The sequence below is a fragment of the Lichenostomus cassidix genome, chromosome 1 (assembly GCF_008360975.1).
Source record: "Lichenostomus cassidix isolate B80296 chromosome 1, HeHo_3.0, whole genome shotgun sequence".
Lineage (NCBI taxonomy): Eukaryota > Metazoa > Chordata > Aves > Passeriformes > Meliphagidae > Lichenostomus > Lichenostomus cassidix.
In genome coordinates, this window is record NC_139479.1 from 6,366,577 (window position 1) to 6,438,665 (window position 72,089).

Genomic DNA, 72,089 nt, shown 5'->3' on the forward strand with positions numbered 1-72,089 from the left:
TTAAGTTCTCTTCTGTTCTGTCCAGGTTCTTCCAACAGAACATTTGTGCCCAAGTGCCCTCCAGCACCTCTTTAGCAGCACATTTTTCAGCACAATTTGTTCTCTGTCCTCTCCCAAGGAGGACATGTGGGTGCAGTGAAGTGTTCTGTGATGGTGGGACTCCCGTGACACTTTTTAGACAAAACCTTATGACATTAGGTATGGGAATGGGAAAAAGAGGTGAGCTGAAATGCATTATATCATGATCCACCAAAAAAAAAGTCCACGTTCAACCCCTGATACTTCTGAATTGTGTAGAAAATTTCCACAGCTATTATCAACTCTTTATTCTTTAATACTACTTTAAATAAAGAATCACAAAGTGTTGGGGGTTTTTTGTTTGATTGGGGTTTTTTAATGCAGCTTTTTTAAAACAGCTGTTCTGTTCTGGAAGAGACCTGGACTTCTTACTCTTACTTGTTCACGATGTTCAGAAGAAACATTTGCAAGATAAATGGCACACTTTCTACCCAGAAGAATATAGACCAGTGTGAAAAATGAAGACCATATAGCTAATTTTACAGGAGGGATGGAAAATCCCTCTTGTATGTACAAGCCCTCTTGTATAAAAGCCAGCTTTTTCTTGGGATAGTGATCTTTCCCTTGTTCCCAGAACAAGGAAATAAAGAGGAACCAGGGTGGCTCCATTCCCATCTTTCCATGTCCTTCCTTGGAGGACCACCAAGGGGGAAAAATGAACCCTGGGCCATGTAGCAAGCCAAGGAGCAGCCTCTGAAGTCTGTTCATGTTTCCAGATTGTTCCAGAAAGAAAAATTTCAAGTTTTCTGCACCTTTTTGTTTGGGGTCTGCCCCCTAGCTGTGCCTACAAGGTGTGCCTGAGCCTGCTGCTCTGCTACATTTTTGTTATTTAATTTTTTCATATATTCTGATTCTTTCCCAAGTACCTTTTCTAGAGGCCTTCTGCTGACTCTTTAGAGAAGATGTTTTATTAACTTCCTCAAAATTTATACATAAAACTTGACAAAATACCAGTTAAATGCTTTCCTTCAATCTACTGGGGATAATATATTTCCAAAAAGTTCGAGATAACAAGTGCTTGAACAAGCTGCGTTCATTTTTCAGACTATCAGACATTGTTGAGACACAAATGCTCCCCTACTTAAAGAAGCCATCTCCTCCTTAAATAAGACTGGTTGCCACAGAAATGTGGTTTGTCATTAGCTCCTTGTAAGTTCTCCTGCACTGGGAAGATGCTGGAAGTGGGAGAAACAGTTTACTGAAAGACGTAAGTATTTGTATTTTAAATTCCCAGGAGATAAAATATTAAAGGGAAAGAATATGCAGTGAGTGAAAGCCAAAAGAAAAGATGAACAGGAGAGGATTAACTGAGAGGGAAATTGGAAAGTCCTCAATCACGTGGATTTGTTTCAGCACTCAGCACTAAATAGAAATACTGAAATCTTTATGAAACACCCTTGAAAGATGTTGAAAAGGACTCATATCATCATTGAAACATGAAGCCAGACTAATTCTTTCGGCACTCTCAAGAAGATCCTTTCTTCCCTGTCTCTTCAGCTACCTCTCCTCCACGTTTTAGACAACACTATGTTTGAAAAGAACACTGTTACTGCAGTTACTGTTACTGGCAGCTGCTAAAAAATGGGCCTAAAAAGCACTCCAACTCTTTTTCCAAAGTAAAACTCCTTGATTTACTTTTAAAGCAAAAATAATTCAAACTCTGGAGAAGCTAGATGCATCCTTACAAGCACAATATCCTCTGGAAGAAAATCACCTCATCTGCTGCTTGGGTCTGTGTGAAACAAGTACAAATGATACCTCAATAATTTCAGGGGTTTTTTCCTCTTCACGTATCTGTAACTTGGTGTAGTTCTGTGCTCTTACAGAGTGCTGAAAACCTCTGTTCCCAACACATTTAACCAAAACAAAGCTCTCTGGATAGAGATTCAAGGACATATTTGATACCCTAGGGCCCAAAAATATGTGAACAATAGTAGAAAGGGGGAGGCAGGCCTGGGGTGATCAATATCATCGTCTGAAGGTGTGATTGGAGAATTAGGGGCCAATCTGCTAATAATACAAAACTTATAAAAGGTGAAGGGCTTGTGACCCTGCACCCACTTTGGGTGTAGCCCTCGAGGGGCACTTTACTTGCCCAAATGTACCTTGAAGGCCTCAAATAAATTTGTCTGCTTTTTATACTCCTAATTTGTCGTGGCCTCTGTTTCAGGTAGCCTGTTTTAGGCACCACAGAAATGAAGCAAACTGGCTCAAGGATGGCCACAGCCAGAAATAAAACAGGAAAAGCTCATGAAGGGCAGACTGACAGCTGGAGGGAAGGAGGGTAAGGCTGGCCCAGCACTGCCCATGAGTGCTCCTGCTGGGGGTTGCCATGGCCGTTTCTTGCAGCCTTCATCAGTTCTCTGCACTCATCTCCTTCCACTGCCTAATTAAATTAATTACACAGGCCATAATTACACAGCCAGGCTGCCCCTAGTTGACTGCAGGCACCAGCAATCCTGTCCCAGGCACATCTAATCCATAGCAAGGAGCTTGGTACATTTTTTGTTTGTTTTTAAGACGTATGAGGAATCATTTGGTCAATTGAAAGCATCACTAAGGCACATGCTGAAGTTTCAACCACTCTTTCTAGGTTTTCTTAGTGGTTTCAGTGGGGAGAAATGTCTGCTTCTCACATGAGAATTGTCTTAGACTAAATCAGATGTCTAAAACTGGTCAGAGGAATTGTTCCATATAGAAATGCCTGTTTCCCTTCCTGGCTGACAGAGGCAGTTCAGGGTCCCTGACTGCAGCAGACACATACTCTGCAAAGGTTGAAATTTGGTTTGCACCACCATAAGTAAACAAAACTGTAAAAAACTCACAAAAGGACACAAAAGATATGCAGAGGTTCAATTGAATACTAGGGGAGCACAATTATAATTTCAAGCACACTTAAGCACTTGGATTTGGATTTAAGACTGAGGGATTCTGGTTCTTCGTGAACCTTGGTGAGAAGCCTTTCAGTGCTCACTGAGGGAGCTGGGCCAGCCCATAATGAGCTGCTCCCCCTCCAAAAGTCAGCACTCAGTCATCCACCAAGGCAGGCTGGCTCAGCAAGAAATGATGGAGCACCACTTAAAAGCATATTTTTTCTCCAATGAACAAACTTGATAGGATGATCTTTGTCCTTCCCCTCACATCACCATGACAGACACCCATTTTTGTGGGTACAATTAAAAATTGATTGAAATGCCTCATCACTTTCTTCTTTCTTTATAATGGAGTGGAATTATTTACCCAGACAGGTGTTTTCATGATAGAGGTCATATCTCCAATCACTGGCTTTCCATGGCATAAAAATAGTCATTATTCATGACATGGTGTGTCAGTAGGATCTCTCTCCTGCAGATTTCAAAGGATGAAACAGTTTTGTACACTCTGATCATCTCTGTCACTCCAAGTTATTCTCACTGTGGGTTGTAGTGTTACTGTGGGGAAAAAAACTGGCACTGTGTGATAATGGGTTATATGTTGTGATTAATGCATTAATTTTCCAACCATTATCTCTCCCCTCCCATTCAGTTTAAAGGGTTAATAAATTTGTTTTAAACGTTTTGCCATAACAGAACTTGTCATAAAACCGGTGGAGTGAAATATCTGCGTAAAAGAAATACAAAAACAGGGAAGTAGCTGGTTTGGGGACTGTTTTCCTCCCTTATTTGAATCAAACCCAAAACTTGAGTGAAATGATTAGTGGTTAAATACTTTCTGAGTTATGAATTGTTTCACCTGCTTAGGTAAATTTCAGGATGCAAAACAAAAGTACACCTGTGAATATATTAATGGTTCCTGGAGCTTATTAAGCTGTACTAATTTGTATGTCTGTATGTATACGTATATGTGAGTATACATACATATATGTATATATATAATAAATATCATCCATCAGGAATGTAAAGTTTAAAACTGTTTATAATCTGCAAAATATTAATTTCTCAAAAATTCATGCCAAACTCTTCTAGTGGTTTTAGAGGTTTCATCTTCCAAAGAGTTCCTGAAGTCCAGAGGAGTCATTACCAAATTGCTGAATAACATTAAAGGTCAGCTTCAGATTCTCAGCACTTCAAATATTGCAGCCTTGTGTACACTGAGCAACTTTCTCTATGGATCACTGGATTGGAGTAAAAAATTTCACTGCTGTGAAGTTCATGCCCAGCTGCTTTTTTCTGTGTCCATTTTCTCCCACTGAGGATATGGTTTTAGATTTCCAGACAGGCCAGCTTTTTTCTGATGATGAACAATATATATGAAAGTCTCCTATTATTTCTCAGTATTGGTTAAATTGGATGCTAAACTTTAGATCCAAAGAAAAAGAAAATTACCAAGGAGTAGGCTGAGAGACTTCAGGTTTTTGAAATCCTTGAAGTACTTCTCTTTTCCCCCAGTCTGTTTGCGTATTTAAATGAGATTTGCATTAGCTTGAGATAAGAATAACCATTCTAGTCTGTAGAATATCAGCTCTCTGCTAGCACAACTGGGTGTCAGTGGCCATGTGATGGTTTCTTGGCTAACTTTGTTGTAGATCACTTCAGGATTTCTGATTTTTCACAGAAACCAGTTTTGCAAAACAGGAGGAAGCATTAAAATTCAATTTTTCTGTCTCTCACTGTCTCCTATCTGACACACCTTCATTTGTTGCACAGTGCATGAGGCAGCATGCTATGAAAAGAAAGAAAAAGGGAATCTGTCTGCCTAAAAGAACAGAATAGAGTGTTCTTCGCACCAAAAGCAACAGAACATGGGTTCTGCTTCAGTTCCCTGTTGTATGGGGGAAAGTTGTGTGATCACATTAGACCTTCAAGGTTAAAGCATTTTTGGTTCCCTGTGGTTTGTCACTGTGACCCAGGATGCTCCAACAGGTGCCAGTCTTAGGGCCTTGTCCTAAGCCCTTTTGACTCTCTCAGAAGGTCCTGGTGGACACATTGCCAGCTCCGTGAGATCCAAATCCTGACTGACTCACCCTCTCCCCTTACAGCTCCAAGCCATGGAAATGACAATTCCGAGGTGGTTTTATCTCCTCAGATGGGGGCTTCACTCAGTTTGCATGAAATAAAAGAGGCAAGGTAGGAAAGACTCAAGTACCTGACTGATACACAGTGAAATCCCATTATTTGGGTGGGGTACCACACCCCTTGTTATTATGGACAGCTATTCACTTCACTGTATGCAGAACAGATTTAAAGGCTGTCATGAAGAGCAGCTGTTCATCCAGAAAGCTGAGGTAGTTATTAAATCCCTGGAATTCAGCAGCAGAAGTGGAACATGAGGAGGTTTGTGGCCAGAGGCTGCTCTGAGATGCACTGGTGCAGTCATTATGTCAGTCCAGGAGCTATGGAAGAACAGGAAGCAGAAGGTGAGCCTGAAGACTTCTGAAGAACTGACTCTGCTGCTGAGATGAAGAGTTACCTTATCTATAATGTCAGTGCTGTGTGCAGAAGGAAACTGAGCAGGGAAGGAGAAGAAAGAGCATGAAGGAGAGAACGTGGAAGGAATGCTAGTAGATAAAAATCATAGAATCACAGAATGATAGAGGTCAGCTCGCCTCACTTCTACCTCCTTTTTCCCATCAAAGTACAAGGTATTAAAAGAATGGACTGAGACAGACAGGGAAAACTTGAGGGTTCACTGAAACAGAGAATGTGTTTCTCAGGCTGAACACAGAGCAAAGATGGAGAGCCTCACTGTGCTGGTTGTGCTGTAACTTGCAGTCAGGGAGTGGAGCAGTCAGTTTGTGCTTTTCCTTGTGTTTTGAAGAATGGCCTTGTGTTTTGAAGAATGGCAATTACATTCAAAAGTGTCTGTTTTGAAGCATTCATTAAAAGTCCTGCAGTGCAACTCTCCCTTGAGCAAGCTTTATGTAGATTTTCCCAGAAAGGGGAGAAGGACAGCTCCCACCAGTATCTTCCTAACTCCATGCTGAAACATTTCATTAATCCAAAACTAGGGGGGAAATTATGTTCACTATGGAATCCAAACTGCTGCATCCTGAATTATTCTGAATTCTCTAAAGAGGTTTCCGAGCCAAATATAAACCAGGCTCCGTTTGGCTTAGGCGGTAAATCCAACGAGGTCACAACTTGGGGAAGGGTGACAGGTGGCTCCACGCTGAACCACACGTGCTGCTTGTCCAGGGATGAATTCCTGAGCCTCTGCTGGGCTGTGACATCCACCAGGGAAGGCACACATGGCTTTATCCAGGCTGCTGAACAGGGATTGTGCTTTGCTCACACCTTCCAGGCTCCCCCAAGTCCTGAGGAGGGACTCTTGTGTTGCCTTTTTCAGCCTAGAAAGGAAACTGGAGATAATTTTAGTTCAGGAGGTAATTAAAAAGTGGATCTTTTTTGGAGCTCCAGGGGCAGTTATGGAAGAATATCCACAAAAGCCCAACCCCCACAGGGGTGAATACAGTTTTACGGGTTTTAGGAAATACCTATAGTTGTTAAAAAGCACCAATTATGAGGACAAGTGGTGATGAAATTCTCCCCAGGTCAAGCTCTTGCTCTGGAGCTCCCCACCCTTGGTTCTGGCTGTACTTGTTGATGACAGTGTGTCTTGGAGGCTTTTTTCTCAACCTTGGTTCCCAGGAAGAACCAAGATAGGGGAGGGGCCTTGTGCCCCCCAGAGCTTGGAGCTCTGGAATGTGTTTGGTCTTCCTAGCTGGGGAAAAGGCTGGGGAAAAGGCTAGGGAAAAGTACTTGGAATGCTACAAATATATAAAATAAAAAAGGCAAAAAATCATACAGCATCACTTGCCTGCAAACCAAGAAGCAGTCCCTGTGCTGATTACAAAAAAGGCCTTGAATTGTCACTTCTCTTGAGGTTCTTGGCAGCAAGAACAGAGATGGAGGTTTCACAATGATCTGTTTTCAGGGCCTAATTGGAAGAGCTGATGGAGGATGCCAGCTGAATGCACTGGATTGCTCCTATTCAACAACTTGAGGGCCTCCATAATAACTCCCTGGTCTCAAGCTCTGATTCTCTTCTGGAGATGTAGGAGAATTTTTCTGATTCTCTTCTGGAGACAGAGGAGTAGAAAAGCAAGCTCAGTGGCTCTTTTGTTTGTTAGACAGGCAGCACACTGTAACTCGCAGGGAGCTTCCCATACCTTTCAACTTCAGGCTGAATTTTGTGATGCTTTTGTCAGTGTTTTCAAGGTGGAAAGAAAGGTTTCAGCTACCGCATTTAAAATTCAGATATGCATGTTCTCGTAGCCTCAGGCCAGAGACTGCAAAGAATCTGTAAAGTGGTGAATAGGAGATGGAATCTGTGCTTTCTGGTAAAACAGCTCTGTTTTCTTCTTTCACTCTTTGTTTTTTATTTAACAAGGCATGAACATCGTCTTGCACTGCAACTGCACGCTAGAGAGCAGGGCTGCAGAGCTTTGAAACGTAAATGCTGTTGCTTTCTACCCTCCCTGGAGTTCTCTCATTTCTGTTTATTTTCATTAGTAAAAATGGAAACAAATTAAGGCATGCAACACTCAACAGAGTAGGACCGCAGCAAACACAACTGCTTGAGCACTGGAGCATTTTGTAACTCCAGTGGTGTCCCTACATTTGAACAAAGCCCAGATGACTCAGAAGTGTCAGAGACTGGAAATCCCTTTTTTTTCTCCAGCCATACTGTTGTAAAAAGTTCTTGATCTCACAGCTCAGTTCCTGTTTTGACCCCAAAGTCAATTCCCTTCCCAGCCCTCCCCAGAGGTCTGTTTGCTTGAATGATCAGGGCTCAGCATCTCAGCTGGTTTGCTCCACTTGCTTTAATAGCTTTGGGTTTGGTTATGCTCGTTACCAATACACCCAGCTGTATTTGAGCAGTAATTCATATTATGAATTGCATTCAAACTTACTTGTGCAACAGTGTGCACATTCCTTACTCTTGTTTTCCTACTAAATTCAATTAGTCTTCCTTGCCAACTCAGTTCCTTTTCTCACTTCTTAAAGAGGTTCTGCAAACACAGGACATACTTTCTCTGGTTACACAGAAGGCACCAACTTTTCCACATGTCAGTCCAACTTTTGCTGCTGTTTTCTTCCATTTTTTCCAGGGTATGTTTCTTCTATTTTTGTCAGTCTTCCCAACTGCCTGGAGAAGAAACTTGAAGCCCAGCATTGGCAAAGCCAAATGCTCTGGATCTTCACTGATGGCATGGCATGAAAGGTATTGCTCCTGAGCTATGATGATCACAGAAAAAATTAACCTCTGAGACAGGGAAAACAAAAATTTCACAAGATTTCATGTCACAAAATGAAACAAAGCATTAAAATATGGGCCCATGTAAATACTGAGGTTATTGGCAGTTCATCTTTCTTATTCCTCCTGTCTAGTAGGATGGCAAAATGTGTAGATGAATAATTGAGAAATTGGAACAGAATGTATGAGGTCAGGATCAAAAGGTTTTATGTTTTTTCTTTCAAATTTTCTTCCCCCTCCTCCAAAAACCCCCACAGCCTCTTCTCAAATATAAAATGAAAAATATCTTAAAAACTTCCAGCAATCTAGAAAGGAAATTTGGTTTTACTACTGAAAATATAAATATCAATTATGTCATATCCTGCCATTTCATAAAGTGAAAAAGAAAAAACTATCTTTTGCAACTACTACTTAAAATATTGTTCAAAGTAAAGCTGAAAATATTTTTCACTTTGAAAACAAACAAAAAAAAAGACAGAAGCAGCTCATTTTTTTGTTACATTAAAAGGCTCTCCAGCCAGAACTTTCAGCAGGTGGAATCTACAGCTTCTCCCACTTTACAGCTCAGCTGAAGTGTATTTTCTTGCAACGAACTCCACCCCATTGTGAAACATTTAACCCAGCAGTTTGTTCCACTGAGGTAAGACAGCTGTGACATTTCTGCAGTGTTGCAGGGCACAGCAGCAGGGTGAGACTGCAAGTCCCACATTACCCTGGTGTCAGTGATGCTGAATATTTTGTTGTGTGGTGGTTGATCCCAGCCCCACGGGAACTCTGGCTGTGGGAATTGCTTAGGGAATTAAAGGGGTTTGATTATCTGTGCAGAGCAATCCCATGGCAGAGAGCAGGTGATTTGCCTGTATTTTTGTGTCCTGCTAGCACAGGATGAAGCCAACAGCAGCACAGCAAATGTTATCCCAGGTGTTTGCACTTACTGTATGACTTCCACCTGCCAGAATTTCCTAATGGACCAGGATTTCACTTGTGAGAATCCTCCTTCTGTTGTGCCAAGTTCAGGCACAGATGGTTTTTTGGAGGTAGAGGGAATTCTAAGGCATCGTGTGTAGTCCTGCATCTTTCCCCTTGCCACACTGCCAGTTTTCATGCCTGGTTTTATTTTCTGCAGAGCTTCTTCCCAATGCCTTTTCTTGTTAATTGGGGTGGCATCATGCCAAGTAAAAGGTTTTGGCTATTACTACAACTCCTGAGACAGCTTTTGTAGAAAGTTAATACAATTTCCTGCACCCCCTGGGAATGCACAGCCCTAAAATTGGATTGACTCTTCATACGCCTAAATTGATGAGGTCAGCATATTCTTAGAATTGTTTCCCTGCTTGTAAAACACACACAGGGTACCAGAGAGATTTACATTCTGTGAAGGCATTATTATGTGCTGATCTGACTTCTGCTCCCAGCCAGAAAGAAATTCCCACTCCTTGACCTGTATCTGCAAAGCAGTGAGCAGTTTTGGTGGTCTAACTTCAAGAGCTCTTCCTTTACACTCCAGTTTAACTTTTACTTTTTTACTGTTACTTTCTTCTGGAATTAAAAATTGTGGCTCTGGTAAGGCATTTCAGCTGTCTCCAGGTTAGTAAGGGAGCACCCAGATGAGCATTCATTGATTCTGCATCCAAACTTTGTAATAACAACATGGGATTTAGACACTAAACTTGTTCTGTTTCAGACTGGAACATTTACTGACAGAAAAAGAGCACTGACTATCACCAAATCTGCTTGCATCTTCTCAAGTGTCTACAAGCTGTATATTTGGGTGGAAATCATTGCAGGTGAAGAGCCATTTGCAAAGTCTGTGACAAATATGTAATGTGGAGCAAAACAAGAAATGTATGTTGGTTGGGCTCCCCTCTCTCCACACAGAATTTTAAAATATTTTATTTCGGAATACAATTATATAAAAAGGAAAAGAATATAAAGGCTACCACCCCAAGCAAAAAGCTTGAATTAATCATTCATAGATATTTTGTTGATTTAAAACTTTTCGGTCTAACATATACCATAGACTATTTAAAAAAAAAAACCAACTTATTTTGAAACAGAACAGTTGAAACATTCCATATTGAAGAATTGAATCAAATTGCCTGATCCTTTCTTCAAAGTTTTTTCATAACAGTTCCCAAAAACTTCCTCTGAACTGACAAGTCTCCATGAAGTGTGTTGGTTTTGACAAACCAGTAATTTTCGACAGAACCATTCAGCTGCGACACTCCTAGCCCTGTGTGTCTAATCTTGCTCTGAAATGCTGCTTCTGCTAAGAAAAGCCAGCAGTGCTGGTCAGTGGCTGAGCTCTCAGGGGCTGGATAAGCAGTTCCCAACATCCTGGCAGCAGCTCTTCCCTTCCCACAGGCTCTGCTCTGCCTGTCACTGTTTGAAGCTTCCTCTGCTCTTCCCAGGATGCTCTCAACAAAAGGACACACACTAGATGATGACTTTGGTCTAACTCAACTCTGTCATTTTTATCTGATCCTGTCTTTTCCAGGTTAGCTCTTCCCCCTCTCTCCATGATCCCTGGGCAGTTGAAAACGGATTGTAGATGGTTTATGCTTTCACTGCACAATTCCTACTTTTTTTTTTTCTTGGCCAGTGCTCACAGAAACACGCATTGTCCAGATTCAGAGCCCACCTTCTGACCTCTCAGCATTCCAAAGATGTTCTAGGGATTCCTTGAGTCCCAGGTTTGATAAAGCATCAGTACTTCAGTAAGTCTTCCTAAAATTGGTGGCCACTTTGAAGAGGAAGTAATTGGAACTCTGTATAGGCTCATATCCACTCAGAGTTAAAAAAGGCTTTTTAGAGAAGGATATTTTCCAAGTGTTACAAATCTATCTTCATCTTGATTGGGAATGGATGGGAAGAAAATTTATGCCATCAGTCACAATATGGACTTTTCTGTGACCATTCCCAAATGCACATTTTGTTTTAAAAGGGAATTTCACTCATGTTATGCCTCAAAAATTAGATGAAGCCCCACCTACTAACACCTCACAGCAGCATTTTTCAAACTGTTCTATCCAAGTGCCTGGGGCAGATGCATGATCCCATCAAGGCATACAAAAGAAAATCCTAAATTGATGGCTACCACACTTTTTTATCGTGTCAGTGTTTTGCATCTTAACAATGAAGGCAGTAGGGTAGAATCTCCTTTCAAATTCCGTGAGTAAATTGCTTTCTTGTAATAACTGGATTTTCCACTGACAGATGGCAGCTACAAGCTGTCAATCACTTTGAAATCAAAGGATAGATGAAGCACAGCAAATGTATTGTTGTTGCCTGCTGGGCTGGAAGTGTGTCCAGGCTGGTGTGTGGCTCCTTTGTGCTGCGCTGAGTCCATACAATTCACAAGTACAATACTTCTGCCAGGCACCCACTGCAAGATAGAAAAGGCTACATCCAATTTCTTATAGACTTCATCAACAACACAGACATCATCAGATCCAGATCCATCCAGAGGAAGAAAAAGAGTCTGGGCCCACAACAAAACCAGTGTTCCCTCCTGTGCAAATCGTCATTTAAGCAGAAGGCACTTCAAAGCAAATCTTGTGCAGAGGGGACAAAAAGAAAACAAAAATTATTCTTGCTTTGGAAGGCTTGTGTGATGTCCAGCACCAGAGCTGCTGCTTTCCAGAGCACACAATCAGTCAGCCCTGACCACCTCCCTCGTCCCAAGGTCACAAATGCTGGCTGCTGCCACTTGCCAGGACACATCACAGCAGCCCCCAAGATGCTTCAGCTGCTCAGAGAAGCTGAACACAGAGCCACAAGGGGCAGCCCCAGGAAAAACCTGTTTAATGTTTCTTCATCCCCAGATACCTTGGAGTTTTATCGGTTCATTTGTGTGTCCTGTGACAGGGTTATAAATGCCTGTTTTTCCAACCTCTATAACATATTGGCTGGCTCAGTATAAATGGTTCTGTTTCAGAATATAGATGCAAATAAATATCTGTTTGGACCTAATAATTTATCACTTCTAATCAACTCTTGTACTTCTAAATGAGGGACTATTTTTGCCCTTTCTGGAGCTTCTTGGAAAGTGGTGTTTTTCTCCCTGAAGCATTTGGGAGCATTAATTTTTGTAATTAAGTGAGAAAAATAGGAATAGTCATCCTGAGAGCAGTATATCAGTAAGAGTGGAACAAGCAGGAGTTAGAAGCAGTGTAATTTAGGCTGAGTTGATTCCACTTAACAACAGCAGACCATGAATGCTGCTGCTGGTCTGGAAACATGTGGCAGAGAACAGTGGGAGAGCATTGAAACAGGACATGAAAACTTCATTGCATTTGGATCTTTATGGAAATGTTGACTTGTCTCAGCCAGGGTAGTAGTCCTGCTTTGGTAATTTTGTTGAACAATTCTTAATAGCTCTGTCTCCCTCTGTCCTTTCAGAGCTAACCAAACCTGGTTAGCTTAAAAGAAAAAAAAAGTTTTTTGGTTTTTTTTCAAGTAAAGCTTAAAACGTTAAAAGATAGTTCAAAATCACAGTTTTGTATAGTCAACTTCATGAAGAAAAAAAAATTTAAACTAAAAATTATTGTCATTTGAATTACAGACCTAAGAAAGCAAGGAAAACTGTCCTTATGGCAGACAGTTACTACTTCTAAAGAGGACCAGATAACTTGATAAATAGGGGGAAACTGATACAACACTTCTCTGTGTCTTTCACAACAGTGGAAGTATGGCAGCAGAGTTCTCTTAACTGTGTATTGCTTTAGAAAAGATGATTATTGCTCTCTACAGCTCCAGTGAATGGTGAAGTTGGTCAACGCATTCTTTGTTGGTGGCATTTGTACAATAGACTTTGTTAAAAATACTTTGGGCATTTGTACAACATATTTTGTACAAAATACTTTGGGCTGGGCAACAGGGAGGGAAAATTCTGAATTCTGGTGACTTTAACAGAATGGGAAGCAACAGGACAGAGATTCAATGGCTCTCAGAGGGCAAACCCTAGCACAGATCTTCAAAGTACATCAGGAGCTTCCCTCTTTTTTCAAATGACACATCTGTGCCACCTTCTTGGCTGGAGGCACATATCTTGGCTCCAGCAGATAGCCTTTGTTACATATTTTTTACTTCCTAGAAGATCTCAGATGAGGATTTCAGGGCTTACATGACAGTTTTTAATACACAACATTTCTGAATCAGTGGTTAAAGTCCAGAACCAGGCTAAATGCTTGGAGACAAATGTGCCTGACTGCTCTGAATGTCACAAAAGTTTCTTGCAATAGATGACATGTGGTTAGCTGAGAGCATCAAAATGGAAATCATGCTGTACAGGAAAGAAGTGAGGCACCTGCTTCGAGAAGATTTCCTGTGAAACATTTGATTTCTTTCCAATTTCCTTATCTACCAGGTCCCTGAGTCTGTCAATAATCTGATGGTGGCTTTGAATTACAGCCTGCATAAAAACTTTTGGTATACAAGAGATCATGTGTCTCAGTTTATCAGAGCAAACTACCTATTTTTTTATTATTCCTTTCTCTTCAACTTGTCTTCGTGACACCAAATTCTCTGCCCTCTGGCAATCCAGACCAAGAACCATCAGGCACTGAAAACAGCTTGCATCTGAAGGTTTTCCTCCCCCTTACTGAGACATGAGATGAAACAACAGGTACATGCATCACACTGACAGATAAAGATTTATTTTATCATTATTTTCACTAAAAAAAAATGGAAATTAAGGCTTAGTAATTAGTGACATTCCACTCCATACATCACTGCTGGAGCAATTTTCAATGCTGATGATGATACTTTAAAGATATTTCTGATTTTGACCAATCCAGTCCTTTGACTGCTGAAGTGACCCAAAAGGGTCACTTTCAGGCTTTGACAGCAAGAGGCTCATGCAGCACTCACCACTAATAAGGACACTAATAGAAGATGACAAAAGTAAATGGGCCCAAGTTTTTGCTTGATTGCTCCATTTCCTTATAATTCTCACAGTTTCATGCTGCTCAACGCCTTTCAGAATTAAATAACTGACCTACACAGAGCAGCAAACAGTGCCCTTCCTGCATGACCCATTTTTGGAAGGGTTCTCTGAGCATATTGCAGTTCGTGGGAAGGAAATAATGAGCAACAATGCAGACAAGGCACTGAGCTTCAAAGCAGACCATTGAAGTCCCCCTCTGCTGTTACAGCTCTGCTTTCTCACTTGCTGGAGCAGTTCATCTGCAGTTGCCTGTCACCCTCACCCTCAAAGTTCAGGGGCAGAACTACAAGCAGGGCAAATGTGCTCACCACCCTGTTGGGCAATAGCCTGAGGATGCAGAGGCAAGCACACAAAAAAGGATTTGTTCCATCACAGGAAAATTATCTCAGGGCATGGCATTCTACCACATATCAGGGTTTATTGCAATTCAGATAAGGCAAAATCTTCCCTTTTTGTATTTGCTGCCCTATGTGGAGAATGAAATGATTTTCTCCACTGCTGCAGACTTTTTTCCAGCCTCACTTGATCCTTACAAACCGGATGACCTTCCTGCAAGCACCAGCCAACCCCATGCATTTGCCTAGACTTCATTCTTATTGCACTCTCACACCAGCAACAGTTCTATCACTTCTTTGTATTCTAGTCTCCAAGAAGCTGCTCTTTTTTTGTAGTGGGCTTTCTTCCTTTGTCAAATTACTGCATGCTTTTAGGTAGTTTCCTATTCAAAAATTCTCTGTATCACCAGAACATTAGAAATAATTTTGACTGCAGTGAAAAGGATGTAATTCAGGAATAAATGAACTGAATACATAAAGTCACACAAAAGAATTACCTGTATGAGATCAGAAACAGACCCATAACTGCTGTTAATTAAAGTGGCTTTTCATCACATTGTCTTCTCTTATAAGGGATGTAGTAGGCAAAGTGCCCACTTGTGCCTTTATTTTCTACAATTGCCCTCTAGGGTTTCCACCAGTTCCTGTGGAAAGCATTAATTAAACACGAGGAAGGCAGAGACTGCAAACAAAGGTCGGTTGGGTTGATGAAGTTTTGCCACTTACACTTGAATTCAAGAATCTTTCCCATCAGTAATTCATATTATAAATCAATTTGGCAAGCTATCAGGCTTTAAAATCAATTACACTGGATCAAAGGCCGTGTTTGCAGATAATGCGTGAAGGGACACTCTCACACAGCAATGACCTTTTAAGCTGGCACAAGCCAGTTCCCACTACTTGGCAAAGTATCCTCCCACAATGCTAAGTCAATTATATTAAACCTATTTCAGACTGTTATTGAGCACATAGTGGGAGAGGACTGCTGAGGGCAAATCCGCCCATCCTTCCTCAGAAAGAAAAACCACGATCGGCCTGACAAAGTTCCCATTTATCCCAAATTTATATTGAATACTTCCTCTTGAAGGAAGAGGAGCAGTAAAGAAGCTGAAAAGGGTATTTCACTTTATATATGACCAAGCTTTCCTTACAGTTCTAATGCCATTAAATTACAGCTCTGCAAGTGAAAACTATGGCCCACTTTGTGATCAGCAGTGTGTGAACGGGAGGGACCATTAGCAGGTGATACTTAGGATAGCAAAACCTCAGCATTGCTAAGAACTATAATCTGTACAGCCATTTGAAGCACCATTAGCTCCATGAGAGATTATCTGACGATTCCTTGTTATTTGCATGGCACACAGGGATTTATAGCCCAGAGATTGAGCAGCATCCCCTAAGGAGCAGGAGATTCCTGCTGATGTGTGCAGCACAGTAAGCACCAAGGGGAGAGGGGCAGCCAGGATATTCAAAACACCCACAAAATACACAAAATACAGTAAGATTTCAAGACGTAAGCTCTTTTCTGCTACATGCAGAGAGCTCAGCAATTTTACAGGGAAATTTCTTGCTGCTTTTGAGAATCTGACATTCCCAGTGCTTGGGGAAAATGGCTGTTGACAGAGGTCAATGTTTTGTCTTCACATCTGCAAGTGAGCACCCTCACAGCTGGCTGCAAGCACAGAGGGACGTGCCAGCTAAACCCCCTTGGCAAGCACACACCTCTGAGTGCCCTGCATGCATATCTCTTGTTGGCTCAGTGTAGCCTGTTGCACTCAGAACACAGAGAAAAGCAAAGATTTCGTGGGTCAGAGATGGAGCAATAGGACAGTGGAAAAGAAAACTGATACAGAGAGCAGGAGAGACTTACTGAAGATGCACATGACCAATAAAGGGAATAAGAAAAGGAGACAGACTGAGCTGCCCAGCCACTAAACCCTGCTGCTTTTCCTCTCAGCACCTTTCATTTACTTCTCAGTTTTTAGGCAGAAAATCATGTTTATTTGTGTGGCTGGGATACTCCAAGCAAGAAAAATGCCTGTCTGGCTACAGAATCACTGTGCACCCTGAAGCCAAGGCAGGTGAATGAATTACTCCACCTTTGTCTCAGGCCATACATCCAGAACAACTTTTTTGTGTTTTTCCACAGAGGAAAGTTAAGGAAATATTTTTTGCTTTATATCAAACACCATTCCTTTTTAAACTGTAGGATAAAATCCTCACAGTGCTGTTAACTCTCACAGTGTTTTGGCTGTGAGACTTACCCTGTTTGGGAGGCACTTGAAAAAGGAAAAACTGAGACAAGAGTCAATGTTTGGTACTGCAGCAGGAAGCCTGCATTAAAAAAATTATAAAATAAACAAACAAAACGTCCCCCCCAAAAAAAAGAAAAAAAGCCAAACAAAAATAAAACAAACCCCAATACAAAATCAAAACCTCAAATAAACAAAACCCAAAAAAACCACACAAGACCCACTCAAACAAAAAAAACTGCATGCACTAGCCCTCAGCGCAGCCAGTAAAACAGATTTAGTGCTCTGGTGCCTCAGAAGTCACCTTGATGGTGATGCCATTCTCAAACCCAGTCTCTTGGTCTCCCTGGGTGTCAGGAGCTCTGTAAAGGTGAATTACTCAGCTGTTGCCTGGCTCATGAGTAAGCAGTAATGAACCTGAAGCATGAAATCTCATACCAGGGCTTTAAATCCACGCAGAACACAGTGTGCTCCTAGAAAAAGTGGGAGAAGAAAATAGGCAAGAGGGGGCAGGAAGAAAAGAAGGGGAGAGGAGGAATTTTTGAGGTTTTATAGGCAAGGTGTGGTGGAAATCAACAAAAGGGCATCTAGGAAAACCTGTGAAATGGTGAAGAAAAAGAGCAAAAACCTTTTGATCAGTGACTCAGACAAAGAATCTTCCTCGGACACAACCAGAGGGTTATGAGACATCCAAAGCTACATCCAAGAATGACCACAACGCTGGAGATGTTGATTCCAGTGAAAAATATGGAGGTAACTGTCACCTCCTCACAAGAGCCAAGGCCTTTCCAGCGTGAGGATGGATCTGGGTCACCCCAGGGAGGGGAATGTTGCATTTGTTTAGTCATCCAAGGCTTCCTTTGCTCTTTAGGCTCCCGGAGCAGAGCTGAGGCATCACTGCAGTTCCCAGACCTGTCTCCCAGCTCTAAGCAGAGGAGACATTGTCAGAGGAAAGCAGACATGGCAGGGCATCCCTAGGACCAATTAATCTGAGCTTCTGACAGCCTGAATTAGCACAGTTTAAGTGAGAATGTGACCAGGCTGGATTTGTAGAGTAGATCAAGCAGCAATTGTCCTATGTAGTCAAAGTCAATGGAAGTGACAGACTAATAATTATTGCTCTATTCCATGCTTCAGCCATAAAGCAACCCACTAAATCTTGCTGAATTATCTGATTATACAGAATATTTTGTCACAGCTCACCATATGCTTTCTTTTGTATTTTAATGGTGGCAGTGTGCCTAGCAGTATTCCCAGGTCCACTGATTTTGCCCTTTCCCCTTGTTTACATCTCATTGTTCCAATTCCTGTTGTTTGGTGCTTCCTTCCTGTTTTTATTGTCTGGCTCATGGCTGAATAGCCCACTGCACAGCTTCATTAGGAGTAGCACCTGACAGAAAAACTAAATATAGCTGGAGCCACATGCTGGAGCCACTTAACTAAAAATTGAACAGGTCAGAAATTTTCTGCCAGAAAAAAAGCCTTTTCACCCAAGCACACACAGTTTGTAAACTGTCAGACTATGACAAATATTGTCTATGGAAAGCAAGAAACTAGCTTTCTTAAGTCTTCCGGTTTAAAAATTATTTTGAGTTTGATTGTAAAGAAAAGAGAAGTTGTTAAATGAAAATAGGTTTTATGTACGTAACAATCTTTTGACAGTCCTGACCACTTAGTACTTGTCCTTTTTTTCTTTGCCTTTTTTGTTTGTTTTTTTTTGTTTGGTTTGGGTTTTTTGTTTGTTTGAGATTTGTTTTGGGTTTTTTTGACTTTTTTGTTTTGTTGTTGCTGTTGTTTGGTTTCGTTTTCTTTTGTCTTGTTTTTTGTTGGGGAGAGGTGGTGGAAAGGCTGGAAAGAAATAGAGTATCTGCTCAGCTCTTCTCAAAGTGACTTACTTGTTCTGCTGGTGTGGTGTGCCATCTACAATTTGGGACATTTCTTCCTTAGATAGACACTGTAAAAAACCCTGACATTCTTGGGTTGTGTTCTGGCTTTGTATTATTATAATTGCAGAGCCTTGGCCTTTCTGTTTTAACATCTTAACACGCAGGTCACAGAGAAAACCACAGATGATTGGTGACTTCAAGGCTAAAGAAAACACAAATGCATTCTCAGGGATTATGTTGCCCACAGTGTGCAGTTCCAGGAGGATTCAGCATTATGAAGTTATATTTTCTACCCTTCTAACAGCAAAAGGCCACCTGTAGCTACTTACTCTTCAGCCAGGGAATGAAAGAAGTGCCACCACTCCTAGTCAGGCTTGATCCAAATGCTCTTTACACCTTGAAAAATTCAGCAGGCAAATTTACCACCAGAACCTCTGGCAGCAGATCAGTCTGGAATTACATCATCAGCAGAGAAAATTAAGTGTGTCTTCATTTTCGGTGAGATAACAGCATCCATCTGTTTCTGTTCCTTATTAATTTTGCCTGCAAGTAGAATACAGAGCTATACATTAATTAAATGCATATGACTGGCTAATAAATTTGTTACAAACTGCTCTCATGATGCCTGTCTCTTCATTAAGCGGAGATTGAGAATGGACTTTTTACAATAGATCATAGACAGATGACAACTAAGCCACCTAGAGTTTCTCACAGCACTACAAAAAATGCCAGGTGCATGAGAAATTCCATCAATACTTCAATTTTCTCCTATTTTTTGCTATTAATACCCATAAGATCCCACAGGAGGACAAATGTCTCCCCTCCCCTAATTCTGCAAACGTAACCAGTAGCATTTTTCTCCCCCTTGTCCCCAAATATGGAGAGACAATGCCAGTCAGGTTTTTTCCTCATATAATCCTGAGAATCATTGGGCAAAGAAGTGCTGGGGTGATGGAATTGCCAGCACATTCCCAGGTGTCCCTGCCCCTTGGGTCTGCACACCTTGCCTGTGGGCACTCACCACCGAAGCAGGACAGGAGGGCAAGGTAGGGAAGTGCATGGAATAGGAGAGCAGGGATTTCCTGGGTCAGCCAAGCCCAAACAGCCCCTGCTAGTGCTAAACTCACTGGGATGGGCCAGTCGTGGGGATTGTGTACTTTGTGCTACTGCTCAGGTGCATTGATGTGCAACCAAGGTGGAAATAATCCCAAAAAGGTCAGCAAAAGCTTGATAAAGGGAAAAAAAAACCCCACACTCCTACATTGCAGGAGAATCTATTATTTTACGGGAACTGAATAAGATACAGTGCTTGCAATAATTTCATAAGAACCTTTCTAACCAGGTTAGGGGGAAAAGTGTGTTTTATGAGCACTTCTTCAAGCTCTTATTACCTCTCAGTATCCAGTGTTAAATAAATTGGAAGAAGCTTCTGCTGGCATTGCAGACCTTAGCAATAGCTTTGCTTTATTAATATAATTATTACACTAGTAACAACAATGAACTACCACAGACTACTCTAAGTGAAGTGTCTAAGCACACATCTCCTCCCTGCAATACAGGCAAAAGCCAAGGCTAGTCCAGTGGGGAAAAAATGTATTTTACAGAATATTTGGAAATGGAAAAGGTGACACATTGCAATTGATAACAGTTACATACACTTGTAATGGAATTGCTTTAGAAACTACAGGGGTTTCCCAGACAGGAATGCTGAGGCTCAGCTAGAACTGAAATTGGCCAAGGATGCCAAGTTCAAAAAGAGAGAGATCTTCAGATCCATGGGCAGTAAGTGGAAGCACAAGGAAACACAGGCCCATTGCTAAACAGGGCAGGGAAACATCATAATGCTGGCAAGGCAGAAGTCTCAATACATTTGTTGCCTCTGTGTCTGCTAGAGTCAGGGCTTTTCTCTCTGGAGAAGTCTCAGAGGAACCCTATCCCCGTATTTCATTGCTTGAAGGGCAGCTACAGAGAGGCCTGAAGCTCCCTTTTCAGAAGGAGCCATCTAGAGAAGAAAAGGGACAACAGCTACAGGCTGCAATGTAAGAGATTTCAGGTCAGCATAAGAAAGATATTTTTTACAGCATTCGGAATCCAATCATTTACTGGAACAACCTCCCCAGAGATGTATGTGGGCAGGGTTTAAATAATCTCATCTAGACTCCCACTCCCATGGAAGGTTGGACCAGATGATCTTTCAAAGCAAAGCCCCTCCTTACCTGAGCTGATGGTTCCATTAGTCTAAAAATATGAGGAAAAAGAAACTATGCTTAAACAGAGCTACCAACACCAGCAATATTCTGCATTTAACCAGCTTGGAAAAAAACAAAGTATTCGCACAACACCTGCCCACCCACCTCCAACTTTTCTGAATAATACTCAGAAAATAATATTCACCCTTGCCCTTCTCTGAACTTCCTGAGAAACAGAAGCCACTGATATTTTGGGAATTTATCCTTTAGGGGTACCATTTTTGCCTCAGTAAGGAAATACTCACAAAGCTGAAGCCACCAACTTCTTCCTTAGGAAGTTCCTCTCAGACTTTTAAGTTAGAAATGCCAAATGTTCTCGAAAGTGGTAATATGGCAGCAAAGGAGTTAAACAGATGAATGGAACTAATTAGGTAAATTACACACTTTCTTGAGAAAAAACCCAGCCTAAAAGGGGTGCTCATCAGAGAGCTAATATTTAGCAAAAGTTACGACTACACAGAAGAGTAACGACTGAATGGTAAAGTAACAGCACAATAATTAGTTGCATTCCAGCAATTACTTAGGAATTCCCCAAGAGGTAGCATTGATTAAAGTTATTTTACAAGTATATTAGTAGCAAGTCTTTTAAAAAAAGTCATGATTATTCGAAGGAACCAGAAAACTGAGGAAATCACATTTCATTAAGAAATGAAGCAAGAGGGAAAACATACAAAAGAGGTGAGAGGCAGCAAACAGCAAATGGAGTAACAGATTAAGGTTAATAAAGTCCAAGATCATGTAGGCAATTCCAGAATATATTTTTATTTCTCTCCTGAAGAATGAATGAAAGTTTATATGGAAAATGCCATTCTTGGGGCCCTGAAGCCACAAAGCACAGCTGAGAGCAAGGGCTTTAATAACACATTCTGCTCTGTCCTGTCTCACCTGTGCATCCCAGTCCTCACTTGGAGGAGAAACACTTCAGGCTCATTGCCCTCGTCCTGCCCCTGAGCCACACAGACCCCAGGGGCTCAGGCTCCCAAGGACATGTACCTCTTTTCCAGGGAAAGAATGGATGGATGGATGCCAGCCCCAGCCATCTTTGAGCTTGCAGATGACAAAACATCAGAAACCCATTATCCACACCACAGGGGACAAACAGGTGTGGCCTTAAGAACTCCCACCTGAAAATTTTGGGTTCCTGCCTGATATCAATCCCAGGCTAATTTTGCTGAAGCTCATAAAGCTACACCAGGGCTGCATGTGGTTTTTCAGATATCTGATATCCATAGCAAACATGCTGTTGTTTTCTCTGCCCTTTGAACAGGAAAATTACTGCACTTCTCCCTGATTTGACAGCTACTCAAAACCTCAGAGTAGCTGTTCAGCCTCTCTGGTTTGTATTTAGGCTAACCCAGGTGACAGGGAGGTGCAGCACAACACAAGGCAGGGTTTGCTGGACACCAGACCCTGCCCTGCCTGCAAGATTCTGCATGTAGGAATGAACTCTGGAGCCCACTCAGAAGTGGCACAGAGTGAAAGACCCAAGCAGGCAAAAAGAACGCAGCAAAAAGCACATTTGAGATGTGGAACTTCGGGGAATTGAAGGTGAGGATGTGCAGCATAGCTGGTCCTGTCTGCCCAGGCTGCTTTTTCCTCATCAGCACTGAGGTGAAACTAAATCTGGATATGTTCGTGCAGGTCCAACACAGGATTCATCCATGAGAGAAGATCCTGGTCAGCATCCTGGTCCCCTTCCACCTTGATAAGGTTTTAAAGAGTCCTACCGATGGGGAAATAGGGTTATACAATCACCTGCTCCACTGACCACGCTGTGGGGTGTGGTTGTGTGGTCTCAGAAAGCCAGAGCTGTCCCCAAGGCTTGAGGAGCTCTCTGGTGCCCAGGCTCTCTCAGGTTGCCCTCAGGACACTGATAGTAGCCCAGGGGCACCCCAGGGTGAGTTAGCAGGAGACAGCCAAGGAACTTGGCCTGACAAACACTGTCTGCGAGGGACAACATCAACACCACCTTGAGGGCTGTGGGACAGCCCATTGCAGAGTCCCATCCAGGGCTGCTCTGCCACCTCCTTCTTCCTCCTCAAATCCTCACCCTTGCCAGCACTGAAATGGGAGGACAATTGCAGAATGAATGGCACTGCTAAATGCTCCTCTAATTGCACCATCCCTCCCTGCCAGCCCCTGTGGAAGAGGTCTGTGCTAAATCCTGTCACTACTTTTTGCTTCCTTGAGATTTAAGATCAGATTTTCCCCTCATTTACATACAAGTCTAAAGCCATTAACCTCCAGAAAGCAATTCCTTCGTCTGCTGGTGCAAGGAAGAATAGAATTAGGTCATATGGACCCAGTCAGTCCTTTTTTTTTTAATGTCAATGAAGGCTGGCAAGGATATTTTACTGAAAATTTAAGCAGCAGTTCTCTATACCCCTACTGCTCTTGTTTAATCAAATCAATGCCATAGGGCCCCGCAGTGAAACCTGCAGCAATGCATAAGTTTTGTGTGTCACACTCTTTCTGTCTAAATGTCCCTGCTAGGCAGACTATTGTTTTTTTCCTTGAATGATGAGTGCTCTTGACTTTCAGGGTTTATTTGTTGATTTTTTCCCCTTCTCCTTTTTAAAAAAAAACTTAAATTCCAGAACATTAGCATCCACACACTGCAGCTAACAGCCATGAACTGTGCCCTGCCATTCTGCCTGTGTTTGCTGGTTATCCAGATTTGCTTCTTGAGATGGTAATTACATTTTCAGAGCACAAATGCTGGCTGCCATACTGCACACTTCTACACAAAGGCAGTGGTAAGAGTCATACACCCACTCTCCCATTTCATTACTCTCCCTTTTAGCATACATTAAATTATCTGGCCTTGGTAACATTTGTTTCACCAAAATGTCCATTTCTGCTTATCTTTAAAGGAATAACACACGTTTGTGTGCCTCTGCTCAGAGCCCCTGCTCTTCACTTTCAGTGGAAACACTCACTGACAGCAAACCCAGGTTACTTGGTGTTTTTCCTCAAAATATCTTTGCTGCAGAGCACAACATGCTTCACTTTCAGATTTCCCCTCTCTTGGCTCAGGCCTTAGCTGTCATTCCACATGGTTTCTTAAGAGAGCAACAAATGCAGGCAAAATTTAAAACATCACAGGTTTTTTATGAAAGATCTTGAGATAGGATCCAAATCCCCACGTCTCCCTGTGTTTTAGACATAGGGAATAAGTTCCTCTTGCCTTGTATACCTCAGTTTCCCTACAGAAGAGAGCAAAAGAGCATCAGGGATGCAGATACACAGCAAAACCTCTTCTCCCATTGGTCCTTCCATCAGCCAAAGATCACCAGGCTTCAGTACACAGCTTTAAAAACTCACTGTAGTCATTCTGCTTCCTAGAAAGGCAAGGGAAATCCCTGGCCATGCAGCCTGTTTACCAGGCTGTCCCATTCACCAGTTTGGGTGATAAAACACTTTCTTTTTCCAGTCACCAAATAGTCTTTGAGCAAGAAACAGGGACCAAAGATGCAGATGTCCAAGACAAGTGGTCACTAGTACAGCACACCCAGCAGCTCCAGCTGTCCTAGAAGGACTACACCCCATGGAAGAGCTACCCACCTCGGACCAAGTTGTAGGGAGCTTTTTAAGACATCACATTTGCCCGTGTGATGCCTTAAAAGCTGGTAAAAATAAGAGGCAGACACAGCAGTATAGGGGGAAAAGGGTTTTACGTTGGTTTTAATACGATTCTAGGTGCACCCTTGTCAAAGGTGGAAATACACAGAGGAGCACACCCCATGTACAATGTATATACAATTTTATGGACCTCACAAATTAGCATATATACCTAAAATCCTCTAATAAGAAACTTAACAAATGAAGTAATTGTCCCCCTATTCTAATTATCCCCCCCAAGTGAGGCTACAGTCTAGTTTACAAAAACATTTTCCAGAGAGGAGGACCCATCCAAGGCTGGAGCCTCTAGGTCTGAGATAGCAGGGATATTTCACCTTCCCCTCTCCAGAGAGCCCTGAACTAGGCTAAATATCAAAGTACAAGAGTTACAGACATGGGCTAAGGTACAGGGAGTGAAAGGTATAAGGAAAGGGCATAAAAATGTATAGAAAGGATGTAAAAAGGGAATAAAGAGAAAAGAAATAAAACATCAAGCATCACATGGGATGGACTCACATTGCAGAAATTCATGGAGAACGGTCTCCCTTGGGAGGGATCCCACGCTGGAGCAGGGGAAGGACTCCTCTCTCTCCCTGGGCAGTGGCAGGAATAACGTGTGATGAACTGACTGTGAACCCCATTTCCTGTCTCCCTGTGCCACTGGGGGGAGGAGGGAGAGCTGGGAAAAAGGGAGGGGTGAGAAGAAGGTGTTTTTAGGATTTATTTGACTTCTCATTATCCTGCTCTCTGTATGTTGGTAATAAATTCAGTTAATATCACCAAGCTGAGTCTGTTTTGCCTGTGATGGTATTTGGTGAGTGATTTCTCCCTGTCCTTATCTCATCTCCTGAACCTTTCAGTAGATTTTCTCTCCCCTGTCCAGCTGAGGAGGGGAGTGACAGAGTGGCTTTGGTGGGTGTTTGCCATCCAGCCAGGGTCAACCCACCCCAGACTGCTCTTGTAGACCAGTCAGGACACAAACCCTGCAAAACAGGTAAAGAAAGGCCTGCCAGATTCAGCTTGGTGAGTCCAGCTGGAAGGTCTCATTCCCATTTAACTGTCATTTATTCAGATACCTCAACAACTACACTAAGAGCAAGACTCTGAAACAAAACATAACCCACAATTCTTTCACCCTTCCACCTCCCCTTTTTTTGATTTCCTTTTTCCCCCCCTCTCTTTTTAACATTTGACTTTTTACCTTGATTGGTTGGAGCTAATGAGACCCACCTGACCTGGCAGCTTGTGTGACTCAGCAGAATGACTTTCCACCTCCCAACAAGGTTCAAGTGCCACAAATCTGCTATAAGGATAGAAATACTTCATCTCCCAGGTGCTCTGGGGATTAATTAGCATTTTGAAATCATGTTTTGAGATCCTCATGTGCAAAGCGCTAGAGAAGTGGCCATTATTATTCTTGCAAACCATAATCCTGGATTAGTTAAAGCAACTAGTCAAGCAATCAACAGAATTTGTCAATGATGAGGTAAGGAGTTACAGCCAGTGACATTTCTAGGACAGAAAGAATGAATTTTCTAAACAATCAGTATGTGCTGCATAGAGTGAATAATTTGTAATGAATAATGTATGCAGTTAATTTAGCCTCTTTGCCAGCTTGCAGAAAGTCCATGCACAGAAAGATAATTTCCCGACCTTATTTTGGGAATTGAAAAAGGGAAAAAATGCAGTTTATTCTATGGATGTATACTCAGCACATCACCATTTCTGCTCAAGATGTACTGACATAGCACAGAGATAGAGGCAGGTAGAGGAAAGACAACTCTTTCGCATCTGGAATGGAAGCTAGGAGGGTGACCAGAGAATCTTCCATCCCTAATGCATGGTCAGCTTGTCACAGTCAAATCATGACAAAATCTTTGCCCAGCAGGGTTTGTATGTTGTGTACACCCACATGCCCACACCATAACAGGCTTCTAATTCCTAAATGAGAGTCCCTGTCCTATGCAAATTTCAAAAAAAAAAAAAAATTAAATAACTTCTTGGCCAACCATATGGCTGTCTGGTTATCTCACAAGTTCTGCCCTGGTGATCAGCCAGGATTGCAGAGGACAGCAACAGACATCTTAAACAATTCCATCCTGCACACCTCCACCTCACCTCATCAGCTGCAGGATGGGAATTGTGGTGGCTTCTTCTGCTTCTGCTAATCCTGAATGTCAGACCTCACTTGCCCATGATGATCTGGTCAGAGGTGTAGTAAAGCTTGTGTTTTAGAGCAAGTAGTTAAGAAATGTGCCCTCATGTGTGAAAAACTAGGAGAAGAAGAGATGTGAGATCAGCAGTCCCCTTATTTTCATTTATTATTCTACAGATTTCAAACTATCAAACCTGAGAAATTCTCAGCTCTGGCGCACCAGCACCAAGGTGTGAAGGCTCAGACATGAGCTGGAGCTCTCTCACACATCTTACACAGTTCCCTGCACGACCTGAAGTTTCCACAATTTGGGAGAATATGGGGACTGGACCAGCAGGCTCCCCTTTCCAGGTCAGCCACCACTTCCCACCTCTACATCCTCCCATCGCAGCTTCTCCAGGAGGACCAGGATTGCTCCCAGGGAGAGACAGTCAGGTAACCTCATGGCTAAAAAAGGCTAGAATTGGTGAAAACAAATACTGGTTTCTCCTTTGTAGGTAGCACAGATTTGTGTCCCAGCACTAAAATACACAGAATATGAATATTGAATAATAAACTTGCTGTTGTGCAAGCTCAGCTTTTATGGCCCAGGCTGTGGGGTTTTTTTCAGCAGGGTGGGGACATCTGCTCTTTTTTCCTGGACTCTGATTTCCTTCCAATACCTTTTTGTGCTGTCATATTTGCAAAATATTTATTTAGAGAAAAACCGAAGAGGATGCATGAGTAAACACCACAAGGCCAGATCGTGATGATTTCAAAGGAGAAAATGAAAGTCATTGCTTTAGGATAAGAAGAAATGAGCAAGGAGGGAGGGGAAAAAAAGGGGGATTAAAAGTATCATCCACAAAAAAAAACAGATTTTGAAGGTGAGCGGAAAAAGAAGATCAGAAGAAAATTAAAGATGTATATTTCTGAATCAAATTAACGTATGAGCGCGTAAAACTTGCCAACCTGACATGGAGATGAATGTATCTTTCTGTAAAGCTACAGCCAGCTCATCACTTTATCCTGAAGGGCCTTGCACTGAGCACTGATCCACAAGAAATCCACAAGAAGTCCACAGAACATGTGGGAACTGCCTGACAAGGAAAAACACAACTCCCTGTGAAAAAGAGTCAGCACATGGAAAAGGAACAATTTAAGCCTGATTTTAAGCAGAGCCACAACTGCTCCCTCCACACACCTGACACAGCTTCACAGAAGGGTTTTACCCAGCTCATCTGTGCCTTGTGATGATCCTTGGAGTTCAAAACCAGCACAGAGCCACCATGGTGCAGACTAATGGGAAAGCTGTGGTTTACGTGCAAAGGGAACAAGTTTCAGGGTAGAGGGAAATAATATTAATGCTCACACCTGCTGCAGTTTCCTAAGAGTGTTCATAATACTTCCTCCCTAAAACTCGTGTCTGTCTCCTTTCAACAAACTCCAGCTCTCTGACATTGCAAACAGGAGCCAAATTAGAAGCCTGGGCTCCATGGAAATGTTTTTGAGAAATTTGCAGGTGGGAGGCATTTTCATTGCTCTGTAGTGTGAGGTTGATGGGAATTTTCCTCCGTTTTTTTTCTCCTCTTTGTCTGGCACTCCAGTAATTTCATTAATTTCCTTCTTAGTAAATTATTCCAGGTGGCAATGTATCAGCCAAAAGGCAAAAATAGCTGTCATCCACAGAACTACAGGGTCAGATTTTTTTCTCTTCTGAGTGACTCTACACTGTCACTGTGCAGACTTTTCCTGGGTGAGCATGTAGAAATGCATAATTTATTTGAGTTAATTCTGGAAATCGAGGACAGGGCTACAGGCGCTGAAGATGCAGGATGCAGCTGCATTTTGAGTCTCCACTCTGAGGTCTCTGCTTGCAGTAACTGTGCTGGGGTAGGAATCAGAGGGAGAGGGAAAGTTAATTTTTAAGTTATTCTCTGTATCAGCTTGATGGCGTAAATTAGAAGAGCCTTAGGGTTGTTAAACTCACATTTCTGCAGAAAAGCCCATTGTTCACAGATGACGGTTCAAGAAAACGTATATAAAATGGCCATTATGACTTTAAGTGGCAAATTATACCTGCAGTGGACAACATTTGTCAGCATTAAAGACTCCTCAGTCTCTCAGCTTCCTTTTCTTGGAAACTGCTGTGGGCATGAGAGGGAAGGGGTGGACAGGGGATGGGCAGGACAGAAAAACACAGCTGGGTGCTACTTTTTGGCAGGAATCCTACTGGGCATCCCCCAAGCCACAAGCAGGCTGCACATGAGCTTAGTCCCTGTTTTTTTTTGTGGATGTTGCTCCCCTCCCATGGGCAGATTTCCTTCCTGCAGTCACTGAGGTGTGGTGCTGGGGCAGGTCCATCCCTGTGGGGTCAGGATGCAGACACACCTCTCTCTCTTTTGGGGAGATGCTCAGGTACAGCTCGCAGCCAGCTGGAACCTGATCTCTCAACATCTTGACCATGTAGCTTTTCATACTCCCTGCACCATGCTGGCCCTCAAAAGGAGAGGTAGTGAAAGCAGAAAAGAGCCCATCCCAGCATTTTTCAAGGTTAGTTGAGGGGATGGTGTCCAACTCAGGTAACCAAATTTCTGGAGAGAATGTAGTTCTTATTTCTCCGTTTTCAGAAATACTTTGCAAATACCTTCCCAGCTGATTGCAAGAACTGCACTGTCCTCAAATGCCAGCTCTCAACTCCACTCAGGGACTGTCAAAGTGCCTTGATTTTCTTTATTTCTGCACTTCAGTTTTTCCAGGTGCACCTCACAGGATAATTAGGGAAGTGTTTTTGCTTCTTGTTAGCAGTCAGTGGCTCTGAGTGTGCTCAGGTTAAATCTTCCTTTAGTATATCTGCAAGTCCAGAAGGCTTTGTGCTGGTATCAAGCACTTCCACTTTTGTTTGTGAGGAAAATCCCTGTAGCCAGAGGTTTTACTGAGAAATCAAAAATTCAGCACTACATGCTGTCCAGTTGCACTGGCAATCAATTGCTCATTAACAGCAGCACACAGTTGCTCATTAAAATCATTGCAAAGTCACTGATGTGGGGACCTTCAGGGTCTCAGCTTGTCCTTGATTCTGATGCCATTTGAAAGAGGGGGATCAGCCAAGGTCGACAGCACTGTCCAGACTCTTTTCTAGGAAGAGCTCCTCTAGGAGGCTTCACAGGACACATAGGAGCTGCAATAGGCCACAAATTGTCCCCATTTGCAGGTTGTGGTTTTTTTTCTTTCAGAATTGAAAAAGGTAGGGTCATCTTAGCCTTAGCCTTCAAGTCCACTTTCTTATAAAAAAAATTGCCACTGTTTGTGCTCTGACTGTCCTTCTCATGACTTCCTAATGGTGAGCACTTTGTCAGCTATAATATTGGCACTGAGAGGAAAGAAAGTCACAGATTATTCCAACATATGCTATATCTTCTAAACATGCCAGAATACATTTTCTCAGACCTCCTTATGCATCTTCCACCATAGTCCAGCAAGTCCTGCAATACTTAAGACTCATTACCCATTTGTTTGCAGCAGTCACTGGCTTTCCACAGACCAAACACAACTGATCAGCTGGGCTGACTCAGAAGACCTTCAGTACAAAATCACAGAAATGTTGGATTGATAGTAAACTGTCTGAAAATAAAGTAAACTTTTGCCTTGCCACCCAAAAGTTTTGCTCTGAGGTTATAGTGGGAGAGTGTTGCACTTTTCTTCAGCTCTGTAACCTAAGAGGCATTTTCTGTGTCCAGAGCTCCTCTCAGGGTCTCTGGCTTCAGTCCACCCCCTTGAGGGGTCTCCATTATTCCTCAGATTTTCATGGCTGCATTTTATCCAAACTCTGTCACACCCTGGAAGATGTCAGGAGAGCTCTTCTATTGTGCATTAATTAGTGGGGTGATGGTGCAGTATTAATTAGCAGAGGGTACTTACATATAGAGCCTCTATCCTCTGGAGGCATAGTCTGAATTACACAGACATCCTCGTGCAGAGTTTATATTTTCCTGTTGAATGGAAGTGCCTTTTCCTCAGAACCAGGCTGTTTCTCAGCCGAGCACAGAGGCACACTCCATGACTTACAAGCTGTTAGGAATTCAGAGGTACTGAGCCCTGCCTCACAGTTTTTCTTCACAGAGCATTTTTAACTGCTTCTTTTCAATCAAAACTGTCAAAATGGTGTTGTAGAGCCCACAGTCAATGCAAAGTGAGTGTGTGGAGCTTCTTTACTACAGTGTCATTGAGCAGAAAGATCAATTGCTGTTTTGGCAGCCAGTTCAGCTCAGTGAAGCCAGTGGAAAAGTGTCATTGCTTTCAGCGTGGATTGGATCAGGTGAGAGCTCTCTACATCTCATTATACACTTCATTTCAGCAACAGGCCTAGACTGGCTTTTTATGACTCTTTCACTTACTTTACACCACTGACGGGAGGTCAGGACACCAAAAATCTCCAATTTGATTATTTGATGAGTTGTCTGGCCATTCCCAGAATACTGATCACAAAGTCAGGGCAATATGTCTCTTCCAGAGCCATGGAGAGCTTAACGGTAAGGAATCACCTATTCTGTGTTGTACCCTTTGCCACTGAGGTTTTTAGCTGACTTGGGACAGAACCATATTTCCTTCTCAAATTAAAGATGAGAAATGTCCATGAGCCTGCATCCTTGTCCTAAATCAAAATGTTGGAGTTTTTTTCACCCATTATGTGTCTTCTCAGTCCTCTCCCCATCTACACAGAGCAGTGTAAATCAGAGGACTGAGAGAGGCAGAAGGCACAAGAGAGACAGGTGGCAGCTTTCAGTAAGGTTAAGATGTGTAAGGACAAACTAAAAAGGTCAGAATTGTTTATCTTTGAGAGAAAACAAGGAGAATATGCAACTGGGGTACATAAAATCATATTGTACAGTGAAGGTCAGAAAAGAGATTTGATTGCTAACAAGGGACCGAAAGCCAGCAGAGTGTTCTTTCCAAAAAATATTTTATATAGGATATATTTAGCTTGTAGAACTCATTGCCACAATAACATTGTCCAGACACAGTAGACAGACTTTAATAGCAAACAGAAGATGTATCATTACTCCTTGTTGGTTTGGAGGTGAAGGGAAGAAGCAGATGAAGGGAAGGGAAACACAATGGGTTGGTGACCTCATCCTCTGTCCTGAACTGACAAGGAGGAGCTGACTGTTCCTCTACCTTGAAGCTAAGACTCGGTATCTCAAAGTACAGAGATAAACAGATTCAGTGAAGATTTCAAACCATGGTTTTCAAGCCTGAAGATCTCCTTTTGGCATTGCTCATGGAGGGAAGCATAATGAGAGGCTCAGAGCAGGACAGTCAGTCAGCATGTGGCATGTTTCAGCAAATACAAACACAGCGAGATAAAATGGAGCTGGCAATAACTGCACTTGGAGGAAGAACTGACCCCTTGCATGCACAGATGAAATAACTGTGAGGGTGTGGTTTACCTGGATCAGTGCTCACAACAACAGAGAGCTCCAGGCTGGCAGTGAGTGATAACACCTTTGTGTTTGCAGGCTGTGGGCTGAATTTTCAGAGGAGCTGTCCTGACCTGCAGATGGACATGCCATTTGACCCGGGAATTCTCCTAAAACCCATTGTGTTAACTTGTATTCAAGATACTCTCCACTCAGCTCATGGCTGGGGATATTGGATTCTCCACAGAATTCCAGAGATCAGTGAGTGACAGGAGCACTGTCATTCCATGACCTTAGGTCCCCATTGACTGTGAAAGATAACATTAACATCTCACTGAGACAAAATTATATTCTTCCTTAATGCTTTCTAGAGAGAAATTGTTAACTTCTATGGACTCTTGAGAAGCTCAGCCACTTTCACCCCTGGCAATTAATTCAAAAGTATCAAGAGTTGTTTAAGAGCTGTTAAGGACTATTATCTCATACACTGTGTTTTTCCACCAGGGAAAGCTCTCCAGGGGACAAGTGGCATGGAGCCTTCCTTAGGGCCTCTGGTGGGATCCTGTGCAGAATTAGCCAGTAACAGCTATGCTCTCATATAATTGTCTTTCCCCCACATATTTGAGATGAAAGAGATTGCACCTCTGGATAATAATTTTCATCATTTTCCCATTCCTTCCTACACAAAGCAAATTAATATTATTGCAGATTTCTGCCATGAAACTTTATCAGTTCCTCCTTCAGATGCCATTGGTAAAAAAAAGAGAGAGGGAGTTTATTGAAGGACAAGGGAAAGGCAGGTAATTGCAAATAAAATCCTCTCTATGGTCTTGAAAATCCCAGAAGAGAAAGAAAATCAGGCTCTATATACCTTTGCTCATAAATTACGACATGCCAGCCCCATCCATGTGACTACAAAGAGAAACTGACAGCTTAAGTCGTTAGCCACACCACCATCCTCCCAGCCATGTCTTCTCAAAGCACAGCTCAGAAAAGCTGCAGCTCACCAGAAAAAAGCACAATTCCCAATCCCTTATCACAGGTGACTGGGAAGGAAGAACTCCTCAGCTTTTATTTGTGTATGCAATTTTTTAATCTTACTTGAAACACTGCAACTGATAAATAAAATTTTTAAGTATTATTTGCAGCCAAAGCTTTGTGTTGCATTATGGATCCTTTGATAAAGAACAATGCAATATTGTGGGGTAACCATAATTTAAAAGGACACACAATATATATAAATATGTAATTATCGGCCACCTCTTCTTCAGCATTTGAAATGGAGAAATCAGTATGATGAATGCAGCACAAGAGTCATAAGAATTTATTGTAAGAATGATCTTTCTGTATTATCATGTTCAGAATTGTTGTTTCGCTTTTGATCAAAATGAGATATGTATTAAATTTTCGTATTAATAAATTATAAAGGTGGACTATACCTACCATAAAATATCCATTAGTTAGAAGTAAACATGGAAACATCTAGAAAATTGGTCATTGAATCACCAGTAATTCAACTGGCCAAAAATCTTCAGTGAAATATTTCCTGACATGGAATATCAAGAGATTAAATTATAAAACCTTTTGAGAAAACCTTTTGGTTTAAATGGTTCAGGCTGGGAAAAAAAAAAAATCACAGGACATGCTGACTTTGCCTTCACCTTAAAATGTAATTGAAGTAGGTGGGGAAAAAAATACCCCAGCAAAATCAAATTGATAAGACTTGGAACAAAATTGTCAGTTGGTCTTAACTTGTTACTGTTCCTTCTTTCAGACAGTAAGTTACAACTGGTTTTGAGTTTTCCATTTTTCCATTATGATTCAGCATGAGAATTCTCTGTGGTTCCAGAGTATAAACAAAATCTAGGTAGCTAGGCAGCCTATAAACTTTTGTGACTATTGGATATAAACAGATTTTGAAGAGATGTTGCAAAGCAGACTGAAGAAACTGATGAAGCACAGAAGGTTATTGATGAAGAGATAATGAAATCCTGGTCCCAAAAAATTGATTTTAAATGGGAATTTAATGGCACCGGACGGAGTACACCAAAAAGCTAACTTTAGCCTAGGGAGATAGATTAGTCTTCCTATATTTCCTCTTCAGCTGGTTGGGAACAGTAAAATCCTACATTCAATTATCCTCTACAAGAGCTTAGCTGGAGCCTTTCTCTGTCCATTAACTCTAACAAGTCTAGGAATACCAGCAGATACCAGAACTCTCTACCCCTCACCCGTGGGGCCATTTACAAAGGAACTTGTGCCCTCTGAGTGCAAGGATGAGCCTTCACTCACAGCTAAAAATAAAGATCCCTCATAGAATTAAACCTGGGATTCCTGCAGATATCATTTCATTTGTACCCAGCCTGCTGTCCCTCTCTTTTTGCTTGGGCAGAGAAAGCTGACTGTCTCTGGGAAACTATATTTTATTGCGCTCGTGGCCCCAAATATGCCTTTTGCACAGAGAGCTGACCTGGCGCTATGAGCAGAGAGGACTGATGGCTGCATCTGCTGTAGCAGTTCACTCTTGGTGACAGCAGCACTGTCACCCAGAGCTGTCACCAGAGCTCAGAGAAGCTGCTGCTGTGGCTCCTCACATCTCCAGCACATTTGATTAAGGCATGTTTATTCAGATCTGCCTGCATGGTGTACCTCACTAGCCCAAAAGAGGAGTGATATTGATGTCTGGGGATAAAATCCATTGTGTTCCACAGAGGAAGACTTTGAAGGGGTGTCAAATCTGAGCATAATTTCCTTCAACAAACACTTCCTTGTAAGTGGAGGGAAGTTGTTAAGCTCTCTCTCTCTCTCTTCAATCCTAGCTTAGGTAAGCTCCAGGCCAGCCATAAAACTGCTGAGCACTCCTTGCACTGAAGAAGCTGCGTGGCTATTAACGTGACAATTCACATCTGGTGTCAAAAATTAACAAGTAACTTGTCTGCCAGGGACTGCGGGCAGTAAGACAAAAGTTAAGTGCTTCTACCTCACATTATGACAAGCACAGACACTGTCACAGTTCTGCTGCAAAGAGATACAGACTTAACTTGCATCCTTTCCTGCCCTCAGTGAGCTCTAGGACATGATCACCTGTTCTAATAAGATGTCCCCCAACCTTTCTCCTTGGGAATGTCCAGTCCACTTGCATAAGTATAGAGTTAAAGCATGAATATCATCCCAAAATTGCACATAAAAATGTTTTGTATTGCTCCTTCAAATCTTCAATTTTTGAACCAAATTGAAGAAGACAACCTTTGTGGAAGTGGGGTTTCCATCTGAAGAGTAGGGTAACACAATTTCCTCTTCAGCAAATGTATATCCTGAGCCAACAAAGCATCAGAAATTTCTCTGGTAGTCCTGGATAAACAGCTCTGAGATTTCAGAAAAAGTCCATGAAGAGCCTCAAAAACATCCATACACCTCAACTTTTGGCCATATTCCTTCCAGATGGTTTAAATTCTTAGAAATGTGCAAGCAAAGTGTCACCTACCCATTGAGAAAAGGCTAACCTTGACCCTTTTTTAATGAAATCTAGTGAGGGAAAGCTGATCCATGGTGATTTCCAGGCTCTTTCTGGACTTCCTCCCAGGACCAAGTATCCTAGGTTGCAATATAGATGTATTTATTCTATTACCACCTCCACCTGCTAAAGCAGGTGGGGGCACTGGTTGTTATCTCCTGCTATGACTCACCCCTGATAGCAGTCAATGGACCATCAAGAACCAACCCCATGGAATTACCTTATCCTATTGTGAGATGCTCCACCCAGGAGGGAGGAGCCAAGCATTCCCACCTGAATATAACCTGGGATTTGAAGTACAGAAGCAGCCTTTGTCTGCTGGGTTCCCCGAGGACAAGAGCTACCACTGGACCTTCAAGAGGAGACCAGACCTTCGACAGGATCATTGCTTCAGCCTAACTACTTCACTTGGACTGCTACCACCACCCTGACAAACAGGGTGTCAGGTTGTATCTGACTTTGTCAGTGTTTTTTCTTGTATCATTGCATTTATTTTTAATTTTCCTATTAAATTATAATCCTGACTTGTGATCTCCCACTGGTTTGTTTTCAAACTAATATGCCAAGTGACTCCCAAGGGCTGCTTGTCCCCAGCCACTTCCACAGCTGGGATGTGCTGGTGGTGTAACCATGCTGTCAGTGACACCCCAGCACAAGCTGCCCAGGAATGAGGCTCCCCAGAAAGGGAACTGCAGGAAAGGTGAAAAGGTGAAGGCTCATGGTGTGAGTCAGTTGGTATCAGCCCTGATTTTAGTAGACCTGGACCTCCTCAAGTGCAGAGGCAGTCAGACCAAATGGAGGAGACCCTGGGAAGGCACTGCAGGGACTAGAAAATCTCAGGGTTTGTCCCCTGGTGTCCCCAGGCTCCCCAGCATGGCTGGATGTCATGGGCAGTGGTCTGAGCCCCCCAGGGGATGTTGGCCTCATTCCCATGGGGTGGGTGGCCAGGCCACTCTAGCAACCCCAGAGGAAGATGTCTCAGAAGTAAGTGTAAGGAATCACAGGGCAGCACTTCCCATTCCTATCCCTGAAAGGCTATTCCTAATCTGTTCCTTACAATTCAGATGTAAATATCTTAAAACCCATGAATGCTAGCTATTGTAGGTCTGAAGAGCCTCCTTACCAAGCACAAATCCCGAGTGCCTGACCTTCCTGGTGCCTCGAAGCAGAGAATTCCATGGTTTAATTATCTCTTGCATGAAAAGAGTTTTATTTGATCAGTCTGGAAATTGCTGCATTTCAATTTTCCTGAAATTTTTCAGCCATTACTGTTACACTAGATGACATTTATTATGTCTTTATCATACTTTCCTTCTAAGGTGAACAGTTCCAGCACACCTTTTTTTTATAAGAAAGGTTTTCCCAAATAATACCCCAAATAATTTTCTTTGCCCTTCTATGAATGCCCTCTAATTTTCTTTAAGATTGAGCAGCTATTACTGTATGTACGTTTGAGGTAAGGCTTCATAGTATTTTTCTTACTGATCTCTTTCTATTCCTCATCCATTATGTAACATTTTCTTTGTTTTTCTGGGCTTCAGTGGCATACTGAGCATGTGGGGTACAAGCTCCCATCTCTAACCATCCAAGCTGCTTTAAAACCCTGGAAATAGTGCAGAAAGTTGAAAACAATCAAAAAAAAAAGGAAGAAAAAAAGAAAAGCATCTGTGTTATTACAGTAATTATTACAATGTTCCCTTGTGATACCAATAATTGGATCAAATCTTTTAGCAATTCCCAAGTGAACTTCACCATTCTGGATAATTTTTTTCCACAGCCCATCACTGTTGAGGTGTGCAAAATCATTCCAGGTGTGGAACAGGCTAAAGAGAAGACATATGGAAGAAAGGAAGGCTAATTAATGCAAAAGATGCCTTATAGAGAAATGGTGATTTCCCATCATAATCAAGTTTAGGCGTTGCTGGTGTGGTCAGATACATCTGCATGCATTCAGGTCAGTAAGCAGAGCTGCCCCACTGAACAGCCACAACACAAATTAAAATGAATTCCCACAAGATACTTAAAAAGTCAAAGAATTTACTGTATTTACTGTCCCAGTCCCATCTGTTGATCCCGCACTGCTGTGTTTGCTCCAGCTCTGTCTTACACCTCATGAGAGCCAAGGGACAAAGAGCTGCCCAGGAAAGCCAGGAACTGAATTTAGTGTACTGCCCACGGCCAGAGAATTGAGCCTGGAGCTTATGGCTTTGTATTCTGGGCACTAACCCTTCCCAGGTGGCACTGAGGTATTTATATGAAGACATGAATGAAACAAAGGTGTGATCTGAACTAGGAGAGTATGAGACAAAAGGAAAAATGTAGGTTGGATATTTTGTACAAGTCCAAACAGTATCCACCAGGGAGGAGCAGTAAAAGATTTTCCTAGGAAAGCCTCTCCTCTAGAACTGGTTTGACTCTCAGCTAGCTGATCTATGAGAACAAAGTTATTTATGGCTCAGTCATAAGTGAGGTTGGAATCCACATCTTTTACCAATTCCTTGTGTAAGCTGAGTACTACCAGTGTCCCTGCACTCCACAAGCTTTCATGCTTTTTCTTTAAAACACCTCCATTCCTGGGATAACAATCATCAAAAATGGTACATTAAGTGGCATATTCCTTCAAGCCAAGAGAAGGGCAGAGTGCAGAAATGCAGGGAGAATATGGCTGAATATGGGGACAGGTCCTCATATCAGTCTCCTGCCTGTGCAGCTCAAGCCAGAGGAGAAGAAAAAATGAGCTGTTGGTCTGTCAGATGTCTTGCTGGCCATTCTTTGGCAGGATTCCCTGTTTCCTCCCCACCCACTCATATTCTTTCCTCACACAGCTTGTATCTGCAAATAGTAAAATCTCTTGACAGCTGATAATGAGCTGGGCTGGATCTTTTCAATGATGACAAGAAAGAGGTAAAAAATAGGAAGATTTATGCATTTCTAGTGCTGTGAAAGGATGCTGTGCACTCACACAAAGCCATGTTCCACATCCCCAGACAGAGCCCAGTGAGCAGAGGAGGAGGCTTACTCTGCTGAGGAGGGCGATTCAGAGCTCAGCAAGTCACTTGGGGGTGAAAATAGACTAACAATTGTCACCAAAGAGACTAATTTGCATCATATCCTCCAGTACTGAAGGGTGAAGGGGAATCCACTGCATCCTCCTTGGGACACCCTCATAGAGGAAATGCAGTGGCCCAAACATCCCAGTGCTGAGCCACGGGCAAGCCTTGCCTGGCTCTAAAGGGGATCCAGTCTTGGAAAACTCTCTCCATCCCTGCTGTTAATGCTGGGATTCAGCCAGTGGCCTGAGGAAAGGAGTGGATGGGATTTTTGAGGTATTTTCCCTTCCTCACCCCTTCAGGTTATTTTCAGTGCATCTAGGTTGTCTCTCAGGGACCAAACTGGGACTTGAACCTGTCACCTGCAGGGATCAGTGTGTGTGCCCTACCTTTGGAATGCAAGCTGCCAGACACCAGAGGCTGTGGGCACTTCTGGCTTCCCCTTGCAGGTCCTGGCTGAATTCAGAACCCACAAGCCTCACAGCTCTTCCAGGATGAGACACCATGAGGGCCAACAGCGGTCCTTGCTTTTCCAGGGCAGCCCCAGGGTTTAAGTCCCCTATCTGTGCATTGCAAAGGAATTCTCTGAGCTCTTGTTTTGTCCCAAAGCTTAGAAACAATATTACAGAATGTATTAACAGTCCTGTGTATGTTGCACTGGGAAGGTGGAGTTTCCTAGTCTTCCTCTTTGAAGCTACAGCCTTTCTGAGGAATTTGATGTACAGAAGGAAGAGGTTGGTATGTAGGGACCACAGATTTGACATCTGAATATTTGTGTCGTGTAACCTGAGGAGAACCATGTCCCCTGAGGACTTTTCCCCCACCCCCTTCTCCATCTCATCATTCCCCATGTAGGGTTCTTTTAGAAGGGATGCCAGAGCATTTTTTCTATACTGAACCAGTTCAGTGACATCTTCACAAGGGCATTTGAAAAGGGGTGCAAGACACCAGGTCATCATTTCTCCATGGCTGCTATGAAGTTCCAGGCCTACCTGTGCTATGGAAAAAGTGCACCCTTGTGGGATCTTCTAAATGCAGCTCAGAATTATGCTCTCCATACTTCCACTGCTTCACTACTCAGACATATCAGCCAAAGCACCTCAAAGGCACCTGTGGGGCTTCTCCTGCAGGGAAACTCTGTGTGCAACCCCACACCCATCCTGGAGGCCATTTGTGCACAGCACTATGGACCTGCCTGTGTTATGGGGCCAGATGAACCTGACACCCAGGTATTCCCATTTCCAGGAGCATGGGAAAGCCAAAGAAAAATTTCAGAGCCTGGAAGAATAGTTTAATTTTCCACCTCGTTCCTTCTCACTGAGCATAATTCAGGATCCTCCCTTAACCCGTTTATACTTCCCTGCTGTGGCAAAGTTTTTACTTCACTTGCTGTAGCAGTGCTTCCCATGTTGCTGCAGCATATTTGGGAGGATATCCACGGAGCTGCATCCCTCTGGCTGCCAGATGCTCTTCTGCACAACGCTCAGCCTCAAAATAGTTTCCTGCTGCCTTCTTTGGCTCACACAATTCTCTGTTATGATCCATCACTGAATCATAGAATCATTTAGGTTGGAAAAGACCCTTAAGATTTGGGTGCTGTTGCTTGTTTAACTGGTCCTGCATGGGTTTTGGTTTCTTCCCAGCCTTTCACAGCCTTCATCATTTACCTTAAAGCCATACCCCCACCTTTTATTAACCAAGTTGAACTATTTAACCGTAAAGTACCACCTCTCTGATGGCTTTCAGTGCAGGGCTGTCCCTGGGAGCATGTCCTGTTGGCCTTTCATGCTGTAAAACAATTGTGTGCAATGATATGAGGCCACAAAGAGCCATGATGGATAACTGGTTGTTAGGCTGAGTTTTCCCAGCTAATTTAGTTCCTCCAGCAACGTGAAGAAAAATGCTTTGAAGGAATGTACTCCAAACAACCAGTGTCCCCTGTTGGCTTCCTTCAGTGCTGCAGAGACATTTATTACCCTTTCCTAGAACAAAATATGGTGTTAAATATAAAAGCAGTGGTTCAAATGGTCGTAAAATATATTGGGGCATACTATGGATTTAATTGATTACAAAGCTTAGATTTAGGGAAAATTTATAGTTAGGGACTTTATTTTTCCAAAGGCTTGGCTTAGTTATTTAATATTGATTTTGGGATTATGATAAAATACATTTTTATTGATTTCTGTGAGGAAAAATTCATCACTGCAAGAATGTCTGGTTCTATCTATTGGGTGGATGAAGATGTGCTCAGATCTTTCTGGCTCAGGTCTTTGCACACTGCAGTTGAGTTGGGAGGGTGAAGCAGAATCACAGACTTCCACACCTCAAGACAAAGCAAAACAACCCAGAAAAAAAAAAAAAGAAAAAGCAGAGACCATTCTGGTGTGCTGGGGATTTTGTTAATAAAATGTGGTTGATTTGACTCCCTTGTAGCAGAACAGGGAGTTATAACCTTTGCATATCTTTGCTTCAGTCAACTTGCCAATCTGTTTAGCAATTCTATTTTAAAATATATTCTGTTACGAGGTTAAAAATAGTCTTATAAAAGAGGTGTCACTTAATTACGTTTCTCTGGACTAGACTGTAATACTTTGAGTTGTTACTTAGTATAAATTGAGACAGAGAGTTTCTGCCATTTCCATTTTTCCTAATACATTTCACAGAATGTCAATTTCATCTTGATTCATAGTAGGTAACACCTGATTATGGCAATAATTCTGATTTAATCAATAGACTGGCAAATGCCACTCAACATGAATAAAAAAAATAATCTTATTTCTGGACAAAAATGCATGTAAAATGAGTTAAACAGGGAATACAATTCAGCAGTGGCAGGCTAAGCTAAGTTAGGCACATATTCTGACTTTCAAAGCTAAATATATTGATGCAAAGTCAAGTTGACTTAAAAAAAGCTGAAATATTCAAAGGATGGAAATGCCCAGATTATGCATTCCAGCAGTTTCATCCCTACTCTGCACTATATTAAATGGGCATACAGGAAAAGAAACTATTAAGTCATGCAGGTCTTGAACATATTGTGATAGTACATTCCATCTAGTAGGACATTTTTAGTCCATTAATTCCTCAAGGAGAAGATTCTACGGAATTTGCTATAAACCAAGCCGAACTATCTGATTTATCTGAGTCTTGAGCTGCTTTTCTTCACTGGGGAACAAAATAAGTAGAAACACCCATGTTTCTGCTTCTAGATGTCTTTACAGAAGGACTGAGTGGACACTACTCACATTAAATTCACCTGTTGCCTTTGAGGACTGCAGCCACAGCATTATTTTCTACTGTATTTGTAAGCTGGGAAATAAAATCAAGGCATCACCTTGTGACATGTTGGCTTGTGTGTATGTTTACTGCAGCGCTTTTCTGCATGTCATATATTAGATTTGCTCACGTAAAACACCATTCCCTGTGGTAGGGGATTTAATGAAACTGTTTCATTAACTTATGAAGTATGAGTCAGAGTTTTGGGGATTTTGTTTCCCTGCCTCACAGGCCACACACGAGAGCAAGTGTTTGTGCAGTGTCAGAGCTCAGATCATTAGCACTGGCAGGTCCTCTGAAGGTTTGTGTTAAAAATTACCTACCGTGCAGTGCTTTGAAGCAAATATCACTGCTACTTACATTGATTTCAAATGTCATAGAAATCTAGTCTGCGACTCTATAAGATCTGAAGGTTAAACTTTATGCCAATGTCTAGAAATCTTGATAGCAGCAGCACAAGCGTGAGCAGAATGAGTTAAGGCCATCAGGGACTCCTGAGCAAATCATCAAGGAAGGGAGGCTCCAAGGGCACTCAGCACTTGGACAAGAAAAGGCTTATAAAGCAGTATTCTGCCACAGCCGTCTTTCACTTAAAAGGCTTGTTGGTAATCAAAAAGCAATACTACTCACAGAATTGAGGAAATTGTAAAGTTCTAGTTTCTACCAGAGAAGTCTGATCCCAATCCCGTTGTTGTTGTTGAGGGAGGAGTCCCACCAACCTTCACAAGCTTGGGCTGACACTGCAAATGACTTAAGGACTTGACAACATTAACTGCTGGGAGAAAACATCGCTCTGTTAAAGCCTGTCCCCGCAAACCCAGGAAATATCAACCAATTTACAAGTAGCTAATATCAGCATATCCTCAAAAATCCAATTAGTGGCTGTAACCTTGAGTTTTATCCTTGTCCAAAAATACATCCTGTTCCTTTTCACAGTGGGTTTGCTCTCCACCCCCTCCCCAACACACATGCTTCAGTGGCTGACTTTTCCCATCCATGCCAAATTGAAGGCTCTTTTCTGTGAGGTAATTTTGTCTGAATTGCCTGTGCACCCACCCATCCCATCCCAATTTTACTCCATGGCATCTTGTTTTCAAATTAGTTGTTATCTTAAACCGCTTACTGCCTTCAATCTGTTCATTTTGGGATTTCCTTTAACTCCCTGGAACTCTCTCCTTTTACCTCATTTCTTCCTCAGGCTGCAGAGGCCAGCACAGGCTAATCCCTCCTCAGAACCCAAAGTCCAAACCTTTAGAGCATTTAAGATTTTCCTCCATAACACCTTTTCAATTTCAAACCTCTAAGCAATTTTACTAGCTTCCAGAATAGCGCATAAGAGTTATATTTTCCAAGTTTCAGTACAGAAAAATAACCTTTTTTAATATCCCTTTTATGGAAGTTTGGGGTGCTTCTTAGCCGTAACTTTGGCTCTGCGACTCCTGTAAAAGCATACATAGCTACTATTTTATAACTTTCTGTTTCAGTAGACTTTCTTCTTGCCATTGCATTGGGAAAATAATCTAGTTTTCTGAGCACTTCTTCCCCCAATCTCTTCTTCCTCCTGTTTTTTGCTTTTCATGTACAAATGTCTGCAGCTCCTTCCAGGATACCAAGCCCTGCTTTGTCCTTTGCAAGCCCCAGAGACAATAAGTGCTGATTGCAAGCAAGATGTCTACTTGAAATGAATCATGCGGTCTCCTCATTTAGTCCCTTTCTCTTCCTAGGTGAAAAATCAAAGTCCTCTCACATATAATTCACAATGGATGAAATTCGCTGCTGAGCAGGCCAACCCAAAGGCTGTGCAATGCAGAATTGCCTTTAAAGCGCAGTTTTGAAGGTTTCTGAGAGCTTAGGGAAGTGAAATGTCACTGTGCCAGCCCTTCTGCTCAGGGATGAGATTTCTCTCTTTTGTGAATTTCAAAGTTTGATTTTTATTCATGTGCTTATTGTTTGAAATAGCTTGAAAGACGGATCATACCTATGCATTCCATGGGTTCGTTGCCTTATCAGTAGCAAAAATATGCAGATACCATTATGCAGGGCTTATTCCCTCAAAGGACTCAATTATTGATTTACTCATAGATGATTAGCAGAGATAGTGGTTTAAGTTGTAAATGCTGCACTTTTCTGTGGGAGCAATAGACATAGGTCATTCTGTTATTCCTCTTTCCTGGGATGAATCCCAAATCTACTGAGAGTTTTAGAGCTGACTCCTTCTAGAAAGACATGCATTGCAGAAAGGTAAAGATTCTTGACATTATCCTCATTCCTAAAGTTTTTCAAGCAATTCACTGCTGTGGAATTCAGAGAAGTGAATAAAAAGGGCATTGACTCAAACCCAGTGCTTTGATTCACACAAATGTGTTTGGATGGATTTTCACCAGCTTTTAGCTCAATCACATATTTTGCATGAACAAATAGAAGATCCTCTGCACAGGTATAGTTGCAGGGATGTTAATGCTTTGCTTATCGCTCTTCCCATCCACTCCATGAATGTTTTATTGTTGAGATTACAACTGCATGAACATTTCAGTAATCTTATCCAACCTCCCAAAATTCTCTTTCAGACAAATAAATTTATGTTTTAGAGACAGGACTGAAAGAAAAAGATCCCAACAGTGTAAGACAGGGTTGGGACTGAGTGCACAGGACAGCAGTGACAGCAAACAGCCCTGAAGCTGGCTGTCACTGACCCCAAAGGATAGGAGGGAGGTCAAGGGAGATCAGCAGCCTAAGAATTTCCTTATGCTTTCCATTCAAATGTGTGGAGAACAGGCATTGTTCCTCAGGATAACAGAAAAGGATAAAATCTAAATGGGAGCAACTTTAGAACTTTCTTGCTCCCAATTCCCTTATCGATGTTTGCTAACACCTCACATCCATAAAACTGAGCTGTAAGGAGCACTACACAGTTTACATCATTATTATCTTTTAAGACAGCTTCCATAAATCAAAATGGACTTTAAAATTGCCCACATCCATTTAAAATTTTGCAAGGCCTTCCACAGAGAACATTAAACATTTTTTCTCCAGCATACCAAAGATTTTTGTGTTGGGCTGTGGGTAGGGGGGTTTCCCTCAGCTTTTTCCCTCTTTTTCAGGTCTAGAGCTGCTCCCAGATAGCAATTTTGCACGGAGCCCTCCCTTTTTATGAGCCTGAGATGGTTTATTGGCATGGAGCAGGTCTGTCCCTGCCTGTGAGACTCATCCTCACAGGATTTGTGCCTGATCCCCCTGGCACATGCTGGGCTCTGGATGTCACCGCTCCTGAGGTTCTGAGGCAGAGCTGTCTCATCCCTGCTCATGTAATGAATGCTCAGCCACATTTCTTGGGCAGGACAAACTCTGGAGTCTGGGATAATTATTGTTTTATTGCCCCACACTTCCCATCCCTGATGTGGATGACTCACTCATACAGGGAGTGTTTCACACAGATTTTATTTGACTTTCTGGCACCAGCAAATATGGATTTATGGAATAAGGTGCTTCCTTTGGCTTCAGCACACACTGTGAAGCAAAGTTATCCCTCTTCTTACCCTTCTGACAGAGAACTTGTTAATTCCTCCACCCATTGCTCCACCAGCCAGGTCGATGCTCTGCATTGGAGTTAACACTGCTTTTGGTTTTTCACTTCAGTGCTTTTTCCCTTTTGATCACAGCCTGTTTTAAATCTTGCTGCATCCTGAGAGCACCAAACACTGCAGTTCCAAAACCAATGGAAATAATTTACACATGCAACATCCCTTCACCCTTAGTATGAAACTCATTGTTTCCTTCAGGAAAAAAAATGTAATAAGCCAGTGGTGCAATGGAAGGCATTTGGCATGGCAACCAGAGCTCAGCAAGTTTGAACCCTGCAACAATATGGATTATTAGTGCCTGGGGAACTCAGTCTGGAAATTTGTTTGCAGTCAAAACCTCACACTGCTGGGATCAAACCTTGTTCTGCAGGTCCCATCAGGTATTGCCAACCAGCATGCTCCTGGCCCACACTGGGCTCATTTCCTGGGATGCATCAGGTCCTTTTCAGTGGCTGCAAGTAAAACTTTTGAGCAAAATCACTCATATGAAGCTAGAACTTGATCAAAACTTCTTGTTAAACCAACAAAGATTGATTTTGGACTTCAGCTGGTGTTGGGTCAATTTATCACTATTTCTAGTGCTCATTTTATAGCGATATTGTATTTTTAAAAGCACCTGGTATGCTTTTCCCAGGTTAAATATGTATTCTTTTTGCAACATTGCAATATTTTGGAGGGTTTGATACACACTACTTTTAGATAGTGTTGGGAATGGCGAGAAGAATACTGAAAATATTTGTTTGTTTGCTGTATTGATTTCTGCAATAAACAAGTCAGTAAAGGCTGATGAAGGAATTCATATATGTTATGTATGAGTTATAGACACTTCCAACATTTTTCTTTCTAACTCACCCCTCAATAACATTACAGAAAATGTATTGTGTCAGTTTCATTAGTCTTTGCCTTCTCCTTCCAGAAATATGACAGAGGTATTGATTTTACCAAATTAAAATATAATCCAAATCCTTGGCTTTATGAATTCATCTATACTTTTTTTTAGAGAGCACTAGTTTTCTAACTACCATCAATTTTGTCCCCTGACCTGTACTTCAAATACAAGTATATAAAATGATCTATTGGTTTCTCACATAAGTGGTTGTTTGGAGACGTTATTGTCTCTGGAGTCTGTAGTTTGGCTAACTCTGATTAGGCTGGCTGGGCCTCAGCTCCATAAGTCTGATGCCTGCTGCTAAAAAGGGAGCTGTTCATTTTCTGGCAGTAAATAATGAAATGAAACAAATACAATCTGTAATAGAATCAAATGTGAGCACAATGAGTCCGCAATTCAATTTGGATTTAATATAGCTGCTTAATCCTGTTAAGGGGTGCCCTCACGAGAAAGATGCTTTAGCAGCCCAGAGCAGGACTTGAAATGTGAGGGGAGGCTGTTAGAAATGAGTTTGTGGTGCAGGAGGGGATGAGATGGGTCAGTAAGGGATGAGAGGGGTCAATAAGCTTTTGCACCACAGACCCAAGACTGATGGACAGAGTGGAGGTTGCTGAAGTGAGTTCATGAAGAACATGGAAAATTCCCAGTGTAGGAGAATGTTTTATGCTTTTTGACAATTCTGAAAGTTATCTGAGAGATCCAAGGTGCCAGGAGAGATATTGTGCGTATCTGGATACAATTCACGTTTCTTGTGTTGTTGCTGTGATGAAAATGTCTCACAAGAAGCCAAACTCATCATTGCATGAAGCAAAGGAAGCTCCATCTGTGGTGGAAATAAGAAGAGAGAAACACTGGAAATGAATTGTCACTTTACAGAAGTAGAAGCAGTCATTAATTTTTGTGCAGCCATTGTTTCATCTAGGAATAATTAAGTCTTGCAAGAGGCAGCAAGAAACCTGTGCAGTTACATAATAAATTCTATTTTTCAAGATATAGTCCTTGAGCCACATTTTTCCTGCAGAAAATGCATGTTTGTTTTGTGGGCATAGAACATCTTCCACCGGAATTCACTGTGGGGAACAGGTGGTGTCTTATCACTCCAGGAAGATAAGGACATACTGTGCCCATAAAACAGACTATGGAGCTAGCTTGGAGGAAATTATCTGGGTTATTAGCATCAGGATGTGGAAAAACACACATCTCTACTTCAGAGGCTGGCACTGCAGAAGAAAACTAGGTCACTAAAATCAGCTCCTTGCTATATGATACCTCAGTTATCCTACAAAGCCATTGTTTTATCCTGTCTCTCTTCAGATTAACTCCTCATACGAGAGACATCAGCCAAGAAATATTTGCCACCAAGTTCTGGAAAATGCAGGTTTCTTTCTGCTCTTCGACACTTGATGTATTTCCCACTTCCCCTGTTTTGAAACAATCTCTCCTGAATCATCCAACTAGTCACATTCTTGAGAGTTTTACTAAACTTTATTTGCAGTAAAAGCACTGGCAGAACAGTTCTTGTCCAGTTTATTTGTATCCAATTTGCTGGGACAGTGGTTTCCAATCCTTTTTTTTTTTTTAAACTGAATTCTAAAACATTCCCCAGACATGTCCAGGTTCCTCCACAGTGATCATAAATCCATCAACAATGTGCTGGGTTTTGTTTCTTTTCTGAGGTCTTCTTGGAAGCAGTCTTTATGTGTGCAGAGTTTCTATGGGTCGTGCACTGAAAACAACTAAACTCTACTGGTTTCTAAATCTGGCGTCCTTGGTGGGGCAGTGCTTACATGGTGTGGTCATAAGGTGCAGTTGTGAAGTGACAGTTCATTCCCTGCTCCCTAAAGTCCAAAATGGGGAAAGTTGTCTCCTCTCCATGTGAGGATCATGAGCAGAGCATTGATGAGCACACAGGTTTGGCCCAGGAGCAGACTGTAGCACTCTGTACCTGTGCAAACATTCAGAACTGACCCAGCTGGCTCATGGTTGGTGTCCTAAGTGTTCCAAACACAATTCTTGAATGTGGTGCAACAGCAATCATGATAAAATCGACCTTTTTGCACAGGGGGAGTGCTGTTTTGAGCAGATTTCCTGGCCATGGATAGAGTTGGGTTCCTGCCTTGGGTGCTGTCACTGGGGACCTTCTGAGGTGGACCTCCTTGACTTCTGAGACACTCAAATTAGAACTGGAATACTTCTGCAGCGTTAAACACAGAATCTCCACGACGGTATGGCGAGGACACTTTATTGCAAAAAATCCAGGCTTCTTAAACTGTTAGTTTGTTACGAGTTTACATACCTGTGAGGCACAACAAATGTGCTTCAGCAACCATCAGAGACCACGATAGGAACAGGCCTCAGGTGTAACCCATCACCAGCCCCACAGTGTGAGCACTTCTTGGTTCTAATAACTGTTTTACAATTATGCAACTTGTTTTTCACCTCTAGTTTAGCTGAGTCATTCCCAGAATGCTTTTCTAGCTAGGCAAAGTAACAGAAGTGAGCAAGGATTTTACCAGGGCAGCAAGGCCCTCACTTTGCAAGGCCTTTCTGCTCCACAGCACACTTCCCCTGCATGCCAGGCACACTCTCCACCTGAGGCCAGGTCTGCATTTTCAACAACCGCAGTTTTCCCCCAGATAAAAAAAATCTTTATTTTGATTTTGGTGGGTGATGATGACCTGTATCTAGAGTGGAAGATGACAAAACTGCTCCTCAGAACAAGGGGTAAGTTGCCAGGAAAGTCACACAGTTATAACAGTTTTTTTTCAGTTATGCACGGAGCCATCTGAAGGGGAAGTCATTGAAGGAGCATTAACATCAAATCCCAATAAGCCACTTCTGCAATCCCATTTTTCGGAGCAAATGAAATGCCTCTTCATTTTAAACTGTGTGTTGGTGAGGAGGTACAGGTGGAAGGAACTGCATCCTTCAGCCTGGAGAGGTCATGGTAGAGCTGCATTTTGGGACCTTGTGTGCTCTGGTGGCCTGATGCTCAACCAGGTTGAGAGCTCAACAGAATTACAGCTTGACATTATCATTGCATTGAGGCATTTAGATGGCATCATAAATATACATACTGCTCCAGAGAATACAGATAGACATATTCTCTGCCCTAAAGACCTCAGAATCTGAATAATGAAATAAAATTACAACCAGCACTTAATCTACTGAATATCTCCCATTGCACAGCAGACCCTCAACTATTTTAATAACAGGGTTGTATCACCTAATCTCATGCACTGAATATTTAGTGCTGAATTAAGGAATTGTAGACATTGAGTGGTTAATACCATTTCCTATACATATTATATATATTTATGCTGAAATAATTTCATCATGTACTGCTGGATTAAGAAAAATACTCACTGTCAGACATTCCAATACAAGCCTTGTTTGTTATTGTGAATGAAGTACAAATATTGAGAAATACACTCAGACCATTGGTGTTCTAACCAAAGGAGAATGTTTGTGGTTTTAATATTGCTGGAAAACAGGGAACAGCTTCTTCCTGACTCTTCTGTCTTACTATCCAGGAGAACAAAATACAGTTTATGTCTTCTAAGCAGCAGAGATTCTGTCCCAGCCCCTGATGTCATCTCCCCTACAGAGAACACCAAACCCCTTCAAAGAGTATTTTCCTCAGGGATGCAAAAGTCAGTTCTGATACCAGCTCAGAAATTGCCTTTAGGAAAGAAAATAGTGTTGTTTCTGAATGATTCCAGATTGTTGGAATTACTAATCGTGTTCCTGTGCACATCCATTAAAAGTACAATTATATCTTTTAAAGAAGGAAATAATTAGAGTGGAAATGAAAGTGTTATACTTAGCCTTACCTTAAAGAAAGAAAATCAGACTTTAAGGGCATCCTTAATTATTGTCGTTAATGTAACAATTAACAAAAGCTGTTGTCCCAGTCTGGACATGTCAGAGAATGCAGCCAACAATTCTTCTGCTGATGAGTTTTATCTGTTCAATGGAATGTCTTCATAAAACAAGATACTGAGTAATGCCAGTTTTCTCAATAGTCCTTGATAGTCTAGTGGGAAAGTTTCAACATCCCAGTGTTCCCAAAACATATCCTGAAGGACTGGTCTTTTTCACTGCTGTCAAACCCTGTTTTCTGAGATATGCTAATTTGTGATTGTATTGTATGATAAATTTGCTGCTTCTCAGGGGCCCAAACAATAGAAAAGCTCAATGGTAAAACAAAGAAAAAAAATTAAGCTAGAACTGATGTCAAACTTTTAAAGAGAAGGCTGGGGAAAACAGGTAAAGTAATAGGAGAAATTGACAAGAAATGTGATCCCTGTAACTGAAAACTGGAAGTCATTTTTGCTGAAGTGTATCTCTGCCTGGGGAACCTTGCTAGATTTCAAAGATCAAGGATGGTTGAAATTTTGCAGAAATACCCTTTCCCTTTTTCCTGAGATTTGTTAGGATGCACCTCTATGGCACTTTTCCAGCTGTTATGGCACTAAGGAGTTATTTTTCCCCACACAGCCATATGGTATATGAACTATGTCAATGCCCTTCTACATGGCAGCTAGCTTTTTGTGGTACCCAGATCTAAGATATTATTTTAAATAGATCTCATTCATTCCTAGTCAGCCTATTAACCTTGATCATAGACCATTCAAAAGTGTTCCTTATTAAATATTGTACAATATTATATATTTTATATAGATTTTGCTTGCTTTCTTTTGGGTTCATGGCTACTGGCAAGCACTGGCTCTCTCTGGGGACCACATATTAACAAAGTGATCACTCAGAGCTGCTTCTGTGATTCGGTGATCCAAATTTCCACAGGGATGTGGGAGAAGGCAGGACTCCAAGCTATCCTGTTGCTTGCTCAAGTTCCACAATCACACTAGACCATCCTGCAGCTGGCAGGCACTTGTCAATTTCTAATTTAAAAATGTCAGAACTTATTCTTCCTTCAGATAGAAAGAGAAATACAGGTCAAGACTTCCCTTTATTTCACAAAAGAGAATTTTTTTCTTTCTGAGCAGCCCTTTTCCTGAATTAGGTTTGAATTCGCTTCACTTCACTTGATGACATTTCTCTGAGCCTACTGATTCATACAGGGGATCTGGGGACACAGCTGAAGGAAGACACCTCTGTCAGATGCACCAAGTTAAGGAGAGGGGGAATCCAAGCTTCTTTATTTGGAGATGCCAAGAACAAACACTGTGTAATCCAAGTTCCTACACAGCCAGGATCAGCTTCTCCTGGGTCCCCGTGGCAGAAGCACAGAAATATTAGAAATTACCCTGTTGCCTCCACTTCACCTCTGCAGCTTCTACTGTGAAAGACACACAAATTCCTAAAAAGTCCTTTATGGTACCAGCTCCAGCTGGCACAACCAAAACCACCAGTCCCTGTTTAAGTGGAGCTGGAGATGAGAGGAGGAAGAAAGCAAAACAAATTGCTTATTCATGTGATCAGGACATTACAGGAACGTGTAAGGGAGCATCTGTGGGCAGCTTCACTACTCCATCCCCCTCCAATCTGAAAAGCAGGGAGGCTTGGTTCTCATGTCACAGAACTGGCTAAATAGCTGCAATTCCACCCAAATGAAAGCATGAGAGTACAGCTTTTTGCTGGAAGCTTGCCAAGCTCTGTGGTATTTAAGCAGTCATGACTTTGTCTTCATCTGCACAGATTAAATATGGATGTGTGTATTAATTATGTAAATGTGAAACTGCAGATCTCAATCAAGCAGAGCCAAGGATACACTATCCTTTGCAAGTGCTGATTGATGCCAAACACGCAAGAAAAACAGAAACCATTCAGCTCATTGCTATGTATATTCTGGAGAGGGGAGGGAAGGAAGAAGGGAAATTTGGAAGTAAACAGTGTTTTGTAATGAGAGTGAAACCAGAAATGCCACAGCTTTCTGTAACACCTAATAGTCTACTCAGCAAAGCAGAATGCTTACTTAGCAGAAGAGAGCTTTAGAAGATGGTGAAAACACATATTTAGAGTGAAATGAACAATATCAGCTTTAGTAAAGACACTCATAACAGTTTTAGTAAAGGGTTGAGGCTGGAGTTTGGTATAACACAATAGAAGCACCTGATTTTTCTGTAACTTCATGAAAATCATGAATAAGTATATGGGAATCAGTGGTGCTATATCAGTGTAAGCTTGATTTTCTGGGACAGAAGATGGATAAACTTTCCATGTTTGGCTTTTTGATGGATAGCACAGATTTTGACCTGTTTGCCTGCATACTTGGTTCCAAGCAAAATGGTATGATTCAGGATTTCAAGGAAGGTGAATTGGATTGTGCATGTGAAATTTCCAAATTCCTGTCAATGCACATAGAAAATGGTGTGTTGTTAGAGAAACCTCACCCTGCAGCCAACAACCTGTGCCCATCTCCATTCAGAAGAGCCAAACCCCAGCACTTCTATGTTTCCTGAACTCTGTTGTCTCCCCTAACCTAATTGCAGCCTCCAATACCTGAAGAGAGCCTACAACAAAGCTGGAGAGAGTCTTTTTACAAGGGCCTGAAGTGACAGGACAAGCAGGAATGGTTTTAAACTGAAGGAGAGTAGGTTTAGATTAAGTATTAGGAAAGAGATTTTCCTGTAAGGGTGGCAAAGCACTGGCACAGGTTGCCCTGAGAAGTTGTGGATACCCCATCCCTGGTAGAGTGCAGGGATTTTCTGCTGGTTTGAATGCAAGAGTGATTTTTAGGTGAGACAATTGTAATGCATATTCTGAATAGATGGGTTAGGCAGGAGAGTGACCTACAGGTTTAGGATCAGCATCTGTCACTCACTGTGCTGCTCCTGTGCTACTCCTTTCCATCCAATGGATCCAGGTCTGGAATTTAGGGCTGCTGTGTCCCCATGGACTGTGGTGACTATGGGAGCTAATAGGGATGCTCTGGAACCCTACATGTGGTTGCACAGTTGTTCTGTGTGCAATGAGAGGTGTGAGAAATCCCTGGAATATCTCAGTAGCCTGTTAGCACATAAATGCCTCTTTGATAATCACAGATCTTGGACATGCAGAAGGCTGCCTTCCTACACACATTCCCTTTTTCATGTCTATCTTAGCTGGCTTTGAAACTGCCTTTCTACACACCTCCCCTTTTTCACTTCTCTCTTAGCTTTATTATATATATATAGATAGATAGATAGATATATACTTTATATCCCAGAGTTGAAATTCTATGGATAGACAAAAGCCATTCCAGGAAACAGGTTTTCCTGTTGAACTGGCTTGGGGATTGAAAGCCAGCACACATGTCAGCAGGTCTTCTCTCCAGAGAACCTGTGAGCTTGCTCAGTTTCAACTTTCGAAAACTTTTCCAGGCCGTATGTGAGAGCAGAGCTGGAGAGAGACAGCACTGCCTACAGAACAAGTCCATGGCAAAGCCTGGAACCAGATGATATTTAGGGTCTCTTCCAACCCAAACCATTCCCTAATTCTAGGATTCTTCATGCTTGTTTTAGGTACATTGTCCACTTACTTGAAAAAGTCTGTACTGTGAAACTTGGTATTCCTGTCCTCGAAATGAACTTTCTGTTGATTCAAATCTATCCTACATATTACTTACTGAGGTTTCACTTTCTTAACTACCAAAACCTGTTCTCTACACCAGGAGCTCCAACCTTCCTGTGATTTGGTATCACTATCAGAGCCTGCACTGACAGCTCCCACATGCATGAGTTTGTAGAAGGAGGTGTTTGGTGCTCAAGTCTCCAGGAATCTTTGCCAGGTATTATATTTCTGCCTTCGTTCTGGTAGGTTGAGTATTTGTGCACTCAACAATTCATTCCCTTTCACTTCACCTATTCATTCACATTTTTGTAACTGGGAATTGGCTGGTCTTTCATTTAGCTAAAATGAAAACGAAATACTGACAAGCAGATAAAACAAAGTGGCATAGAGACACATGAATCACTATTAAACACCTAAAACTTTATTATGAGCATGTAAAAGTATTTCTAAACCTGAATAAATTCTTTTAAAAATAATCTAAACCTGGCAATGAAGTTTAAATCATAGAGAAAGTTAGCCTTTCTAGATTTGTTAGACATAGACAACAAATTACATAAAAATATATATTCATACACTTTTTAAATTCACCTCCTGCTCACTTGGAACACAAGCTTTAGCCTAACTTTCACTCCTAAAGTAAAACTTTATTTAAAGGTCAACTTAAAAAATCATTAGGAAACCTGATCATGTGATAACCTTGTAACAATTTGAACAGTATATCTCTTTGACCTCTGCTCACGCTTCTCACAAACCTTAAAACACTCTGTCAGGTTTGAGATGCAAATGTAAATTGAGTGGAGTGACAGTGATGGAGAGCTGTGTGACAGGATTCCTTACCTGTGGGCTGCATTGCAGATGAGGGGTTTCAGCACTCAGGTTTCCTCAGGAAAGGACAAATTTGCTTAGTGTGTTAACCACAAACACACGTTTGAGTCTCAGGTCTTTTATAACGTGTCATAACTGCTTCACTAATTATAGTTCAATTGCAATTCTCTGGACTTAGTGGACTGGCCACCTCTGCCATGTATTTTACCCAATTCAATTCTGTCTCCTCAATCCCATTTTTCCAATGTAGATGTGAAATTTTGTCCAGAAAGTATAGGGAAAACACAGCAGCAAAAACAATTAGATTGGGTGTAACCTTTGATTATTTTCTGATGCCAGATTCCACCAAAAGAATATGTTAAAATTTAAAATTTAAAATTGATTTTCTGCTGCCAGCCTGCAGAGTCCATGTTAGGTGAGTATCCACCTACTCTGTCCCCATATTTTGTTTGGATCTGCCACCTATTCCCCTAGGGACAGAATCTCATTTTAAAAAATCAAGGAAAAATCCCAGCAATCTGTCAGATGAGGGAGACTGGGGAGATTTTTCACAGAGCTGAGAAGGAAGCCAGAAGACAGGCAGAGAAAGAGAAACTTTCCCTGTTTTTTCATTCCAGTTTAAACTGCCTTGTGGGACAAATGCTGGGGAAAAATTGTGTATCCTCAAGTCTCTTTCTGAGGAAATGAAACATTTCAGTCTTTGCTTTCAGTGCACAAAAGAGCTGAAGATTTTTGTCCTTGAAAATCCTTGCAGAGGCAGGAATGACCTTGAGATCTTTTCCATGTGTACTTATGCATGTGACATCTTTGTGTGCAATATAGCTTGAAGCTGTAGTATTTAATATTGTGGCAATAAGAAGTCAGAGTTGGCTTGGGAGGAAACTCAACCCCCCTCATGTGCAGCTGAAATCCACGCCACAAAAAGAGCTGAAAACATTTACCTGGGAATCCTGGGGCACAAATGAGAAGTGGTTTTGTCACCATGGAGATGCAATTGTTTCTAAAGCTCTTTGCTTTCACTTAACCATCTATATAATAAGTGTGGGAAAGGTCATAGAGACATAGAAAAAGATATGGAAAAATCTATGAGGAGTGTGAGGGGTGCTAAATGGTCTGAAAAAAAAATAACATGTATCAAAAAGATTTTCTTTTTATGTAATAAACAATAAAAATAGGTAAATGGAGATCCCCACTCCTTTTGCTCCCAAAAATATTTAATTTTTTTCCCTAGAGAACTTTAAATAATTAAAAATTGTCTGACACCAGGCCATAGAGGAGAATGGCAATAGAAAGTACAAGACATAAAAAAACTACAATATTTTTAATAGATAGATGAATAGGTGAATAAATTATAGACATAAAGGGCAAATCTTGACAAGTCCTGGCAAAATCTCATATGAAAGTGAGTGTTAAATCAAGGTTACCACTGCATGTGATTACTCAGTTTGACCAGGTATGTCTACAACTTCACACTTTCCCTTGCACATATATTTCTTATGCGCATCCTGGGAAGCTTAAAATTTCCTCTCCATCCCATTTTTAAAAATCTTTACGGAAAATTAAATTAAATTGTGTTGGGGAGGATCAAGGAGTTAATCAAAGATAAAATCCAATCAAGATTTTGCTTGGAAAGTATATCTAGAATTGCCCAGTTACACTTGGGATTTTTTTTTTTTTGCACCAGTAGCTTTTTCATTGCCAAACATATTTCACAATTCATTCACACAACAAGTGTTCTTCAACAATGTGATTGTGTTTCTTCATTTGTAATAACATAAATGAAAATAGTAAAATGGGAATAGTAGGAGCATCACTTCTAAGTAATAAAATGTCTCTCGTCTGTTGTGTTCAAAATCACATTTATTTCATTTGCTTAAGGTCACATATTGAAAATGAAAAATTGTCAGAAATCCATGCAAATTTGAAACTCAAAACAAAATATGTTAAATACAATTTCTGCTATTTACATTAACATTGTTTCCAGAAAATTTAATTTTCAGAGCATGATAAAGCCTTGATCACCTGTCTGTGGCTGTTTTCTGCTATTTTCACATAGATGAAGTGTTTTCATCCCTGCCAGACAAGGATTCCCCAACCTGCCAAGCAAAGAGTTCCAGTTCATACCACAGATATCTATGTACTACAGTACTCCACACAAAGTTAGCAGTTTTTAACCTTATGCTCAAGAATTTGCCAAGGTAGAACTCGTTTCTTGATGTTTATTAGGCATATTTTTTGGATTATCTTGAAGCTTATTATCTGGATTATCTTGATAGTTTGAAGCCTTATTACTGCTCTTCAAAATTAGCACAGTGAGTACAGGACAGGCAGTTGTGGTTGTTTATAGAGGAACATGTGAACTTCAAGTGAAGTTGCTTCAGAAAAATCTGTTAGATATAATGGATTTTTGCAAACTGGCAGAACTTCAGGCCTTCATATCAGGGCTTTGCATTTTCTCTCCTTTTCTGACTTTAAGAGCTTTTGTATAGCTGGATTTTCTCGCTCTACCATTTTCTAACTCTGTGAAACTATCTGTTTACAATCTGAAATCCTGTACAAGACAGCTTAGCTCAGTGGGGCTAATAAATTCACATCTCTTGTCGGATGAAATGGGCTTGAGGTTCAGGCATGCTGTTAAAGGCAGAGCAACTTCAGCCAATATCTCATCTCTGAGAGCATAAAGACACAGAAACTAAGATCGTTCTAATGTACTACTAGGTGACTGAAACCTCCACATCTGCTTGCATGCATGCTGATTAGATTAATTGGAGCATCTGCAATTGGTTCATTAAAAACCAGAGGCATTACCTGTCTTCTCTCTCTGTTATTTTTTAATGTGGTCTGAGAGTAGTTTTATTAGGAAGCTCCACATAAACTGAGGTCTCCTATGATTATATCTCCTGACCTCTTCTCTTACCCTCTTGGGCCTTAAATCATTGTCCTTCACAATGAGGCTTTTCTATCTGATGTTAAGGTATTCTCTGTGGAAAGGTGAGAAAGCTCACCCCAATTAATATAATATTTTAATTTCTAATGCCCTTAATGACTAGAGTCTTGGAGTCAGTTGTGCTTAAAATTTCCCGTCTCCTGAGCAGTAACAGATCTGAAACTTTTTAGTAGAGGAGCACCTGAAAAGTTTGCAGTCATTGTCTATGATTTGTGTGTGTGTGAAGAAAGTAATGAAAGCTAAAGTTTTGCTCCAAACAAGAACAATATAGGTTATTAATGTTAACAATACTAAAATGGGAGCAATATTTAATTGGGAAAGTGTGGGGAAGAGCCCTTTGATGTGTGTGCTGTTAATGAACCCATGCCAAAACTCTGTTGTGGTGCACTCAGCAAGTCCAGATGTGCTCTGCATTCAGTCTGTGTTTCAAGGTGTGCCCTGAGAGAATTGTCACTCTGGAGTCTTCCAGCTACATGTGGGTTCATACAAGATCAATCTGGTTAAATGTGATAATTTCTCGATTCTGCACCATTTTGAATTGATCTGTGACATATTCAGACAAACAAATCAATCACTGGAAGAATATCAAACTCTGCATCAAACTACCTAAGATCTGAAATAAATAATTGCAAATCAATCCCATTTTCTACTTTAGATAGACAATATATCCATTAAAAAACTGACAGCTTATTCAATTTTAAGGGGAAATAATGTTAATGATGTTTGAATGCTGCCAAGTATTGATGTGGGAAATGCTTACTAAGCATATTTCATGATCATTTCTGAATTATTCAAATAACATTTCTTGCTTGCTTGTCTAGGAGCTCAGATCTTGCTGCAGCCTGCTGTAGAGTGCCAAGGCATAGTAAGGCTGACAGTCAGGCAATTTCTACCCCTCCTTTCTACCACTGTTGCTGTTTCTCACACAGAGCAGGACAGAGCATGGTGGGAGAAAATGCTCGTTTTTGTAGCAGCAGAGACAGGGCTCTTCCTGTGTGTTTTCATACTACAACGAGCAGGATCCCCGGGGTAAAATTCCCCATAAATTCTGTTTCAGCAGAGAGGAAACCCTCCAAAAGCTGAAGGGTGAGCTCTGCTCTTGTTCTTTGAGGAGCAGCCCTGCAATGAGTGGGGCTGCTATGGGGGCAAGGTGTTCCCAAGTGACTGAGGTGCCAGAACCCAATCTACCTCTGCTGAAGAAAGAAATTAAATTCCTTTCTCCTAAATTTCTTCCTCCCAACACCCAGCAAGGAGGGTGGAGAACAGAATCAATGTGCCTCTCTCATCTCAGACACTGCTCAGAGTTCATGCAGGATGAGGAGTCAGGAGCACTGGGATCAGAAACCAACCACTCTTCCAAAACCAGCAAAGCATGTCCCTTTGGCTTTTAATTGACTCCCCAGTGTCTGAATAATGAGAAATTTATGTGTCTTTTCTTTAAAGACTAAAGAGAAAGAAGGAAAGGGGAAAAAATATGCCCAAAGTTATACACAATCAGAGGAGAAAATGTACCCAGGGTATTGACATTAAAGAGGAAAATCACCATATTTACACCATCCAGCCCACTTTCCTTTGCAATATACATTTTGATGATGATTATGATGATCATTACTGTCATTATTATTCTTTTCCAGGAAGCTCTTTCAGTTACTGATATTCTGTGCCAGATTGAATATGCTTTTCATTGTTTTAGTATTGGGTATTTGGTAATTATAACATCTATATTCAGTGTTACCTACATCCTCTACAATAGATTTCTTGTTCCTTTGTACAGTCAGAGCTTCCTGCAGGATTGTCAGGGTTTGACCCTGACTAAACGCTGGCACTCTGGCTCTCTCTTGCTGCAGACGTGCAGGAGAGGGGAAAGAAAAAAAACTTAAAAAACACACATTAATTTAATGAGTTAAGTGAGATAGGACACTGGTAGGAGGACGAAAGGGCATGGAAGAAAGGGCAGACAGGCTCTAAACTTAAAGTTGCAAAGTGATTTAATTACCTAACCGAGTCAGAGGATAAATGAGCGGCAAAAATAAACTTTTCATACACTATTTTGTTCACTCACGCCCCTCCCTCTTACAAACCCATTTTTTATTAACCCCTTTCCTCCTTCCAACCAACAGCTCGGGTAGGGGGGCAGGGTGTGGAGTATTTTCTCAGTCCACAGAGCGGGTCTATAAATCTATTCATCGCTACAATTCTTCTACTACAAATACTCTTTATCTCCACTTATTTCTCTCTCTTTCTTTTTAAGCAGTTTTTCTGCTCTCACCTCTTCCCTCTTAAGGAGCAGTCTCTCTGCTCACCCCCCTTTCTTTCATTCTAAACCAACAGCACAGGCAGGGAGCAGGGTAAGGGGTTTTTTCCCTGGTCAGTCCATCAGGGAGAGGGGTCCTCTTCTTAGCCATGGAGTCCCTCTCACGAGAGACAGTCCCCTGGGAACTTCTTTGGCGTGGGTCCAATCTCACGAGCAACATCCCACCCAAATTTTGCTGCAACATGAGTCCTCTTCATCCACAAGGTGCTGTGCAGACTCTCCCGAGCCAAGGCCAGGCCGCTTCTATCCTAGGAGCAAGGCCGTTCTCTCCCTTGCAAGGCCTTTGCACTGTTAACTCTGCTCTTTAGATGAGACTCCCACTGGTTCACAGCTTTTTCCAGGCATCTACTTTCTCTTCTGGTGTGGGCTGTGGGTGAATTTCTGCATCCTTGTGGACTCCATGGGCTGCAGGGGAACCTCCTGCTGCCCCATGGTCTTCACCACAGCTAGCAGAGGGTTTTCAGCTCCGGCGCTTGGAGCACCTCCTCTTCCACCTTCTCCACTAACCTTGGTGTCTCCATGTTGTTTTCTCTTCACATATTTTTACCTCCACCTCCTCTTTCTTTTCTAACTACAAAGAAGTGTGTGCTTATTTTGTTTTGATTTTTTCTTAAATGTGTTTTCACAGAGGTGTAACCAGCACCTCTAATTGGCCCAAACTTGACCGGCAGCATGTCTATCACCTTCAGAGCCATCAGAGATTGGCTCTGCTGGACTTGATGAAAAACTTCCAAAACTTGCACTCAGGACACACAGGAGCCATCTTTGTGCCTCTCCCCACCCCTCAGACACTTTCTCAGCTCTATTACAACAGCTTCTGAGGGGTTTAAATTTCTCTTAGATGTTAAAGATACTTTGCTGATGTTTTAAGCCAATCAAAACTACCACAAGGGTTCTTCTCCATTTCCACTAAATAAGAGCACCAGCTCTACCACTGCCCCTTCAGATTAATTTCCACAGAAATCCTGTGTTGTGTAGGAAACTGTGTTTTGTTTCTCCCTCTGTAAAAGTTTGTGCACTTTTTCTCCTTCTTAGTGTCTGTTAAGGTTTTATCAACAAAATGGAATCTCATTATGCTTTTTCTCATAAAAAGTCAGTTTCGCATGGACTGGAAGGTCTTAAATATTTTCTGTTTTTTCTTTCCTTCTTTCCTGTTCCTTTATTTCACCCTTTCTCTCTCACCCTCTTCATTAATTTTCTAATAAATAAAATCTCCTTTCAAACAAAACAAAGAAAATACAGACTTCCACTTAGAAACGCAAGAAAGTTCAACTTTTGAGTGATATTTCAATGTCAGCAACAAATTCTTTGCATCCAGGATGAGGATAATTCAGGGAAGGGAGGAAGGAAGAGAAAGGAAAAAATATGGAATGGAAGGAAGACATTTATACACCAGAATTCAGTGACACACTCTGGGATTTTGAAAGATCTTGGAACCTTCTAACAGTGATGTCTCTTATTTGTTTTGGAGGGAGGTAACAACTGCACCAAAGATTTTTGCCAAAGCTGATTAGAACTGGTCTGCTTGCATGTTTATGCAGACAACTATGTTCTAATAATTCTGCCCAGTTCTAGTTTTGTTTTGGAATCACAGAATTTGAAACTTCTTTATGTACTGCCCTCTACAAAAGCTGAGACCAATATATTGTTATTTCCACAGCATAAAATGCAAAATAGTACTCTAATATTATAATGCTAATCCAATTTACTAAAATTTTTAAAAGAGTTTGCATGGAAATTATTGATATACAGTGATTCCACAGGCTTTGTAGATCCTCAACAGAAACCCACACTTCCTGCCTACTTGGCTCAGTCATTTTTCTTGGGTCACACAATATACAAGACTTTTAACTTAGTTTATTTATTATATTAAAATAATTTTTCTTCTTTTCCTGTCCCCAAGACAGCTGAATTCCTAGGAAAGACACAGCAGTGGCACATCAGTTATTTTTTCAGCTGTCAGATGAATACATCTTCACTTTAATGTGAAAATTCCAGAAGATGTATTATGTATACAAATATGTTACAAGCTGTGTCATGACACACGAAGAATAAGATCTGTCTCTTTGCCTGAGGTTCCCTCAGCCAAAGTTGTTTATTTCCTCCCAGCTCTGTCTGGCTCTTGTAGTGAGAGAGTCTTTAATCTACATCCAAAACACCCTTTGCTCTGGATGTCCTCATTCCCTGGCAGAGGAGGTCTCTGCACCTCCTCTCCCTGCTCTGAACAGCACAGAACAACAAAGCTCAGGCTCTCTGAAGGCTGTGGAATTCATCTGTATGAATTTATGAATCTTGCATGAGGCCACAAAATAAGAAATGTTTATTTAGACATATTGCACTTTGTTTAATAGTTGGACAGGGGCAACAAAAGCACAACCTGTCACTAAAATAACTGGAAGACACTTGCTGCTCAGCTCAAGTGACCAATATAGAAACTCCTGGGGAGCTTCCTCTGACAGAGAGAGCTCCACACCTGATGGTCTGAACATCCCTGACTGAGCCCATGAAACTGACTGAATGAGGATGCAACACAGCAGTTAATTGTAAACCTAAGAAAATGCTGTTATGATGAACCAGCAATCACTATTTGTGTATTCTTCATGAAAATGAATGTGACATTTTTATCTTGTCTATCTGAAATTTGAAAAATACCATTTTCCCAAGTTTAAAGATCTTGCAAGTCCAACAAAGTGAGAATGTACATCCAACCAAAAAAACATTCATGAACACCAAGAATATATCGTTAACAGTCAAGTCAATATCCTGCCAAGAAGCCACCATAGCACAGACACAAAAAAAGGACTGGTTTGACCTAAAATCCATCCCAGCTACAAGGATATATGAAAACAATAATAACTCATCTGACTAATAAATAAGAAATAGGAGGGAAAATGGAAACAAATTGTCAGTCTTAACTTTTGCAAGTTTAAGAATGTAGAGCTTGAGTTGTCTGGACAAAAGAAGTCTCAGGAGAGCTCTTATTGCTCTCCAGGCTGAAAGGAGATTGTAGCCCAGTGGGTGTTGATCTCTTTTCCAAAGTTAGAAGCACCAGGACAAGAGGAAATGGCCTCAAGTTGTGCTGGGAAAGGTTTAGATTGGATATTGGAAAAAATTTCTTCACCAAAATGGTTGTCAGGGGTTGAAACAAGCTGCCCAGGGAAGTGGTGGGATCACTATCCCTGGAAGTATTAAAGGCACATAGATGTGGCATTTGGGGACATGGTTTAGTGGTGAACATAGCAGTGCTGGGCTAATGACTGGACTAGGTGATCTTAAAGGTCTTCTCCTTAAATTCTTTGAAATATAGCCATCATATCTTCTTTAAAACAGGATTATAGTTTTGATTGATAAAAATGACTGTGCCAAAATAATACATTTGGATTTCTTCAAGGCATTTGACTTAGCAGCACATGATATTTTGGTTAAGAAGTTTGTATTATATGGAATTAACAGAACACATATAAGATAGCTTGAGAATTTAGTCATGTCACATCTCAAAAGATAGTTGTTAACGCTGAGGTATCAGTAAGCGAGATTGTTTCCTGCACTGTCCTATGAAAACAATTTTTATCTAATGCTGCTTAATATTGTCATCAGTGACTTAGCTGACTTTTTATTTAATTTTTCAGACCATGAACACACCACTCCACCACCCCACCCCCATAGCAAACTAAAGCTGACTGGCATTAGAACTGCTTTTCTCAGTTAATCTTCCTTTGTCCCCTGGGAAAGAGTCCACAGATTGACAGGTTTAAGACCTTTGACTGGGACAACACTAAATCTTTCCTTGTAACATTTGTGAGCAGCTCTGGAATGGTGTAATATTTAATAATGAAAGCAGACTATTGGCACAGTCTGGTCCAATTTCTTTGGTTAAATACAGGAACCACCAGAGAATATTTAATGTTAGTGCAGTCAGATGCAAGGAACAGCAGCTGAGAATCAGAACAGAAATTATTTCTTCAGAGAGGAGACTGTCCTGGAAAGGATACATAGGTTCATTAACAGTGCTCTGTTGAAAGAGCTGACCTGGTATTTGGTTTCATAAAGGGTTTTAGAGAGCAGCAGAAGGAGGCAGGATTCTTGTTTGACAGAACTAGATGAATTTCTGAATGGAATGGCTGACACTCCTAACTGCAGAAAATGTGTCTGGCTAAGACATTTGCTGCTGTGTTCAGGATCATACTTACTATCACATTTTAGTGGAACAAAAATTTTGAGTTAAAACTGCTTTCTCATATTCTTTGTAGTTCATATTGTTAAATAAGCCAACACCTGCTTACTGTGCTGGCTCCCAGCCACAACTGTTGAAGGATTATTTGCAAGCAGCAATCCCACTAGTAGGATAACCTCTTTATGGCAAGTCTCAAGGACTGGGAAAATAGCAACACCTTCTACAGAGGGAGTGACTTATCTAAAATGTGCTTCCTGTCATGAAGAATTCATGAAGTCCTCACTGAGGTCAAAAAAGAGGGTAAGCCCAACACCAGGACATGTATTATGGCAGGAGCCTCGAGCAGAAACCCTAAAGCACTGATCCATTTCCTCCATCACCCAGGCTGCCCTTGCAAGACCTTGTTGCTGCAGGCTTGTCAGGTTGCCCTTGAAAGCTCCTCAGATGGCCCTTCTAGAGCCTCCCACAGTTTCTCTTCTCTTCTCATGCTTCCTAGACCAATTCTTGGTCATCTGCTGTTCCTCCCCAAGCTGTGCAAGGAAGTGAAAGGTGGCATAGTGCAGTGAAGAACTGCCTCCCTTGTAAAAATCTGCTAAAACATAACCTAATGCACAGCTCAGGGAAACACAGGCACCCTGGTGTACATTGGCCTGCATCCTCAAAAGAGCCGGCTATCTCCTTCCTTCCTCAAGGAGCCTTTTCATCCATCTCAACCAAAGCATGAGAGCCAAAATTCTTTGATCTGATGACTTATATTAAAGCACTTCCTTTGATCTCTGAGAATCTTTCTCCACCTTTGCCCACCTAAATAATTTCTGGAGAAAGTTTGTTCAGAAAATTTGTTTTGAAACCTGCATTATGCTGATGTTGTACAAAAGGCACAGACTACTTACCCAGGCTGCTGGGCTGCTCACTGCTCACTGATTTCCCCCACTGTGTGTATTTCTGTTTGGAAAATAGATCTTGTGCACTGTAATTCCCTTTTAACAATCCTTTGTATATTAATGAGGTTAGAGTTAATCTATCATTTGCAAATGGCCTGCTGCGAATCAATAAACTTTTCATAGGAAATAACAGTCCAGCTGGGATATTATTGGAGAAAAATTCAGAAGCATTTTCAGGCAGAATAGCATGATAATGCTGCTTCTGTTGTTGCTGTCCTAGTTATAGGGAGCTGGGAGGAAATGTCCCAGCACCCATATCCCAAAGAGCAAGGCTTCTGTAAAGTTATCACTAAAGACCTACATAGTCCTACAAGTCCACTTGGTTTTGATCTTATTCTTATGTATTAAAGGAGTTTTGAAAAGGTATTTATTTGGAAAATCAAAACATCATTTAATCTTCTCCCTCCTTTCCTTTTTCCTGGGCATTTTGTCCTCAAAATAGTTCCATTTAAATAGCAACATGTCCTCCAAAGGTAGGATCCCTCTCCAGTTTCACTTAGTGCTGCAGCTGATTGAAAAGTGCAATTCAACAGAGGAGGGAGAACCACATGGGCAAGCTGTAAATAGAACAGGCATCTCCAAATACTTGACCCTGGTGAGAAATTCTGAGCTCACCACATTTGGCTTTAATTTCCTGACTGTCATTTCCTCTCATACCCTGACAATTAGTACTGAATTGGAATTAGCTGTCTACCTCTTGTAGTGAACATCAGAGACAAAAGGCTGATCTGCAGAAGGTTGCTGGCCCTTTACTCTTGTTTGCAAGGTAACCCAGCATTAAAGAAAGGCAGGGATGGTAAGAGAACCAGGCAGGGTTGGAAGAGCATCACAGAGACACTGAGGCCTGTGTCACAATTCAACCAAACAGACAGTGGTTTCACCCAGATTTGAAGGCACCGTTGAGAGTTCATCCTGTGGAACTGAAACCATCTGTTCTCTTTAACAAGGATGCATTCAAGAATTGAGTAGCTTGAGTCAGAGAGAGTGACACGCATTTTAAAAAGCCAAGTGCTGCTTGAGTATTACCAGAATCGAAAATAGTCCTACTCAAGACTATGTGCCAAGCAAGGCATATGTAAATTGTGTCTCCTCTATTGATGCTGATCTGAATTCTGAATTCAAACCTGCTTCTATATGCAGACATTAAGGCTGCACCACTTGGAAGCCTAACAGTGAGTGTAAATAGGCAGGTGTAGACTAACCTTTTGCCTATACTCTGGCCAGCAGAGCAAAGTAAAAATCTAAAAGTTAAAAATGTCAGGCTTCACATTGCCTGTGAGCTCTTCCTCTATCCCTAGGAGACTGTGCATTAGGATGTACCCTCTAATTACAGGGACATTTACTATTTTTCCTAGCACCCTTGCCTTATTCAGTATCTGAGATCAATGCTGATTATTTAATAACCAGCAACTCAGTATTTTACTCCTTTGCCATTCTATGCCTACTGATAGACTATACAATATGAACACTTTCCAGTCCTGTCTGGAAGTTAAAAACCTTAATTTTCTCGTGAGGATTTCTATTGTGCTCCAGATTACATCATAGTGCTCCACAAACTTCCTCACACTATTTATAAACCAGGAACTGAGGCAAAAATGGATGAGCATAAAAACACCACCTTTGGGTGCCCTGTTAGTTGTGTTTAAAGGGTGGGGTGGGCATGTTCCACACTGAAGCCTGTCACAGGGTTTCATACCGACTAGGCAACCCTTTGGAGATCACAGAAGGTCCCACCTGATTTGTTTCCAGAGGAAACATTTTGCCTAAGGTGATACATTTAACACCTGCCCTCAGAGAGAGCCAGGGCACTGCCAGGATGTGCAGCACACCTGGAACACAGTGTTAACCATTATGATGTGGTTTTTTTAACTTCTTGAATGAGTAAGGCTGGACTTTGAACCAGCTCCAGATATCCAAGGAGGGCTCCACCAGTTTGTGTTGGAGCTGTGAGTCCAAATCTGTCCTGCAAAACAGACACCAGGACACCAGCTAAGCAGGCAGCTGAGAAAACAGAAGTCCACTTTTTATGATAATCTGTGAAAAAAACAACTTCACAAAGGTATTTGGGCAACCAACATGCAGAAAACACTGAGCATGAGTTCCAAGATCCACTCGGCAATCACTGTAAGCAGCAATCTCCACTTTGGGACACCTAAGTGCTCAGAAATCTGGTCCTGAGTGGTTTGCCAGCATTATTAATGAATTCTGAAGCACAAGAGAAATAATCTTCCTTGAAAAGGCATTGAACTATTCTAGCAATAACGAGCCACATAAAAGGTGAGATGTGACATAACTAATTCTTTAGCTGTCTAACATGTGTTCTGTTTATTCCATATAGTACAAACTTTTTAACCAAAGTATCATATGTTGCTAAGTCAAGTGTCTCAAAAAATTCTCAGTTAGGTCTGAACGGTCCTTGGTTCCCTACCCAGTTCATTCTCTTGCCTCCAGGTTCTCCTTCCTCAGGGCAGGATCAACTATTTCTAAATATCTCTGATAGCTATTTTTGTGACTGTTTGTTAACTCAGAATGATTGTAAAGCTGAGTCATTACAAAGAACAATAAAGTTTGATAAAGATTTAAGAGCACAAGTGAGAAATGTTTCAGGCCCAGTCTTCCAGACAGCTTGACTATGAAACACCTGAAGTTTTCTTCTTACAATCTAAAGAATACATGAAGTATAATCTATGAATTACTTTTCCTTTGAATCTGGTTCAGTAATCCATGCTGTTACATTAGACATTCAGGGTGATTCCTAATGGCTGAAAAATGTTTCATCCATATCATCCTCTCCACAGATGAGGCTTAGAGGTTGCACAAAATTTAAAATACAAACTTCAGACACAGCACAAATCCCGTGACTGGAAATGACCTTTGTTTAGTTTCAAGTCACTAGAACACGAAGTTTATTTCCACAACTGAAACAACAAGCAAAGGACCTTTAAAGGAAAATCTGAATATGTACAGTAGGGGCTGATGAGGTTGTGAGGAAAAGAGCCAGATGAGTTCCTCTGTTAGCAATGTCCACTGTGATGACTGATGAGTGTTAGATAATGAGATATTAATAAGACTGCTGAACAGCTTTTTCCCCACCACCCCATGTGAGGCACCTGCCTCTATCTGTGCTGTAACATCACATCAGTTTGACTCACAGTGGCTTGGCTGACTGAATTCAGAGGTGCATGCAGGGCACCTACTGACAGGGTATAAAGCTGGGGATAACAAACTGTTAGTGCAGAGTGCCAAAAATTGGCTAAGTGTTAGGACACAAAGACAAGCACTGAAGAGTTCATAGATACAGTAAGGAAAGTCATCTATATCTATACATATGCATGGATAAACATGCAAACACCTATAGTTATTGATTCTATCTTACTGTCTGCAGCAGATAAATAGTGAACAGTATTTCTTCCTGCATTTTCATTCTACAAAGTGCCTTTTCTGTTTCTATAGCAACTTCTGCTGTTTGTAACTCGTGGTTCACACTAAAAATAACCTTATTTAAAAGGGAGAAGATTCTAAAAAGTTAGAATAATTGGAAAAGATGGCAATTTTAAAATGAAATAAAGTCATAGACTATGCTTAATAAGTAGCCTGTTCACCATAAGAAGCACTGAATGTGACATCCATTATGTGACTTATAAAATAGAAATGGGGCTTTTATTAGTGTATCTCAGATTCTTTGTTACAACCTGAGTTACTGCCTTTTGAATGACTATGTAATGTTCTCCATCAGAAATTCAGCTACTTGGTAATGAGGAGTGAAGAGTTCCACCTCTAGATATACTTGTCTTTCTGCCATGGCACCCCATCATACAGACTGCAGTGCAATAAATGTCATTAACATGCTCCTGCAGGGGTTACAGTAGGTGTCCCACATGACACGAAAACAGATTTTGTGATGAGAACCTTTAGCAATGAGCAGCAAAATAAACTCTGTTGGATTCTCCTCTTTTTATTTTCCTTTAAATGAACAGAAAGTTTTTTTATGGGTCATCCTTCAGCTCCAGGTGATAAAGGTCTGAAACAGCCCCTCCCCTTGCTATTAAAACTTTATGAATAAACATGGTTTCTGAAGGACAATTAGCCTTCCTCTCCATGCTGTGCTGCTATAGTTTGGGTAGTGTAGAATGTTTTATATATTTTGTATGCACAGAGAGTCCCACATTCAGTACAAAAACCACAGCCATGAACTTTACGGCTGCAGGATTGTACTACAATGAGCAGAGCAGGAGGAGTTATCCTTACAGAGGGCTCATGGCCTTGGCTGATTCCTCTGCTCTTGATGCCTTTTTCCCTGGTCCTAGAATCATCAGTCAGACACCGTTAGGGTGATAAAAAGGGGATACCTTTACGTAAGGATGCTTAGGTGCACAATTTGTCAGGTGGAAAATGCTGAAGATGCACAAACACGAGACACGTAAACAATTTTCATAGATTTTGCAAATTAGCATACCTGACAAAAATCCCCAACAGGAAGCCCACTCAGTGTAGTCATCCCCCCAGTTCTAGCACCTTCTAGATTCTTACCCCTTTAAATGAGGACTAAATTTTGTTGATAAAAAATATGTCCTGAAGAGCTGGTTTCGACCATGATTTCTAAGGACAACCAAGATAGCATAGGAGCATCAAACCCCCAACTTGATAACTTTTGGAAAGTTTTGTCTTTCTGCCTAGGAAAATACTGAAGCTTAAGCTACAATAATAGGCTACAAAACTACAAATATGTGTGTAAAAAATACAGAGAATATATAAAAGAAAAAGGCAAAAAATTAGCATGGCATCACTCTCTTCTCCACACCATGTCCCAGCAGTGGCCATAGCTCTGTGAAACAGAAAGGGCTTAGTATGGAACATGGAGAGAGCAGCTTCATCCTAACCTCTGGTCTGTGCCTAAGGACTTCCCTCTGGGAAGGAAGAGGAGGAAGGAGTTGCAAGAAAAATGGGCAAACAAGAAGGTCAAGTTTATTAATAAGGAACTTCTTTTTATTGTGCCATAGCCAGTAAAAAACAATGAATGCAAGACTGAGGCACTGAAGACCCTTGCTTCAAAATACACTGAAAGAAATCTGAAAGACCTTAGTTGATTATTTTTCCAGCTAAGCTGACTACTTGTGGGTACAGAGACTGCACTATATTTGTTCTGAAGAGACTACATTGTCTGCCACCAATAAATTAAACTGTAATAAATGGAGTCATTCTGCTGCCGCGCAGTCGTGCACAGACTCTCCTGCTGGGACAGTTGCACACTGGTTTGTGCTTCTCCTTGAACCTACTTCATTATCCACATCTTTCTCCAGGCTGATGATTCTCAATTATTTCCTTGTTTATCTCTATATTTTGCCAGGCGAGGTGCAGAAGATTTCTGTGCTCCCCTCCACTCCTCATTGCATTCTGCACCTCATTTTTCTTTATCTTCCCCTCTGCTGCCCCCTTTGCCTTTTAAAAGTTTGTTGGATCTTTCTAAGTTATTCATGTCCCATTTCAGCATAGCCAGATTTTTCTTGCAAGGACATGTAGTTATGACACAATATGTGCAATAGTAGGAATAGGTATCAAAAAGATTACCATTTTAAGGCTTTTGGCACCCAAGAAAACAGTTTCCCTGCCTGTCCACTTGATTTTCCAAGTAAACTTTAGTAATGTGAGTCAACCATGGCAAACTACAGATTAACTGTCCCTCGTGTCTTTCTTTCCTCTTTCCACAGTTTGCAGACCTCCCCTCTCCTGTTGCTGCTCTTTAAACTACCTGTCTTGCAAGAGACATTGGGTCTCATCAGACCCAGGTGTCATCAGCTCTAGACATGAGGTACCTCATGCAAGTTTGCTTTTCTGACTCCAAGCCACTCTATCCTTTCTGCATTTTGTTTTTTTCACTCTGCATTGCCAGAAGCATCTGGCTCATAGTAGTTCGAATTATCCCAAGAATTATTATCCAAAGAATTAAAATCCCAAGAGGTACCAAAAAACTCAAGGTACAACATTTTTCTCTCACCAGCTTTTGACCAATCCCCACGCCAGATGTTCTACAGCTGATGCCAATTTGTTTAGTCGCTTGTATCTTAAATTCTTAACTAAGACTCGAGGGCTAACAGCATTTTGTTTGCTCACAGACATCCTCAGCCATTCTCAGATGATGTAAATGGATACAGTTCCTAAAAATCTGACATGCCCTTCATAAAGTGGTGGATGAGCCACCACATACAAGACTCTCTGACTCCTTCTGATACTGGAAGATTACTGAAAAATTCAAATTTTATTTGAGATGTGCGTGCTGATCCCTTGGTAATGCAGGGAGAAGAAAGCCAGATGCTTCTTACTGTCTACTTGTTCGCAATGTCATCAGCTCTTTCATGGTGACAAATTCATTTAATGAAATGTATTCATATTAAAGGCACCTATTCTTTCAGGAAGGTGCTGTGCTGCTTTTAAAATGCTGCCATTTTAAAGTTTACTAGGGAAGTAAGTATTTCGTTCAGAATATGACCAGCATTTATAGCAATACAGACATTTTTCTGCTCGGGGCATTTTTGGTGTGCTGTGCAGAGCATGCTGTATTTTCTAGAGCCGCCAATAATTATTCAGAAAGGTTCTTCTACCAGTGAACCTTCTGAAGTCTGAAGCTTCAGTGGAAATACATGGTGATTTTTTACTCTGTTGATCTCTAATGATTTCTGACCCACTTATATTCAAACTTACCTTGTAAAAATTAAGGAAGAGTGGTCTCTGGTTAATCTCATACTTTACTCTGGGAAAAGCAAAGGTTCTTAGAATTTCCTTGACAGACAGCAGGAAGAATTCTCCTTGCAGCCATGGAGAGACCTGAGCACGTCTGACGTTGATGCCCAACCCAGCCTCTGGAGGAGCCAAGGAAGGCTCTCCTCTCGAAGGACTCAGCCCTGGCTTGCAGTGAGCCCAGCACAAGATGAAAAAGTCTTCAGG

At 41.5% G+C, this 72,089-nt stretch overlaps 1 long non-coding RNA gene across 2 annotated transcripts; it reads right to left on the reverse strand.

Moving 5' to 3' along the window:
- Positions 1–9,982: 9,982 nt before the first annotated feature.
- Positions 9,983–25,699, reverse strand: LOC146444140 (uncharacterized). Of its 2 annotated transcripts, XR_014849297.1 has the most exons (6): positions 25,547–25,699; positions 25,081–25,157; positions 19,024–19,237; positions 18,704–18,896; positions 15,054–15,200; positions 9,983–11,828 (listed from the first exon to the last, which is right to left on the reverse strand). It is a non-coding gene; the product is annotated as an uncharacterized LOC146444140 (long non-coding RNA). The 2 variants fall into 2 exon arrangements; XR_014849298.1 differs by lacking the exon at positions 18,704–18,896.
- Between the last annotated feature and the right edge of the window lie 46,390 nt (positions 25,700–72,089).